The sequence below is a fragment of the Abramis brama genome, assembly GCF_963993115.1.
Source record: "Abramis brama genome assembly, chromosome: 12".
Classification (NCBI taxonomy): Eukaryota; Metazoa; Chordata; class Actinopteri; order Cypriniformes; family Leuciscidae; genus Abramis; species Abramis brama.
In genome coordinates this window covers 40,523,046-40,583,993 of record NC_139974.1, presented here as the reverse complement: position 1 = coordinate 40,583,993, position 60,948 = coordinate 40,523,046, and the positions used below count along the sequence as shown (strand labels likewise).

Below are 60,948 nucleotides of genomic sequence, written 5' to 3'. Positions count from 1 at the left end.
CTCAGAGTGCGTAATCCTTCGGATGGTGCACGCCAGAGTGTCCCTGAGGACAAATTTGATTCATTCATTTCTATAAGAGAGGAAGATTTTACTAAACTCATTAAATCATCTAAATCGATAACATGTATGTGAGACCCTATACCGACTAAACTACTGAAAGAGATGCTTCCAGAGGTCATAGATCCTCTTCTTAGGCTACGTTTACACGTGGATGGCTATTTTCATAAACGGACATTTCACCCCTCTTCGTTTTCAAAAATAACATTGTGCACACGAACCTGTGTATATGCTGTCAAGAGGATGCTAAACCTGTAGGTGGCAGTGTAACGAGAAGCTCAAAGCCCACCTAACCCCCAATTTCCACCGGCTGCGTTACGGCTGCGTTACGGCTCCGGCACGGCGGCGGAGTCAATAGGTTTCCATTAAAGTCAATGAGTGTATTTCCACTGAATGCGGTACAGCTGCGTTCCGACTCCGGCGATCCGCAGCCCTCCGGAGCAGATACGCAGAGCTTCTATTTTTGCCGGATGCCGGAGAGCTCCGCAGCACTACAGGGCAGAGTGCGCAGGACAGGAAGTCGATCAAAAAAACAGAACAAACCAAAACAAAATAAAAGATCCGGTTAATTTTCTAAATAAAATACACCGTGATCATGGCGGATCATATTTCCCTACACTACACCTTGAAAACGTCATAATATACCATTCCTCATAACGTTCTGTTTATAGAAACTATATATCGCGCGATCATACGTGAATTAGCGAGATCTCGTGGGTCCTCGTGACGTCAGCTGTCAGTCATGACCGCAGCCGTTCCGCAACAAATCCGGACCTGGTGGGTATTGACGGACGACGGAACACGGAGCTGTCACGCAGCGGAGCCGTTCCGCAGCCGTTACGCATCTGGTGGAAATTGGGGGTTAGTCAATCAGAATCCCGAAAATAGTCACATTCTGTGACGTCACTGCCTAAAACTCTGTTTTTCTCAGTTTACATGCAAACGTGCAAACGAAGATTTTCAAAATCTCCACTCTGGCCGGAGTTTTTAGAAAGAATTGGTTTCATTGGCGAATCCTCCGTTTGCGTGTAAACGAAGGGTGCAAACGAAGGGAAATGTCTCCGTTTTTCAAAATAACCATGTACGTGTAAACAGGGCCTTAATATCATTCAATCTAAACAGCTTCAAAGTTATTATATTAGCCTGCATACTAAACACTTCATTTATTGCCACACTATTTATGGTGTAGCCAATTAGATTGCAAATGTGAATTCATTAGTTTATTGTTATGGACATTTATATACAATTTGCAGTCAGATGTCTAATGTTTATTTGTTTGTTTGCTTTTATTCAGCTCTTACGGTGATTTTGGAAATGAAATCCTTTATAAACATCAGTTCCTGAGAGTAAATTGCATCTGTTCAGCCGGGAATGCTACATCAACAGTTTTTACCTTCACACTTCAGTACATCATAGCAAAGCTGGAGTTATATGTGTCTCATTTGCTTGACTGACATGCAAAAATGGCAGTTTTGCAAGCTTTGTCTCTCTTAAGCAACAGGATATATGTAAAAGATGTTGCCCTATTCCTATTCATACCTAACTGAGTTACACATCACACTTACTTCATGACTTAGGAGAAACATACTCAACAGGCGTTGTCAAACTTTAACTGAAGTGTTACACCCTCTGCCAATTTTTCCATCAAGCCATATAGGTGTAAGTGACATTCTTCTTTCAGTCAAATACAATATGAGTTATATTAGAATATGTCGTAGATGGAAGTGCATCTATCCATGATAAAAGTGCATCTATCCATGATAAAAGTGCATCTATCTAGCATACAAGTGCATCTATCCATGATAAATGTGCATCTATCCATCATAAAAGTGCATCTATCCATGACAAAAGTGCATCTATCCAACATAGATGGATAGATACAATCGAAGAATTTTCTAAACTCATTAAATCATCTAAATCAACAATATGTATGTTAGACCCTATACTGACTAAGCTGTTGAAAGAGATGCTTCCAGAGGTCATAGATCCTCTTCTCAATATATTAATTCATCTTTGTCTCTAGGATACGTACCAAAAAGTTTTAAGCTGGCTATGATTAAACCACTTGTTAAAAAAACGCAACTTGACCTACAGAATTAGTCAATTACAGGCCGATCTCGAATCTACCTTTTCTGTCAAAGATACTAGAAAAGGCAGTATCCTCACAACTGTGTTCCTTTTTAGAAAGAAATGGTATCAGCGAGGATTTCCAGTCAGGATTTAGACCGTACCATAGTACCGAGACAGCTTTCATTAGAGACACAAATGATTTGCTCTTATCATCCAATCGTGGTTTTATCTGTCTGTTAGTGTTACTCGATCTTAGTGCTGAATTTGATACTATTGACCACAACATTCTTTTAAATAGACTCAAACATTATGTTGGCATTAGTGGAATTGCACTAGCATGGTTTAAATCATACTTATCTGACCATTATCAGTTTGTAGCAGTAAATGAAGAGATGTCTTATCGATCACAAGTTCAGTATGGTGTACCACAAGGCTCAGTACTAGGACCGTTGCTGTTCACTCTGTACATGCTAAAATTAGGAGATATCAATAGGAAACATGGCATTAGTTTTGCTGACGATACTCAGCTCTATATTTCTTCACGTCCTGACGAAACTTACCAATTCACAAAATTAACGGAATGCATAGCTGATATGAAAAACTGGATGACTAGCAATTTCCTACTACTTAATTCTGAAAAAACAGAGATTCTAATTATTGGACAAAAAACTTCCTCACGTAATAACCTAGAATACTGTCTAACACTTGATGGCTGCTCTGTCTAGTCTTCGTCATCGGTTAGGAACCTGGGTGTGCCGTTTGATACCAATCTTTCATTTGAAAGTCACATGTCTAGTATCTGTAAAACCACATTTTTCCATCTTAAAAATATATCAGAATTTGACAGAAGCACAAACATTTTTCATTGAGCAGCTCAGCACCATCCATGTGAAGGTGAACATACATTTGGACACCTAAAAACCAGATGGCGTGTCCTGGCCAAAATGTGTGACATAGACCATGATTTCATGCCTACAGTATAGCTGCATGCTGCATTCTCCACAATATATGTGAAGGGGAAAAACAGCAGCTACCACCTGCAGCATTACAGGTACATCCAGCTCCTCAACAGCCTCAGCAACACACCCGGGGTGAACCTGATGCTCCGGCTCTTGAAATCAGGCAGGCTCTGGTGAATCACCTGCTCAGGCAACATTAGGTTACCCACCTGTGTAAAAACATGCTTAAAACACCTGTCTTTACATTTATTTCTGTTGTTGCAATTTGGGGAGTACAGTAAGAGATTTATGTTCTTTCAAATAACTCCTTTATTTAAAAGTTCTAGAATACAAAGTTTACGAATTGTAAGTTATTTTGAATTATAACAATAAATGGCCTTAAGTCATTTGCCACTGTGCCAAATGAAAAACAAAAAAACAGTACATATGTTACATTTCTGTATCTTACCAGAACATGGCATGGCTTTAAATTACTTGTACATTTGCCATTAAAATTAACATAAGAACAATGACCAAAATGTTTTTGTACATAGCATCTATAAACTTGTGGTTTGCTGTAAGCCTGTTTACAACACTCAGAATACAAAAACAGTAAATAAATAAATAAAAATGAATAAATAAAAATCAACCGTAACTTTCCATTAAACATAATTATAGGGAACAATGGAAAAGGAAACACATTTTTACACATTTTTTCTATTGTGTGTGTGTGTGTGTGTGTGTGTGAGAGTGAGTGATTTGAACAGAAAGGCATATTTATATATGAGTTGTGAATGTAATGGATGTATGTATTAGCCTAATGTATCATTTTATACTCAAATTTCTACCGCTTATAAATTATCTTCAGACTGAAATATGAACATGATCATCTTTGTCAGTTCCCTTCTGATTGATAGGTCTTTTTTAATATAGAAAATGAGTCATTCTTAATTTTTCTCATGTTAAAAAGGAAATGTTAAATATGAAAGAAGGTTTATTTGTCTTTCAATCAGTTGTATGGCATATATGAGCCATAAAAACCTGATGTATGAAAAATGAAACAATGAAAACATATACAATTTTTATACAAAAGATTGGATATGTGTTTTGAGTATTTTAGATACCCAGGCCGGTAACCCTTCCTTTTACAGTCCCCTAATTACTAGGTATTTACCTGGTAAATATATGGTAAGTTATAGTTGGTTATTGGTAATTACCACAGGTAACAAGTATGTAAATGCAGAGAAACTACAAACTAATTACTAAGTATTTACTGGGTAAATATATGGTAAGTTATAATTGGTTATTGGTAATTACCACAGGTAACAAGTATGTAAATGCAGAGAAACTACAAACTAATTACTAAGTATTTACCTGGTAAGCATATGGTAAATGATAGTATTTTAGTGTGTAATTACTTAAGGTGATTAGTATGCAATTACAGAGAAACTACCAGGGAAAAAAACACCACTGTTAAATATCAACTCAACAAAGTACTGTGTACTTGTTACCTGTTTAGGTTGGTAATAACTCAGATTTAATTGTGTACTTCCTCAGAATGTAGGCAGCCAATTTTTAGAAACACCTCCAGTATTACCCATCAATTCAAGTTAGGTGTGTAGTTATCCTAGGGTTATGTTGGTAACAGTCCATGTTTATTTATTACTATCTTGGAATTAAGATGGTAGTTTCCAATAAATTACTTTGTCTTACATAGTTGTTGTTCATTGCTACACCCATTTATAGAGGGTTTATCAAATAATTTACCTTACACTTACCTGGTAACTACCCCACAGGAACAGTTTTCCCTAATGGCATGGCACATCTTAAATACTGGGTATGTTCTTGCAGATGTTTTTACAATTTACTCAGTAAGTAAAGTGCAACTGTACTGTAAAATGAAGCCTTGTTTATTTCCATGGTATTACTGGAATTGTACCCTATAACCTGATCATTCCCTTTTCCATATAGTCACACTTTTTTACCTCGTATGTCCTGCAACGTTACAAAGGAAAACATGACCATTTACTCGGTAAGTAAAGTGCAACTGTACTGTAAAATGAAGCCTTGTTTATTTCCATGGAATTACTGGGATCTTACCCTATAATCTGATCATTCCCTTTTCCATAGTCACATTTTTTTTTTACCTCGTATGTCCTGCAACGTTACCAAGGAAAACATGACAATTTACTCAGTAAGTAAAGTGCAACTGTACTGTAAAATGAAGCCTTGTTTATTTCCATGCAATTACTCGGATCTTACCATATAATCTGATCATTCCCTTGAGTTCTCTCTTACGAGAGTACTCTTGTGACGGGAACCCCATGTAAAACGCTGTGCGTGCGAATGTCCAACACTAATGTCCCAAGGGCAGTGTGCCTGGGGCTCATATCAGTGGGATACACACAGAGCGACAGACGGGGAGGGACAACTCGGTGAATGTGATAGGTGCGCGCACATACACAGTCTGTGCAATACCTCAACTTTCAGTCTGTGCAGTACCTCAACAAAGTCTGTGCAGTACCTCAGCTGTGCAGTACCTCAACTTTAACTGCATAAGCCCACAGGTCGTTGCAGCATATCAACAGTCTAATCAACCGAGTTTGGGTAGACAGTGTTAATATGGTATGCTCAGACTGAGAACAGTCTGGCCTGTAAGGCAGGCACTTCTAGGTTGCCTTATAAATGTAGACAGCAAGGCCCAGCCTGCTGCCATACAAATATCATGAAGTGACACCCCACTTGTCCATGCCCTCGTGGGCATGGACCAGTGGCCATACGAGGCCATACCTCTAGTCGAGTGGGCCCTAACCCCCAAGGGGCAATCCAGGCCCTTGGTTGCAGTTTATGTGTAGACGCTTTTCTGCATCTGACCACAGGCCCATGGAAGGTCTCCCTTCGTAAAGGGCGCCCCAACCCATGTTGGAGACATCTGTCAAGATGACTTTGATTCGGGAGTCTACGCCCAAGTTTTGTTAGGTGCGCTTTCATCAACCTGGAGTCCAGATCTATCCCCAGAAAGGAAATTTCCTATTTGGGGAACAGAATGCTCTTGGTCCAGTTGACTCTGAGGCCCAGCTGATCCAGATGGGTCAACAGTAATGACTTGTGTGCCACCAGTTCCTCCTTTGTCTGGGCTAATATAAGCCAGTCATCCAGATAATTCAAGACTCTCACGCCCCATCTTCTGAGGGGCGCGAGCGCTGTGTCCATGCATTTCGCAAATGTACGAGGTGCTAAAGACAGGCTGAAGGGAAGGACGGTGTACTGATATGCCTGGCTCTCGAAGGCGAATCTCAAGAATTGCCTGTGACGGGCTGCTATTTGAATCTGAAAGTAAGCGTCTTTCAGATCCACTGATATAAACCAGTCCCCTGGTCGGATTCGAGCGAGGATTTGTCTGGTCGTGATCATTTTGAACAAGCGTATCATCAGCGCTTTGTTCAAACGTCTGAGGTCTTATATAGGGCGGAGTCCGCTGTCTTTCTTTGGAACTAAGAAATAACGGCTGTAAAACCCTGACTTGCTTTGGGCAAAAGGAACGCGTTCCACTGCCCCTTTTTTCAGCAGATTCACTATCTCTCTATCTCACATAAGTAGATGTGCTACTTCTTGATTCACTGATGTCTCGACCCGTGCTGTGAAGCGTGGTGGTCTGTGAGCGAATTGCAGCGAGTAGCCCTGTTTCACAGTCTTTAACACCCAATCTGACACTCCTGGAATCAATTCCCATGCTTTTGCGTGAATTGACAGGGGCAGAATGAAGTCTGGTTTCCGGTTGCTCACGTTCGAGGACCCGGGGATCAGACCATGACGAGACAGTTTGTTCGTCATATTCATATGGGATGGGACAGACCGTGTTATGTGTGGTGTCTCTGTAGCTAGCCCTCCGGTCGTATGAACATGGAGATGCTGCATCACAGACACAATAATATGAGCTCACGGCGCGGGACGCTGAGAGTTTTTCACAAAGTGTGTGCATCGAGAGACCGACACGTGAGCTGCACTCGAAACATGGCCAGGTCATGCTGGTATGTGTGTGCATAACGCAGGTACAGTCATTGTCATAGGCAGGAGTGGGCGCTGTATAGCGGGCACTTTCCCTATACCTAAAACATGACCGGTGTGAGCCGGTCTGAACGATATGAACCCTGTGGTGGTGTGAGACACTGCATGGTTAGTGCTTGTGTGTAGGGGTGAACACTGAGTAGTGGGCACTTTTCCTACACTTAGTGGTCGAGCGGCCTGAGCTCGCCTTATTGCATTCGACTCTGGATGAGTGTGACACATAGAGAGGGTAGTGTTTATGTGCGTGGGTGGACAATGGGCAGCGGGCACCCATGCTACATTCAAAACACCTTCAGCCTAAGCCGGAATATGACCAGACATAATGCTCTTTTTGAGATTTATGTGGGTCGCCGTAAAAACTGCGCTTGTGTTAGTACAGGCGAGCGAGTTTTGGAACCGGCTCGTTGACTGCCAAGTATACTCTTCGAGTCACCTCTGCTGAAGGAACTGCGAGAGTGGTTCGTGCTGATTTCGACGGCGGTCCGGCCACAGTGAGACTCGACCGTCGGCGCCTTCCTAGGAGAGCTAGGAAGACTTAGGAGGCTCAAAGCTGGGCGCGAGCCTGGGTCCCCGGGTAGGCGGTGGTCTGTGACGGCTCGACGAGCGAGAGCGCTGGTGTGCATCCCGGGCCTGATGTTGTTGCTGAGCGGGGGGCGGAGGCGGTGGGGGGGGGGGGCGTTCTCCTAGTGGGCGGCTGCTTCTTAGCACGGCCTGCTGCAGAACTGGAATGCCGCGGCAGAAAATTTCTCAGCCTAAGACGTTTTCTGAACCTCCGAATAATGCTCTGCAAAGCCTTTCACAGAGGGACCGAAGAGACCAGTCGGAGAAATAGGAGCGTCCAGGAAGGTAGCGCAGTCGGACTCAGACATGTCGGACAAGTTAAGCCACAAGTGATGCTCCGTGACGGTAATAGAGGCCATGGTGCGGCCAATGGCCTGGGCGGTGGCTTTAGTAGCTCAGAGAACCAAGTCCGTCGTGCTCCTTAGATCCATCACACACTCCTTAGTTGGCCCAGCCTCGTCCAGAGAGTGCAGGAGGTTGGCCTGGTGGATCTGCAGAACAGCCATGGCGTGTAGTGCAGATGAAGCTTAACCGGCGGCGAAATAAGCGCGACCGATCAAAGCTGAGGTGGTCCGGCAGGCTTTGGTGGGCAGGGTAGACTTGGCCTGCCATCCAGCCTCTTTTACTGAAAAATGCGTGTGTCGCAGCGGAAAAGGATATAGGTGCCGGATAGCGCAGCAGATACGGCGAGTGAAGGCGGCAATCCGGCCGGCGTCCTCGAACTCAAGCTCGTCCCGCTGAAGGCTTTTTCGATGGCGCGGCTTCTTTCGGAGGTCCAGCGATTTGAAGTCACTCGCTGAAGGAGATGAAATCATTGAGCAACCTGCATGGCGCATATTTATAGGCGCTTGGCCACGCCTATTTTGACGCTTCATGACGTAGCGTGGGAAGGCTTCCCATTGACGCTGGAGTCATTAAGACGCGCTGATAGGTTGCAGCAGTTGCTGCAGAGCAGCCAATAGGCACTCGAGCTGTCTCGCCTATGTCTGCCTGCTGCAGCAAATGCGTTTTACATTTTGTAAAATTAAGGATAATTTTCTGGCTTCAGTATTCTCGAGAAAAGGAGTTTTCCCGTAGCGTAAGCTAAACTTAAGCAACACGAGAGTACTCTCATAAGAGAACCATAGTATGTGATGGCTAGTGATGACCATTTCATTTGCTTATGATGTTATGTAGAGAGTGTGTGTGTGATTCATTGTTACTGTCACATGCAGAACAAAGTGTATTATTGCTTAGTTTCTCTTGATTTGCACTTCTGATAGATTGTTTACAGTAAATTACTGTCTCTGGTCATTTTATATATTTTATTTTATTCTCTCTAAACTGAAATCATCAGCTGTACCATGTTTTTGGAAATTAAATCCTTTATAAACATCAGTTCTTGAGAGTGAATTGCATCTGTTCAGCCGGGAATGCTACAGCAACAGTTTTTACCTTCACACTTCAGTACATCGTAGCAAAGCAGAAGTTATACGTGTCTCATTTGCTCAATATGCACCTTGACTGACATGCAAAAACGGCAGTTTTGCAAGCTTTACTGTATCTTGCTTAAGCAACAGGATATATGTAAAAGATGTTGCCCATCACACTTACTTCATGACTTAGCAGAAACAACAGGCGTTGTCAAACTTTAACTGAAGTGTTACACCCTCTGCCAGTTTTTCCACTTTATATTTCCAACAACTCAATATGTTTTCCCCCAATTTACTGTTTTATAAGTCTCAACAATCATTTATTCAATCACTCTTGTTGTCTAATGATTCGCATAATCTCTCTTGCTTTGGAGATGGTTGATTCCTGATGAGGACCTTCCCTTCTTCTGTCTTCTCCTTTTCTTGGCTTCTTTTTTCTTTTCTCTTCTTTGTTTTGTTTCTTTAAAATACTGTCTACAAGCATATCATCCACGTTAATCTCAAGCTTGTTTGTTACATTTGTTACAATGTTTTTGGTTGTTGCTCTTCGCCCAGGAAAATTAAAATGGAAGTACACATTAATGTGTCATCTAGTACGACATACTGTATAAAAACTGTAGAAAAAATGTAGAAACAGCCAACTCAAAAATGTAAAGGTTAAAGTGGTTTTGTACAGATTGAAAATGAATTATAGATCTACAGTATTTATGATAATAATAAGCTTCGGCTGCAGAATAATAACAAACACATTAATGCATTACATTGAATGTATATGTAGGATATGTTCATGAATTAAAGGGATAGTTTACCCAAAAATGAAAATTAGCTCATGATTTACTCAGCCTCAAATCATCCTAGGTGTATATAACATTCTTCTTTCAGACGAATATATTTAAAAAAAAAAAAAAGTTATTTTAATAGTTATATTAAAAAATATCCTGGATCTTCCGAGCTTTATAATGGTAGTGAATGGCTGTATATTTTTTGAAGTCCATCAAAGTGCATCTGTCCATCATAAAAGTGCATCTATCCATGATAAAGGTACATCTATCCATCATAAAAGTGCATATATTCATCATAAAAGTACATCTATCTATCATAAAAGTGCATCTATTCATCATAAGTGCATCTATCCATCATAAAAGTGCATCTATCCATGATAAAAGTGAATCTATCCATCACAAAAGTGCATCTATCCATGATAAAAGTGCATCTATCCATCATAAAAGTGCATCTATCCATCATTAAAGTGCATCTATCCATCATTAAAGTTCATCTATCCATCATTAAAGTGCATCTATTCATCATTAAAGTTCATCTATCCATCATAAAAGTGCATCTATCCATCATTAAAGTTCATCTATCCATCATTAAAGTGCATCTATCCATGATAAAGTTACATCTATCCATCATACAAGTGCATCTATCCATGATAAAGGTACATCTATCCATCATTAAAGTGCATCTATCCATCATTAAAGTGCATCTATCCATCATTAAAGTTCATCTATCCATCATTAAAGTGCATCTATTCATCATAAGTGCATCTATCCATCATTAAAGTGCATATATCCATCATTAAAGTTCATCTATCCATCATAAAAGTGCATCTATCCATCATTAAAGTTCATCTATCCATCATTAAAGTGCATCTATCCATCATAAATGCATCTATCCATCATAAAAGTGCATCTATCCATGAAAAGATGCATATGATTGATCCATTATGGCCTCCTAATCATCCCCATAAACTAATTTTCATCATCCCCATAAACTAAACCAATCAGAGACGACTTCCTGTTGACGAATGCACATGCGTCGCGTCTGAACGCGTTGTTGTCTTTGGAGCTCTATCGATTTGATTTATAATTCTTGATTTTCTCTTTAAACTCACTTAAAACGAACATTTTCTACTTTTCCTCACTAAGAAGCACTACTGCTCAAACCTCATAGTTACAACGCGGACTGTTGAGCAGACGCGTCTCAAGCCTTTTTGTGATCCAACGCTGGATACCTCTTATAGGTTACGTCCGTGGATCACGGCTGAACGTGTCTTCTCTACACTCATTTACAAAAAAACATTCTTTTTCGCCTATCGTGCGTTTCGCCTATCGTACGCATCTTCTCTACACTCATTTACAAACAAACATTCTTTTTCGCCTATCGTGCGTCTACTCTACACACGTGCACCACTAAAAAGACGGATTATATCCAAGACTTCAGTCATAAATTAGTATTAATATTGATAGCATCACTGGTAGCGTCGTTGCTAACCTACTGTCCATCTGTTAAAATGGCGAATATATCAGATGTTAGTAGTCTACCCTTTGGTGCAGGTGAGGACACATTTGAACTGCACGCATTACAGTCTGAGCTGGAAGCTGTTGAGAAACAGATCCACGACCTTTTAGTAAGACAGGCCGAGCTGATAGACCGGCGGTTAGCTCTTGAAACATCACGCGCCGATGCACACAAATCAGTGACTAACGTTACTAACCTGCTGACTCCGACCTCGTCTACTCCGTGCGTTTCTCAACATCGGTCCCGAGCGCCGAGGTCGCGATCAGCCATGGTCTCGTTCACTCCGGCTCCAACACGCCACCACGAAGCCTGGGTGGTTCCGCAGCGGAAGACGCGAGTCAGGCCCAGACCAAAACTCTCTCCGACCCTCCCGGTTTTCGAGCTATCCACACAGAACCGCTTCTCCCCTCTCCGCGAAACAGAACGCGATGCTTTGATCATCGGCGATTCCATCGTTCGGCACGTACATGCTACGTTAGGTAAAAGTAAGGTGCACAGTCACTGCTTTCCTGGTGCTCGTGTTTCTGAAATCGCTGCTCGCGTTCCCGAGATTCTGAACGATGACGAGCGCGTCGGAACTGTGGTCCTGCACGCGGGAGTGAACGACATCAGGCTGCGTCAGACGGAGATTCTGAAAAAAGACTTCAGGAATCTGATCGATACGGTACGCAGCACATCGGCCGAAAGAACGATTATTGTGTCCGGACCACTTCCCACGTACCGACTAGGACATGAAAAGTTTAGTAGATTGTTTGCGCTAAATGAATGGTTAATGTCATGGTGCAGTGAGCAGAAACTGCTCTTTCTAAATAATTGGAATCTGTTTTGGGAGCGTCCTAGGCTTTTCCGTGCTGATGGCTTACACCCAAACAGATTCGGAGCGGATCTTTTGTCGGATAACATCTCCAAAATGTTAAATACCTTTTGACTAGTAACCAAAAGTCCAAATCATAGTCTCTGCTGCACCAATTTAACTGATATAAATACTAGTGTAGAACATTGCATAGAAACTGTGTCTATTCCTAGTTTAGTGAGACCAATTAATAAATCTACTGCAGGATCTAGGAACAATTTAATTGTTATTAAACCAGAAAATGTTGCTATTAGTAAACAAAAACTATTTTTAAAGCTAGGTCTTCTAAACATTAGATCACTCGCACCTAAGGCAGTTATTGTAAATGAAATAGTCACAGATAATAGCTTCGATGTACTTTGCCTTACTGAAACCTGGCTTAAACCAAATGATTATTTCGGTCTAAATGAGTCTACTCCATCTGGATACTCCTATAAGCACGAGCCCCGTCTGATTGGTCGTGGCGGCGGTGTTGCAACAATCTATAGAGATATCCTCAATGTTACTCAGAAAACGGGTTATAAGTTTATTTCATTTGAAGTACTTGTACTAAATGTTACGCTCTTAGATGTTAGAAAAACATCCCTATTATCTCTAGCCTTGGCTACCGTATATAGACCGCCTGGGCCTTATGCTGATTTTCTAAAAGAGTTTGCAGATTTTCTCTCAGACCTATTAGTCAATGTCGATAAAGCATTAATTGTTGGAGATTTTAACATACATGTAGACAATCCAAATGATGCGTTAGGAGCTGCGTTTACAGATTTATTAAACTCCTTTGGGGTCAAGCAAAACGTCACCGCTAGACTAACAAATAAACAGAAGTCACCCGAACAAAATATCCCGTTTGCTAGACTAACAAATAAACAGAAGTCACCCGAACAAAATATCCCGTTGCAGTTCAGTAGTAATGATTTCATGAACTTCTTCACTGAGAAGATAGAAAGCATCAGAACCACAATTGTAAACGTTCAATCTTCAGTCGCGGCCTTATAGTACAGCCTGAATTATCACCCCTCAAGAACAATTACAGTGCTTTACAACTATAGAACAAAAAGAGTTAAATAAACTTATCACTTCATCTAAAACAACAACATGTTTATTAGATCCTATACCAACTAAATTACTGAAAGAAGTGTTACCTGTAGTGGAAGAGCCTCTCCTCAATATTATTAACTCATCTTTATCTTTAGGTCATGTTCCAAGAACATTTAAACTGGCAGTTATAAAACCTCTCATTAAGAAACCACAATTAGATCTTAATAACCTAGCAAATTATAGACCCATTTCAAATCTTCCATTTATGTCTAAAATATTAGAAAAAGTTGTGTCCGCTCAACTGGGCTCTTTCTTGCAAGAAAATGATATCTATGAAAAGTTTCAGTCTGGATTCAGCCCGCATCATAGCACTGAAACTGCGCTCGTTAAAATCACAAATGATTTACTTTTAGCTTCTGACCAAGGCTGCATCTCAATACTAGTTTTACTTGATCTAAGTGCTGCGTTCGATACTATAGATCATACAATACTCTTAGATCGACTACAAAATTATACTGGTGTTCAGGGACAAGCATTAAGCTGGTTCAAATCATACCTATCTGACCGCTACCATTTTGTCTCTTTAAATGGAGAAAAATCGATCATAACTCCAGTAAACTATGGAGTGCCACAGGGATCTGTGTTAGGCCCTCTGTTATTCTCAATATATATGCTGCCACTTGGAAATATTATAAGGAAACATGGAATTAGTTTCCATTGTTATGCTGATGACACTCAAATATATATTTCATCACGGCCGGATGAAAACGCTAAATTATCCAAATTGACAGAATGTGTTAAAGATATCAAAGATTGGATGACGCGTAATTTTCTTTTATTAAATCCAGACAAGACAGAGGTAATACTTATCGGTTCAAAAAACCGCCCACAAAATCTCTCACAATACAATTTTAACATCGTAGGATGTCCTGTTACTTTATCCTCTACAGTAAAAGACCTGGGTGTTATACTCGATTGCAACCTGTCTTTTGAAAATCATATTTCATATGTTACAAGAACAGCATTTTTCCACCTTAGAAACATTGCTAAGCTACGTAATATGCTATCAGTTTCTGACGCAGAAAAGTTAGTTCATGCATTCATGACCTCGAGACTAGATTACTGTAATGCTTTATAAGATGGTTAATAAAGCATAATAAAGAACTAACTTTATTAGTTAGTTCATGCACTCATGACCTCGCGACTAGATTACTGTAATGCTTTATTAGCTGGTTGGTTGTCCTGCATCCTCAATAAACAAGCTACAGTTAGTCCAAAATGCAGCTGCTAGAGTTCTTACTAGATCAAGAAAATATGATCATATAACACCGATTTTATCATCACTGCATTGGCTACCTATAAAGTTCCGTATTAATTATAAGGTATTGCTACTGACTTATAAAGCCCTAAACGGCTTAGCTCCAGTCTATTTAACGGATCTTCTATCACCCTATAATCCATCGCGCTCTTTAAGATCAATAAATTCGAGGCTTTTGGTCATACCTAGGATATCCAGATCCACCAAAGGAGGGAGAACATTTTCACATTTAGCTCCAAAACTCTGGAATAGCCTTCCTGATACTGTTCGTTGCTCAGACTCGCTCTCCCAGTTTAAAACTAGATTAAAGACGCATCTCTTCAGCCAGGCATTCATATAGCATTTTAAATCTTACTGTTCAAACTACAATCTGGCCTCTAGTTCATTAATGCCAGAGGAGAACTGGCCCCGACTGAGCCTGGGTTCTCCCAAGGTTTTTTTTCTCCATTGGGTCACCTGATGAAGTTTTAGGACACCATTAGGTGACTTGATGGAGTTTTTGGTTCCTTGCCACTGTTGCCTTTGGCTTGCTCAGTTGGGGATATTTTGGGGATATTTAATTTAATTTAATCAATCAATAAATTTACACTAGAAACAAACCTTCCTCTCCACCAGTAAGCTTGTGTGTGTGTGTGTGTGTGTGTGTGTGTGTGTGTGTGTGTGTGTGTGTTCTGGTGTCCAGGTGGATGCTGCACATTGGTGGTGGTTGAGGAGATTCTCTTCCATATGTGAAGCGCTTTTAATACCCAAAAAAAGGGCAATATAAATGTAACAAATTATTATTATTATTTCTTATAGTAGCTTCTGATACTTTTTACTTATACTTTTATAATGACTATTATTGATCATTAAAACTGACATTTAACAAAGAGAGACAAGATTGTGTTTTATGTGTTAATATTATATTTAGTATGTATTATATTAGAGGCAGAGTGGTCAAGACCGAACTAGTTTGGTATTGAGAAACGGACATCTGAAACATTTCGACACAGTTATGATGTAACGAAGCCTAGATTACTGAAATCATGTGACTTTGGCAGTTTTATAAACGCTCTGAACCACTGATTCAAAACCAAAGATTTGTTTGGAAGCTTCAAGAATCAGTGTTTCGAAATCACCAACTACAGGTAACAAAGGTTTTTGGCTCCATCGCATGTTTTGATCTGCGCATCTGAGACGTAGACACAGAGTAGTGAAAAGGGTCTCGTTCTGAAGCAAAAAACCTGAAGAAAGAGCTGGAGTAGCGTTTGAGGCTAGTAGTGATCAGAGCAGGAGTAGCGTTTGAGGCTAGTAGTGATCAGAGCAGGAGTGTGACGTAGGAGTCATTTCCGTCTTCGTGATTCTTTTGATAATTATGTTACTGTAATGTGTTAGATCAGTGAAATAACACAGTGATACTCTTAAGAAAGCTTTAATTTGATGTATGTCTCTTTTTGACGTGTTTGTATGATATAAATGTGAAATTTGAATATATTATTATTCGTATGATTGGTCATAATATTCCTCATATGAATAATATATTGGATAAATAATAAATATATTAATTGTTTATAAAAATATTATTAATTCCATTAATTAAGCCTATTATATAAAAATGTAGAATAGAATATCATAGTTCTAATAGAGGCTCATTGTAATGCAGTGTGACAACATGCCCCGCCTGAGCAACTGGGGTTTAAACATGACGGGTGTTTCTGCTGGGTAAATCAGCATTAATGAACTATCTCATATGGAAGCTTTTTTCTGCCACAAAATAAAACTTTTTAATAGATAATTGCGACTTTTTATCTCACAATTGCGAGATATAAAGTCAGAATTGCGTGAAAAAAAGTCAGAATTGTGTGTTATAAAGTCAGAATTGCGAGATATAAAGTCAGAATTGCATGAAAGAAAGTCGCAATTGTGTTATAAAGTCAAAATTCTGACTTTTTTTCTTGCTATTGCAACTTTATATCACACAATTCTGACTTTATAACACATAATCGCAAAATTTGACATCTTTTCTCAGAATTGTGAGATATAAACACAATTGTGAGATATAAAGTCCAATTTTAAGTGGAAAAAAGACGGACTTTTTTTTTTTTTTTTACCTCAGAATAGATTGTTTCACAATTCTGACTTTATAACACACAATTGCGACTTTATATCATGCAATTCTTACTTTATATCTCCCAATTACGTGTTATAAAGTCAGAATTGCGTGATATAAAGTCGCAATTGGAGAAAAAAAGTCTAAATTCTGACTTTATAAGATACAATTGTGACTTTATTTCTCAGAATTGCGAGATATAAAGTCAGAATTGCCTGAAATAAAGTCACAATTTTATCTTATAAAGTATGCAAACTCGCAATTGTGAGATAAAAAGTTGCAATTATCTTTTCAAATGTTTTATTCTGTGGCGGAAACAAGCTTCCATAGATCAGTGAAATAACACAGTGATACTCTTAAGAAAGCTTTAATTTGATGTATGTCTCTTTTTGACCTGTTTGTATGATATAAATGTGAAATTGAATATATTATTATTTGTATGATTGGTCATAATATTCCTCATATGAATAATATATTGGATAACTAATAAATATATTAATTGTTTATAAAAATATTAATTCCATTTATCAAGCCTATTATATAAAAATGTATTTTGTTTAAAAGCAGATCTATTGCTGAATTGTGAAGGTCTCTGTGACTGAGGTTGATACATTGATGAAATTCAGGTGAGTTGAATGTTTATGCACTTTCTATAGAGCATGATATAAATGTAATTCATAAAAGTATAGAATAGAATATCATAGTACTAATAATATTCTCATTCTCTAATAGAGGCAACTGGGGTTTAAACATGACGAGTGTTTCTGCTGTTAAATCAGCATTAAAGAACTATCTCAACTGTTAATTAACAGATATAAGATTAAAATAATATCAGATTTGTCTAATTTTAAATAAACACAAAAAACAGAGATGAAAAATTAACATAGGCTAAGTAAGAAATTTACTTTTGCAATTGCAATTTTTTCTATATATAGTGTTGATATGGCAACTAATAAATACACTAAGAGAGACCGAGTGTGTCAGATATTCTGTTCAGCTTGTCCACTGATAGGTTTGTTGCTTTATTGGCCTGATATGTGGAATATAGTAGACTTTTGCCAAAGCATTTAATTATATTTAAATACAGAATGGAATTACACCACCATAGAAAAACAAACAAACAAACAAACAGAAGAGGAACAGTTGATAATACAAAAAACAGCCGATAATATCACTTTCCTTATATTAATTATAATTAATTACAATTATTTACAATAAAGAATATGTGAAGTATTGCAAACAAATATTAGAATGGTGTGTAAGGTATAGGCTATTCATATTTTGCAGTTTGGCTGCCGTGCCATCCTCTCTGAGCATATACCATTTTATCATTACAATACCAATATATATGTTTCTTTGTTTAAATGAGGATGAGAAATTGAAAATATCCTTCATATGCTGATATGAGATGTGTTGTTATGTCTTATATCAGGATGGACACGCGTGTGGTTTTGTTTCTAACACTTTTTACTGGGATGTGTGTCGCTGGTTCCACAGGTACGTTTAGATTAATACAAGTAAAAATGCCTGGATTTGAAAATCTGTAATTATTGTGTATTATTTGTAATCAGGTTAATTTATTAAAATTATAGGATGAAAAATGGTTATTGAAAATGTGTTATTTATTTATTTATATATTTATTTATTTATAAAGACTCTATGGTATAATTGTTTTTTTGTACTTGGTAATGTGTTTATAACTGTTATTATTGTAAAGGACACACCATCTTTCTCTTGAGTGTTCTTCATTAATTTTGTTGTCAGTAACACGTATATAATATTATTACTGAATATTTGGTAAGGGATAATGTACATCATCAAGACAGTTATCGCAAAATAACCCATGGCTACTAGCCACAAATAAATGATTTTGGACACAAAATATTGATTTCAGTTAAAATATTATATTAGCTCACTTGTAAAAAATGCAAATCTTCTTTGATGAAAAAATATTCCTATCAAGGCAAACATTTAAGGGATAATGTACAGTCATTTACACAATTTTTACACTTATTTGTCTCAAAAGTATTTATTGAGTCCACATGTCATGCAAACAAAAAACTCTGCTTCTAACCACTCAACTTTAAGATGCTGTTAGCGAATGTTTATTGGAAACATGGTTTCAGAAAACACCGACCATTAGGCTACGGTGTAAAAAGCAATCATTCGGCAACAAGACGAACACTACTGTACTCTTAATACTAAAAATACTTCAATGCAATCTGAATATTTCAATACAATTAATAAATATAACAGAGACTCAACTGACACCAGTTGTGTTTGTGTGAAACGAGAGAGAGCGGGTCCACAGTGTGATAAAAGAAATATTAAAGAGAGGCCGGCTCCAGAAACCCGGATGAGATGTGTGTTATCCAGCGTTACTGTTGATGACTAGCCTGGCAAGCCAGACCTACATCAAGATGTTAGGTCTGGAAACTCACCATAGTCACGGCTCAATCCGAGGGGTGGGATAAACGGCTGTCTTTCAAATTCCCTCTGCACGCAATAGGACAGCGCTTCAACCAACCAGAGCGTTTTCCCAACAGCGGAGCATAGTTGATAGATTGAACTTTTGCCATATCTGGCCGGCAAAACGACGAACACATCTTCCTTTTTTTAAGAATGACTTAAGTGCCATTCTTTGCTCTTTTCTCAAAGAAAAACTTAACTCCAAGTCCTCCAGAGTCGCGGCCAAAGCCGATTCGAAAGACCGTTCTCCATCAGCAGCTCTTCTTTGTTTTCAAGTGGCAGCCAGGTAACCGTCGCAACTCTGTCATCATATGTTAAGCCCGCCCCCGCCTACTCTATACACGACGTGATTGGCCTGACCCAATTTAGGTTTTTGCAGCTAGAAGGTTTATTGAGAGTTGCTAGACCCCCCTGGCTGCGAAATACATTTTGCTGCCGCTAGGGTGCGTCTAGATTTCTAGGCTAGTTGATGACGTCATTATCTGGGAATATCAGACCTGGGAATGTGGCGACTGACCAATCAGATTCAAGTATTCCAGAGAGCCGTGTAATAATCATTTGGATTACATAGTTTAGCATTATCTTGCCCATTTTATTGGGAAAAACACATTAAAGTAAAAAAAGAAAAGTAATTTATTATTTTATGTTAAACAGGGAATCTTGCTCTTCGAGCCACAGCTGTCCAGTCCTCCACAAACATTTACGCAAATGCAAACGTAGGAGCTCAAAATGCTGTCGATGGCAACAGGGATTCAAGTTACAATGTGGGGAAATGCACTTCTACTACTGCGGACAGAGACCCCTGGTGGAGAGTTGACCTGGGGAAAGTCTACAAGGTAACCAGGGTTATCATCACTGGTAGTGTAGAATATCCAGCGTATATAAATGGAGCTCAGATCCGTATCGGCAACAGCCTGGAAAATAATGGCAACAATAATGAGCTGTAAGTATTATCTCTATCTTAATACCCTTAGACATTTACTCAATTAAATAAAATTACTTAGAAAAATTAATTTTAATATGAAAACTTGCCTTTGACAGAAGTATATTTAATATGCTTCTTGCCGTTTTGATTCGCCCCTCTCTATTTCTCTGTGTCTTCACAGGGCTGCCAATGTTGGGTCCATCCCAGCTGGAAAAACAACAACGTTTGAGTTTAAGCCTATTAATGGACGATATGTGAATATTTTATTACCCAGTGACAGTACCTATCTCATTCTGTGTGAAGTCGAGGTGTTTGCAGGTAAGAGACAGTGAGAGAAGACTCTGTGATATAATTTGTTTATGTTCTTATTAATGTGTGTATAACTGTTATTATTTTATTAACAGAAAAGTACACATCAACATACACTTGTGTTCCAAGTAAGTGTTCTTCATTACTTTGAATGTTGTCAGTAACAAATAATATAATATAATATTGCTACTTAATATATTCTTACATATAATATTCTTACTGAAAATGTGATAACCAATAAGGGATAATGTGAATCAACACAGTTGTTATTGCAAAGTAAACCCTGAAAGGCTGATCAGGACCCCGTCTTATTAAATTGCTACTAACCACAAATCATATTTTTTGGACACAAAGGATTTGAAAAAGAGTTGAAATATTATATTAGCTTGCTTGTAATAAACGTAAAGCTTCTGTGAAGAAAGAATATCCCTAGCAAGACAAACGAACAAGTTCAAACAAGACAAATATTTAAGGGATAATGTACAGTCATGTACAACAAATTAATAATTACATGAACATATTGATTTGAGATTAAACTGTTTTAAATTATTGGCCGTTTATTATCTTAGAATCCATTATGGTGTACAAAAACAATCATTCAGGCAATAAGACGAACACTACTGTTGTAAAGCTCCAATCACCGGCCCAAAGAGTAGACGGTGTCCAGTGTCTTGGTTCGAAGGGAATTCAGCGTGTATGACGTTTTCGGTCGCTTCTGGAAAAATCACTTTAATTTATTAAACAGTTGATTTCCAATTTTAATTCTGACTCCATGAATAATTTAATCTGACTCCAAATTTTAAGTGAATCTTTGTTTATTCAAATTTTCTATCTTAACAGCTGATCCGCAGATTAGTTGTGATTTAATTTAGACCAAGAATTATTCTGGACATCTCATACTTTCAAATATTCGCTCATTACGGACCTAGTGTCACTTTGAGACGTCACGTCGCGACTGCGCACTCACAATCACAAACTGGCCAGTCCTGAAATAGTCAGAGGGTGCAGTACAAATATTTTACCCTATGCGGTCGCTTTTCACTACAGACCCATAGGTGTAATTTATATAATATTTGCAGCATACAACATGCTAAGTCAGGGAATAGTCAGGAATCAGAAGGTCTTCCTAAGATGAGCCCCATGGTCCATTCAAAGTGCCTCCAGTTTGATCTATTCTGGACAAAGTTTGCGGAAACACTAGACTACACATTAATCCACTGGAAATAATGATTTCAGAAGAATGCAGAATAAATCAAAGTTAACATTTATTTTTGCCAGGCAGAATTAAACATCCAATAAAAAGAATTAAAAAGAATACATAATACACAACTGATCAGCATATAATAGAGACAACATTCAAATTGCAATATCAAAAATAGTTTCAAAGAGTCAGCATACCTGGCAATAGAGACACACAGCAACAGTGTGGGAAGTTCTGGTTACAGATGCTTCCTTGACTGGTTTGCTAATTCCCTTTAAATACCCAAGTGGAACAAAAGAACAATAAACATCTAGCACCCAAATATTTATTCAGCTTTTGCTGGACCCTTTCTCGTGCCCAAGTGGTCACGCCTGAGTTTGGGGGATAAACACAAATGGTTATCTGTTATCTTTCTTGGGGCATCTTCCCACATCAGAAGAACAGACATTGTTTTCTTTGTTCTGACTGTTCTGCTGCTGCGGGAATGAAACTTCTTTACCATTCGCACCAGAAGTATTTATTTTGACCTCTCATAAAACAACTGGAGACAGTAGGTGTGTGTGTGTTTTGCATGACTGAATAATACCTGGGGGGAAGAAGACAGTGTGAGGAGTCAGGATCCCAGCATGGGGAGAAGAGACGAGATTGGAGAAGTTGTGTTGTGCTCTGTCCCATAGATCCCTTCTTCAGATTAGGGAGTTTTATTGTTTTATTGCAGGTTAGGGTTCTTGAATTCAGTCTTAGCAAAAGTCCATCCTTACACTGTACTCTTAATAATATTATACTTCAATACAATCTTAGGCCCCATTTACACGATGGAAAAACGCAGATATTTCCCTGCGTTTTGGCCTGTCATTTACACGAAAACGCCGTTTTTATCCCAGAAAACGATTATTTCTAAAAACTCCGGCCAAAGTGGAGATTTCTGAAAACGCCGGTTATGTGTTGCCGTGTCAACTGGGAGAAACGGAGTTTTAGGTTCTCAAACGTCACATTATGCGCCAGAAAATGCTTACGTCATGTGAGCACCCTATGTTTAGAGTTTGTTTGGCTACTGTTTGATCATGGATGCTGTTAAGGTGGTACTCGTTTTTACTTTTGTGCAAACGCTTTTGGCCTGTTTGCTTTTGCTTCACTGTCTGTCCACGCGAACGAACCTCGCGCCATGTCTGTTGATTTGAAAGGAACAAGAAGTCGCTCGTGCTATTCGTTGTTGTCGATTTTGAGGATTCTGATTGGCTTGCATGGCTTTATCCTTCTCTCTACACTGCCGCCCATTGTATTTATGCGGGTTGATGTAAACAACAACTTTTTTTGAAAACGATGTTGTGTGCACGATGTTATTTTTGAAAACGGAGGGGGAGAAATATTCGTTTCTCTAAATACCTGGCTATGTGTAAATGTGGCCTTAATATTTGAACACAATCAATAACTATAACAGAGACTCAACTGGCACCAGTTGTGTTTGAGTGAAACGAGAGAGAGCGGGTCCACAGTGTGATACAGAATGTCACGACTGACCAATCAGATTCAAGTATTCCAGAGAGCCGTGTAATAATCATTTGGATTACATATTTTAGAATTATTTTGCCCATTATATTGGTGAAACTAGTGAAAACAAGAAAAGTTATTGTTTATTATTTTATGTTATACAGGGAATCTTGCTCTTGGAGCCACAGCTGACCAGTCTTCCACATACGATCAAGAAGAAGCTCAAAGAGCAATCGATGGCAACAGGAATTCAATTCTGAGTGTTGGGTCATGCACTCACACTTATGCGGACTGGGACCCCTGGTGGAGAGTTGACTTGGGGGAAGAATACGAGGTAACCAGGGTTAGCATCACTAATCGTGGAGATTGTTGTCCAGAGAGGATAAATGAAGCTCAGATCCGTATCGGCAACAGCCTGGAAAATTATGGCAACAATAATGAGCTGTAAGTATTATCTCTCTCTTAATACCCTTAGACATTTACTAAATTAAATAACATTACTTTGAAAAAATAATTTTAATATAAAATATTTAATATTATAACAATATTTAATATGCTTCATGCAGTTTTGATTCACCTCTCTCTATTTCTCTGTGTGTCTTCACAGGGCTGCGACTGTTGAGTCCATGTCACTTGGAGAGACAAAAATATTTCAGTTTAAGCCTATTAAAGGGCGATATGTCAACATTTTTATATCTGGGCGCCATGAATATCTCACACTGTGTGAGGTTGAGGTGTTTGCAGGTGAGCAATACATGGAGAGAGAGATGGTGTGTAGACATTTGTACTATATGTTCTATATGTGTATTTTGCCTTAATAATGGTTTTCTGATTTCATTGCCAGATTAAGAGGAATGAGAGGATGTTACGCCGCAGTCCACTGATCCTACAAGCAAAATACCAAACTACTGTTTTCTGAGCAATACTAATATTGCACTTTTTTTCATTGCTTTCATTTTACCTATATGCACCTTTTATCCTTAAGATAAATGATAAGTTTCAGTGCACATTCAGTAAAGGTTTGAAATGGTTATAAACACACCTGATTCTTAACCCCAGTTTGATCCAGGGTTTGTGTATTTACCCATCTTTCCTTATAGTGTGCTTATGTTTGGCAGAATCGTTCAGTTTATGATACAAGCGTAAAAATTGGCATGAGCAGTCTCCATGTGTCACTTGACAAGAAAATTGTCAGAGCCACTTGAAATTTCAAGATGGCGGCCATTTTTCAAAATGGCCGACACCTTAGTGGAGCAGTTAAGTGATATAGTGGTTTATTTGGTGATACAAGCATGACAATTGGCATGAGCAGTCTCTGTGGGTCACTTGACAATAAGCCACCTACAGCTACTTGAAATTTCAAGATGGCGGCCCTTTTTCAAGATGGCCACCACCTTAGTGGAAAAATTAGGCTTAAGAAATCATTTAGTTGGTGATACAAGCATGAAAATTGCCATGAGCCTAATTGCTCCACTAAGGTGGTGGCCATCTTGAAAAATGACCGCCATCTTGAAATTTCAAGTAGCTGTGGGTGGCTTATTGTCTAGTGACCATCAGAGACTGCTCATGCCAATTTTCATGCTTGTATCACCAAATAAACCACTATATCACTTAACTGCTCCACTAAGGTGTCGGCCATCTTGAAAAATGAAAAATCTTGAAATTTCAAGTGGCTCGGACAATGTTCTTGTCAATTGACCCATGGAGACTGCTCATGCCAATTTCCACACTTGTATCATAAACTGAACGATTATATCACTTAGCTGCCTCACTATTATCTCTCTGCTTTCTACATCAATAAATTACTACAGCATTGCATGTTGTATTGTATGTTTCTGGATAAAAAGAGGCTTATTTGGATATTTACAATGAGGAGGAGGTATAGTGTTGCATAGCTACCCATCTAGTGTTGAGGAGCTGATAACAAAGTAAAGAATTACATTTTACAAAAAAGAGAAAGAAAAAGAAAACCATGGAAAGAACGAGGATTTCCAACCTTCTGTCCAATAATCAACAACACAACCACCAATTCAGCCAATATTAACTTTCAACTTTCTGTTATAAAGAGTAAAAAAAGGCACAAAAGCAACAATAACCAAACCAGAAATATCAATATAAAAAAGAATAATAATGAAAATAGGGGCAATAGCTTCAGGCCAAAATAACAAACAATACAAAAAACTAGCCCATAAATCTCTCTAAATTACCTGGAGAAAGATAATCCAGAATAATAATTTACATAACTCTTCCCTCTCCCTGTTTAACCATAAACTGGAGAAAATCAGGATTACAAAAAAAATGTCCCAGTATGGGCATGGAGACCAATATCTGGCACCATTTAACTATGAATTTCTTAGAAAATAAAACAGACTAATAAATAAATGCAGATAAAGGTTTTTAGTGGACATCAGCAAACACAATATAAATATTGCTTTTGCTTATTTTATATAAATTTAGATACAACGTTTTATAAACACAGAGCTACATCGAAACAATGGCATGAAGCAATTAATAACTACTTATGAAGCATTGTGTGTTTTGAGACAAACTAATAAAATAACAACAAAGACAACATATAAATAAATAAATAATTTCAAGTAGGGCTAGCAGCAATATAATATAAAACAGCTGAGGTAAACACTCCGAAAAAAAGTCAAATGAAACCACATTCATTTTTTATCGTCTTCATTTTTGATGACTTCAGCACTTTTTTTCTGCTAGTTATACAAACCTGACTGGGACTTTGAGTGCGTAATCCTTCGAGCGGTGCGTGCCGGTATACGGTCATGAGATGTACAGTACCGGCGAGAGGACAGCAGCTTTTGTCCTATACCCGCAACATTTTTCAGGAACCACATGCCAGTGCATTGACATCCCTACAGTGCACTCACTGTCTTGTTAAAGAACATTTTGATTAGGTAGTTCTCCTGTCTGGCCTCCTTCTGCATGACATTACTGGTACCTAGATTTTTCCTCTGGATAATAGTCAGATGTTTGAAAAGATTATTGCACTGATTAATACAGTAAGTTCTTGTGGTTTTCATTGGGCATATAAATGTATGTACTATAATGATTCATAAGAATAGGGGCTCTACAGGTGAGTTCCCCGCCTGGCGAACCCTGGATGGAGTTCCTCCAAGCATCCTTCGGGAGTTAGACGCGATGGGAGCATCTGACGCTAGTCCTAGTACTCGTGTGCCCAGTCGGTGAGCCCCTGTATGGGCTATATGACCCATAAGCTGTGATTCCCTATTGGCCTATCCTCTATCCAGTGGGCCAACCTCTGCCTCTGCTATCCTCCAAAACAGAGAAAGAGCTGCTCAGAGCTTAGGGTCCACGTAAATACGCACGAAAAGCACACATCTACGCATGGTCTTGGTCTGCCTCACTTCACCGTTGCAAAGATCATTAGTTAGTAACTTATTTCGCTTACACGTCACTGTTCTAACAGAAAACCCTTAACGCACTCCGGCTGTTCATTCACACTTCAGTGTTTAGTGCTCGAGAACGCAAACCTTGAAATAGATTCCAAGGTGCAAACTTGAAAAATTACTGTATAATAGAGAACCTTCAGCATATTCATGTGAATGGAATTATTTGACAATGTTTTGTCTGTACAGAGGTAAAGGGATGGAGGCCTTCACAGGGGAGAGTGTGTGTGTGTGTGTGTGTGTGTCCAGCCGCAAGTCCTTCATCAGATCTGGACTGTGTGTGTGTGTGTGTGTGTGAGTGTGTCCAGGCGCAGGTCCTTCATCAGATCTGGAGTGTATGTGAGTGTGTGTGTGTGTGTGTGTGTGAGTCCAAGCGCAGGTCCTTCATCAGATCTGGAGTGTGTGTGAGTGTGTGTGTGTGTGTGTGTGTCCAAGCGCAGGTCCTTCATCAGATCTGGAGTGTGTGTGAGTGTGTGAGTGTGTGTGTGTGTGTGTGAGTGTGTCCAGGCGCAGGTCCTTCATCAGATCTGGAGTGTGTGTGTGTGTGTGTGTGTGTGTGTGAGTGTGTCCAGGCGCAGGTCCTTCATCAGATCTGGAGTGTGTGTGTGTGTGTGTCCAGGCGCAGGTCCTTCATCAGATCTGGAGTGTGTGTGTGTGTGAGTGTGTGTGTGTGTGAGTGTGTCCAGGCGCAGGTCCTTCATCAGATCTGGAGTGTGTGTGTGAGTGTGTGTGTGAGTGTATCCAGGCGCAGGTCCTTCATCAGATCTGGAGTGTGTGTGTGAGTGTATCCAGGCGCAGGTCCTTCATCAGATCTGGAGTGTGTGTGTGAGTGTGTGTGTGAGTGTGTCCAGGCGCAGGTCCAACCTTCTGTCCCAGAATCAACAACACAACCACCAAGTCATCCAATATTAGCTTCTAATTTTCTGTTATAAAGAGTAAAAAAGGCACAATCAACTAGAATGCATTTCCAGAGGAACTGTGAAGTGTGCTTGCTCGGGTGCGGTTCACTAACGTTAGTGGATAAGGGTGCGTTGAAGTTTGCTTGATCTGAGAATTTCAACAATAGCACTTTTTTCAAGATTGTGCAAAAAGGTGAAAAGTTATGTGCATTAATAGACATGTCTGCAATGTAGACTATCTGTCCCCACTGAAAACTGGTGGATTATATTATTGACCGCTGCAGAACTCTGGTCAGGGAGTCGGAGTCATCAGATAGAGTTTAGTCGTTTATTGCACAAGAGTGACCATAAGTGTACTTGAGGTAGTTTCTGAAATAAATAATATAACAGAAATACATATTCAGTCTAAAATTATTCAACAACTTAAGAGATTGCAAACTCAAATATAAACATCTCTGTAAAGTGCACTGATACATGAAATAAATCGAAAAATATATATTGGTATGAGTCTGTAATCCAAACTGCGTAATAAATTGACAAAACACCAAAATGTGGATTATAGAAATTGGACTGTCTCATTAATACAGGCAGTAATAAATGACAACCAGTAAAAGATATTATCCACGGAGAAATTCACTTCAAGGTAATAACTAGTAAACATGAACAATACGAGCCGCGATAATCCGCTCGTTAAACAGGATCAAATTACACTAAGAAAGATCGCTAAACATCAACTACAGCACAAACATGGTCTAACTTAGCGCAGTTGGGATACAGTATGACAATCTGTTATTAACAATATACATAGAAAGAGCACTTTGTCATAAACTTTCTCTTGCACAAACACTGCACATGAATGTGTGCACGCGATATGATCGCTCAACTGGAGTAGCTTAGTGAATAGCCAATTACGCTGAGTCCGTATGTGCTGAGAACGCTACGTTACTTGCTTACAACGCAACTTAAAATATCACACATGCAACCAACTTAATATTTAAAGGGACAGAATTCACAACACTATCTCAAATTAAGGTCTACTGTAATTAGCGATGCTTTGATTGCTGCTGTCAAGATGGTTGTCATCACCTACACAGAAACACTGATTTTTATAGCCTACCGTCAGTCCACATATTGTAATTAAATGAAAAACGCTATCAGTTGCACTATTAGCTTACTCTAGCGATACAATCGCAACAACATGGATAACGCTGTTTGGCCTTGCCTAACTTTATATGACACATGCGCCATATGCTAGAGTTACACATCCCGCCGCCATTTCAGGGCTTGAATTTCGGTGCGGGAATGAGGATTGCGCATAATTTAAACCATTCCCGCAAGGTTAGCTTTTATAGTGCGAGAAATTCCCGCACACATATATTCGCTTCATCTCAGAATAAATGATTAAAAAATAAATTCACAGATGCGAGAAAAAAGATGTCAAACTGTCTTTTATTTTCTAATTTAATTCCTCAATCAGCGCTGGACCGGCATTTTCTGTCTCCGCTGAGCCCCGGCCGTAGACTGATCAATCATATGTTTCACGCTGTCAATGCAGTGGCCTGCGTTGCGCTGATCTTATTCACACTATCGAGTGTAGGTGCAGCATTCTAACATTGAGTCATAATGAGCTGTTTGTGAAGAAATTATCCGCTTCCAAATTATGTCAATTGAAACATTAAACAATTTGCTCTTTATGGTGTGCGAGTGATAGAGCAACGAACCAACTGATCAGCTTGCAGCGTAACAACATTGAATGCTCGGCCGAACAGCTGATCATAGCTGTACAGGGCGCCTTATTATTTTTCATCTCCATAAATATATCTAGTAGTAAAGCTAATGCAAGGGCTAGAAATCAATTAATCTTTTGCTGATACTTCCTTGTCATCATGGAGAGCGCAGTTCATGGTTGCATAGCAACGACAGACGCCACGGGAGAGCAAGCGCTTGTGGAAAGGAGACAGCGGCGCGCCCGCGCTTTCCACTTGTTTTAAACATCTAGAGCGACGTTGTTGATTGTTTGAGCATGTTACTGCGCGTTTCTCCTTGTTTTCTATTGTTATGCGCAGAATATTTCCCGCGCGCACAAACACAGCCACAGACAATGAATTGTTCGGTTAGCGAAGAAGAGCATGATGTATTTTGTATAAAGTTTTTTTTTTTGTTTGTTATTAACTGTTTTGAGAACTGGAAATGCACAATTCATGCATACAAATCTATAGATATTAATAAATGAAGATAATTAAATGAGACCGATGCATCAAAAGTTATTCCCCCCCCCCATAATATTTAGATCCCCCCCCATGTGACCCGTGTAAGCGGGGAATTCCCTCCCAGTTTAAAAAACTAAATTCAGGCCCTGCATTTATTAAGACAAACCTAGTAAAAACGAATGCAGTCTATTCACTGACTTGGCAGCTCTGTGAAATGTAATACAACAGTGCCACCTACTGTCTAAATGCATTAACATTAAAAGTGTGAGGTGAAACTCTTTTGCATAGACATAGGTAAATGGGTTTGTCAATTAGCCTGAAATTAAAAAAATAAAAATAAAAAATCAGATCTTGTGCATCCTCACATTGGAGTCCCGAGTTCATGTACAAAGTTTGGTTTTGATACGTGACAGAGTTCCTGAGATATGGACGACTTCCTGTTTGGCGACCACGCCGCAGATTTCGTTTGGCTGTGACGGGCAAACGCTTCCGAAAATCAAAAATCCTTCTAGTAACTTTTGTGAGGCTTAGTCCAAGGATCATGTACGTCCAGTTTCGTGAAGTTCGGACCAAATTTGTGACCTGTGAAAATTTAGTTTTGCTTTCTGTTCAATCCAATATGGCGGACGAACGACATGGACTTGTGATGTCATCTTCGCGAGCAACTTACACCGGTACTGACCGGACGTTTTAAAGTTGGAACGGTGTCTCTGTCTCAAAGGGCCTAGGCGCAGGAGCTGGCAAAAATTTCTCTCCCGGGAATAATAAGAATAAGAACTAGAAAAATGCATTTCCGGGGGAACTGCGAAGTGTGCTTGCTCGGGTGCGGTTCACTAACGTTAGCAGGTAGTAGATAAGGGTGCGTTGAAGTTTGCTTGATCTGAGAATTTCAACAATAGTACTTTTTTCAAGATTGTGCAAAAAGGTGAAAATTCATGTGCATTAAGAGACATGTCTACAATGTAGACTAGTGCCAATGGCATTGTTTATGTGGCTTGGTTGTTGGTTTTGAAATAATTGGTTATGAATATACAGCAGAGAGTGGGAGTGTTTTGGGTGATGAAATAGTATTGAAAAGAAGTTGACAGTCTTAATTTACTGTATCCAATATTTTTCATCTCCATAAATATATGTAGTAGTAAAGCTAATGCAAGGGCTAGAAATCAATTAATCTTTTGCTGATACTTCCTTGTCATCATGGAGAGTGCAGTTCATGGTTGCATAGCAACGACAGACGCCACGGGACAGCAAGTGCTTGTGGAAAGGAGAGAGCGGCGCGCTCGCGCTTTCCACATGTTTTTACACATCTAAGGTGCATTCCATTCGACAGATCCATACGCAGTGTTCACTGCTCCCCTACTCCCTGAGCACGGTATATCAGTTGAAGTGGACTTCACTGACAATAACCGTTCATTTGAAACGCCCTGCAAACGTCATTAAAAGAAAGTCAACGACGGGGTCGCACAGATTATGATATAACATAAATATATATAGGACTACATTCATATTTAAATTTTTATTATTATATTATATATTTACAATTATATTGCACTATTTTCAACTACCTAAAATAAAATCACTTTACTTCACAAACTAGCTAAGCTGGCTGCATTCACTGAGATAAATTATAATCATCAAAAGTAGTATATGTAATATTCACAACAATAACCGTTAAAATACTGTCATTTGTATAACAATGGCGAAATGTATGAATACTTACACACATACGTAAACTCTTCCATCGTTAGTTATGACCGTTCTGACTGGTGATGACGTGGTGCGCGAAATGACAGTTGGGTGATCATCGCTCTCCACTTCCTGTGAAGTGATGTATCGATGTTCCCTTATTCCCTATGCCGTGCGCAGTGCCCTTCGAACTGAACATGTTCGCTCCCTTCGGATTGGAATCTCACTTAAGATGGCAGAATACCCTGTGAAGTCCACTTCGCAGTCCACAACGCACCTCTAGAGCGACGTTGTTGATTGTTTGAGCATGTGACTGCGCATTTCTCCTTGTTTTCTACTGTTATGCGCAGCATATTGTATAAATTTTATTTTTTTTTTTTTTTTTTTTTTTTTACTGTTTTGAGAACTGGAAATGCACAATTCATGCATACAAATCTGTATATATTAATAAATTAAAACGAAATTCAGGCCTTGCATTTATTAAGACAAACCTAGTAAAAACGAATGCAGTCTATACACTGACTTGGCAGCTCTGTGAAATGTAATACAACAGTGCCACCTACTGTCTAAATGCAGTAACATTAAAAGTGTGAGGTGAAACTCTTTTGCATAGACATAGGTAAATGGGTTTGTCAATTAGCCTGAAATAAAAAATTTTAAAAAAAAAATCAGATCTTGTGCACCCTCACATTGGAGTCTCGAGTTAATGTACAAAGTTTGGTTTCGATACGTGACAGAGTTCCTGAGATATGGACGACTTCCTGTTTTGGCGACTACGCCGCCAATTTCGTTTGACTGTGACGGGCAAACGCTTCCGAAAATCAAAAATCTTTCTAGTAACTTTTGTGAGGCTTAAAGTTGGAACGGTGTCTCTGTCTCAAAGGGCCTAGGCGCAGGAGCTGGCCAAAATTTCTCTCCCGGGAATAAGAAGAATAAGAATAAGAAAACTTAAGAACAATAAGTGTGAGTGTGTGTACATTTCTGAGCAGAATATTATTCAACTAGATCTTCTTCAGACTGCTGGTTCGTATCAATATTCATATCTATGTTTAATAGCACATTTTTGGTTTGAAATGTTTTGACAGGGAATGATATTTCTCATATGAATAATATATTGGATAACAAATAAATATAGCAATAGTTTATAAACAATTGCTATTTGTTGTTTATATAAAAACGTAATTATCACTTGTCAGCGTTTGTTTGGACTTTCAGTTTGAGTTTTGATTGGTTCCTGTTTGCCTTCGTTCTTTTCCCGCCACTCCTTTGTTTCTATGGTTACCGTCATTATCAGTTCAGTTGTATTACCTGTTTAGTCATTATTGTCATCTGTCTCACCTGTGTTCTGTTAATCAGTGTAATCTGTGTTTGTATTTAAGTTCTGTCTGTTCTGTCAGTCCTGCTCTGATCTCTGTTATATTTAAGGTATGTGTACCTTCTGCCGTATATTGCTAGTAGTGATGGGAAGTTTGATCATTTTACTGACTCTCTTGTTTGATCTTGTTCGGTAAAGTTAGTTAATCTCTGAATTAGTTTGTTCATTTAAGGGGCTTTAAATGTTGTACTTTTAACAGGCAAATTCCCCGAACACATCCACCTGTGCAATCTTGATCATATTCTGAATTAAGAAATTCATTATAATGCAGTAAAAAATAATTTACAGGGACCATAATTACTTTACCTTCCTAGTCTTTAGTTCATTTGTCACATGACAGACTCAATGAACAAGATTCTCATCACTAATTGTTAGTAAAAGTTTGTATTGGAAATTTTGACTCTTCCACTTCTTCTGCACCACTCTGTGACAGTAATATTTTGTTTAAAAGTAGATAACTGCTGAATTGTGAAGGTCTTCTGTGAGGTTGATACATTGATGAATTCCAGGTGAGTTGAATGTTTCTACACTCTAACATTATAATTCAAATCCATTCGTTTTCTTATTATTTTCCCTAATGGGAGTCAATGGCAGCCATATGAACCGTAAGTAGGAAAATTATGAAACTTGGCAAACTTGTAGTGATGGTAAAGCAAAGTAATTTGACAAACTTTGGTGTGTCCAGGACAAACTCTATAGCGCCACCACCAGGTCAAAAATGTTGTATTGAAATGGTTTGAAATTTTGAACCATTTGATCTAGAAAAATAAAACACAGAACACCTGATTCCTCTAATGATCCTGATCACATTAACCATCTTATTTCAAGAGCCACCAATTACAGTAGCTGCAATTTTGAAAAGTACAGGATTAAGTTTTTTGGCTACTCCTTAAAATTGTCCAATTTTGTCCAAATCGTTTATCTGTATTGCGCTTTTCACGATACACATTTCAAAGCAGCTTTACAGAGTGCATGAGTCCATAATACAACTTGATCTGTTATCAGGGGTAACTGTCTAAGTTATGCATTTCAGAAATGTAAATGTACTAAGTCACAGTTAGCCATTAATTTAAACAATGTAGTAATTTAATGCAGATACGAGCTCATTGAAGTAATTGAAGTAAAACAAGTAACTTGTTTGTTAAATTATGACATTTAGAAAATATAGCATTGGTGCTATTTTGATCCTAGCAAGATAAAATAAAATAAAAATAATGCAAAGCAAACTCTGCAGAGGCATTTAAAAACCAAAGAACGGAGGCAGGTTAGTCACATTACTCACTTTAAGTCATGAGGTTCTTCTATACCATTTTATCATTACATTAGCAATTTATGTTTCTTTGTTTAAATGAGGTGAGATTGTAAATGCTTCTTTCATATGCTGATATGAGATGTTATGTCTTATATCAGGATGGACATGCGTGTGGTTGTATTTCTAATACTTTACTGGGCCGTGCGTCACTGATTCCAAAGGTAGGTTTGGAAACTCTATGATAGAATTTATGTACTTATTAATGTGTGTATAACCGTTATTATTTTATTAACAGAATTGGACAAATCGTACATTTGTGGCCCAAGTGAGTGCTCTTCCTTACTTTCAATGTTGTCGATAGCACATATAATATTCTTACTGAACACTTGGTTACCAATAAGGGATAATGTACATCAAGACGGATGTTATCGCATAATGAACCCAACAGGGTAATCAAGACCCCGGCTTACTACATGGCTACTAGCCACAAAATAAATCATTTGACACAAAATATTGATTTGAGTTGAAATATTTTACATGCTCGCTTGTAATAAATGCAAAGCTTCCGAGAAAAAAAAATTCCTTGCAAGACAAATATTTAAGGGATATTGTACAGTCACGTAAAACAAATAAATAGTTATATGGACATTGATTTGCGATAAAACGAGTAAAAATAGTATTACATAGCTTAGCATTATTTTGCCCGTTTTATTGGGATTTAACTTTTTTTTTTTTTTTTTTTTTTTTTTTTTTTTACTTTAATACTAAAGTACAAGTACCAAAAAAAAAAAAGTTAGTTTATTTTGTTATACAGGGAATCTTGCTCTTGGAGCCAAAGCTGTCCAGTCTTCCATATACGGTCAAGCAGGAGCTCAAAATGCTGTCGATGGCAACAGGAATTCAATTTTTGGTGGTGGGTCATGCAGTCATACTAATGGGGACAAAGACCCCTGGTGGAGAGTTGACTTGGGGGAAGTCTACAAGGTAACCAGGGTTAGCATCACTAATCGTGGAGATGCTGTTCCAGAGAGGATAAATGGAGCTCAGGGGCCTCATTTATAAAACTTTGCGTAGGATTTGCGTCAGAAGTGGCGTACGGATGAAACACAGGACGTGCGTACGCACAGAAATATTCGGATTTATAAAACCGTGCGCACGCACATCCTACGCAGTTTTCCCTTAATAAATCACAATCAATTCTAAATGTAGCGCAGCTTTTGCGGCTTCATGTCACGCCCATAGTTGCCCATAAATAGACCGTGAAACGCCCACAAGTTAATATTCATCGATTGCGAAATCATGGCAAACACAGAGGAAAACCAAGAAACGTAACTTCACTCACGCGCAAGCGTGAAGCGCATGATCAGCCATTGTGCGTCATTACGCATTGTGATGGCATCATGGCATTTTATTACCATCCATTTGATTGCATCTGACAAGCTACAGATGTGTTATGAGGATGAATTGCATAACATGCTAATATTATTGCAGAACATATTTATATCTTTTTGCAAATATGTGTTAAATTGCATTTCTGTTGTAATCTTCGTTTGATTTTGTTTGTTTTACACTGCAGATCGATCAAACGGGTGTTTGTGTAGGCTGTTAATTGTAAGACTTGCTTTGTGAAGTCTTCATGTTATTTATGAGAGGCAGTATTGCCATTTCTTTTACACAACGATCTACAGTTTCACACACTTTCACGTGTTTCTTCCATCTGCCGACGGTGTCGCCATTTCTCATTTCACCCGTTTTTGTGCGTACGCCTGGGTCAGAGCTTGCGTGAAGGACCGCACATTTTCCCGTCAAGTTTGCTTTTTATTAATACCAATTATTGCGTAGAGAGCGGCGTACGCCGCCTTTTGTGCGTACGCAACGTTTATAAATGAGGCCCCTGATCCGTATCGGCAACAGCCTGGAAAATAATGGCAACAATAATAAGCTGTAAGTATTGTCTCTTAATTACACAAGTGGTTAGAGTGAGTAAATAACATTACTTTTAACAAATCCTTTTAATACAAACTTGCCTTTGACAGAATATTAATTTGCTGCTTCCCGTTTTGATGCGCATCTCTCTTTCTGTTACTCTGTGTCTTCACAGGGCTGCAACTGTTGTGTCCATCCCACCTGGAGACACAAAAACATTTGAGTTTAAGCCTATTAAGGGGCGATATGTCAACATTTTTATACCTGGGCGCAATGAATATCTCACTCTGTGTGAGGTTGAGGTGTTTGCAGGTGAGCAATAAAAGGAGACGGATGATGTGTAGACATTTGTACTATTTATAGTGTATGTTGCCTTAATGGTTTTCTGATTTCATTGCCAGATAAAGTGAAATGAGAGGATGTTACGCCATTGTCCACTGATCCTACAAGCAAAATACCAAACTTCTGTTTTCTGAGCAATTCTAATCTTGCACTTTCATTGTTTACATCTTACCTATGAACCTTTTATCCTTAAGATAAATAAGTTTCAGTGTGTAACTGGTCTCTTGTCCTCTCTGCATTGTTTCAATAAAACGCTTGCTTCAAGAAAGTTTCTCCCATCAATTTTATTCCCTGAGAAAACATTGTGTAACAGTGTTGAAATAATTCAGCATACGTTGCTCCTGCTGGCATGCTGGCCTTACACACATGAACTGATAGTTGCAACACAGTTGAACAAATTAAAACATATAAACCATGGTTTAAAATAATGCATTCTCACATCATAACATGTACCTGAGAAAACATTGTGTAACAGTTGAAATATTTCAGCATACGACAATCTTCATGCTGGTGCTATAATAAAACACATTTTTCACACTCCAATTTATAATGCTTTTCTTGGTCTCGAATAAATATGCTGTTGCTCATGATATATCACACATTTCATTTACGGATCATTACAGACAGAATTACAGAGCTCTCAATAACACGACTTACCACTGGCCTTACACGCATGAACTGATAGTTGTGACACAGCATGCACAGAGAACCAGCCAGCCAATAGGAAACCCCTGTTAACCCTTATTCTATCCAGTGTGAATATTTAACAGATCATTATTAGTAAGTGGAGACACACTATATATATATAACTCGTATATGTTACAAGTGCATGTTCAGTAAAGGTTTGTAATGGTTTTTAATGCACCTGATTCTTAACCTTTTTGATCCAGGGGGTTGTGTATTTACTTATCTTTGTTTTTCTCTCCATTTTCTACATCGATTTTTTTCAGGAAACACAGGACGAGATGTAATACATCCTTTAAGTGCAAGCGCGTATCAGGAGAATGTGCTTGACCTTGGCAGTGTAGTTGTCACAGTGGAGTTTTCAGGTGGGCGTCCTCCCTTGATGGGTGGTCCCAGGTCTCCAAGCAGTCTGGTGGTAGACACTGCCACAAACCCCCTGCACCCCACCTCCACTGGACGGACTTCAGTTTTCCATCCGCGATCTTGTGCTTTAGCAGCTAGCTCAGCATAGCGTAGTTGTTTTCGCTCGTATGCCTCGTCCACTGAGTCCTCCCAGGGTACAGTGAGTTTGATGATGAAGACCTTCTTCAGAGAGGGGGACCAGATAACTATGTCAGGCCTAAGTGTGTTGATTGCAATCTCTGGAGGAAAAACGAGCCGCCGCCCAACATCCACTAGCATCTACCAGTCACAGGCCCCTCGAAGCTGACCATGCTCCAGAGAAGTGGGCCTGCACCTGGCTGCCTTTGCCCCAATGCGGACAAAGTTGATCTGCAGTGAATTGGGTGCTGATGGTGGTGGTAGGGAGTTGGAGGCAGTCCGTTTGTTTTCCAGGGTGGCTGCGAGGATCTTAAGGACTTGGTTATGACGCCACGTATAACGTCCCTGGGTGAGGCTGACTCCACACCCGGTCAGTATGTGCTTGAGAGAACCTGGCTGGAGCAGAGGGCACATCCTGGATCTTCTCCCAACCACTGATGGAGATTGCTAGGTGTTGGAAGAACATCATATGTAGCCCTGATGATGAAGCTGATTCGCTTTGCTTCCATGCTCCACAACTCCTTCCAGCTGATCCTCCTTCTCTCCACACTCTCCCAGCATGTCCACTGTCCCTGTTTACCAAGGGAAACTGCCTTGGCCCACCTTGCTGCTTCTTCATGCCCCAGTGTATTTCCTCCACCACCAAATTCCTCCGTTCGTGTGCCGTGGCTGTATTCCAGGCTGGTAGCCTAGTTGTTAGGCCTCCCCTTCCCTGCTGGACATGCCCCACTATGTCCGCAAGTCTGAGAGCAGCTGCTGCCTCCTCCACAGCACTGGCTGGTCTCCATTTGCGGCCTGCCACCAAGGTTGGTGTGTTGTTACTCACCATTGCATCACGAGATTCAATCAGTGTCATCTGGAGTCTTACTTTAGCACACTTGAATTCCTCTGTGAGACTGGTGAGGGGCACTTTGAGGGCGCAATCTCCGTAGAGGCCTATGGTGGTAAGGCATCGAGGCACTCCAAGCCATTTCTTGATGTAGCCTGTGATTCCTCTTTCCAACTTCTCCACTGTTGAGATTGGGACCTCAAGAATGGTAAGGGGCCACAGCACTTGGGGAAGAAGGCCAAACTGAAAGCACCAGGCTTTCAATCTTCCAGGGAGCCGAGTGTGGTTAATGGCCTGGAGCCCACTTCTGATTTCTTTCCGCAGCTGCTGTACCTGATCCTTATCCTTCAGGCTGGCATCATACCACCTTCCAAGGCTCTTAATAGGCTGGTCAGACACTGTTGGGTATGGCGATGAAGTACGAAGTGGACGGAAGTTGCCGGCAGACGCAATTGACCTGTCGGTAAGCCCCTCCCCTCGAACGCAGATCAGCCAATGGCAGTCGAGTCTCAGTTGCACAGGAACTCGGACATCTTTAGGTTTCAGTGCCATAGAGAAACATTGGAAGATCTGAAGCTCTCGTCGGTTTGATGATGTTTATGCTACAAAAATGGTAAAACGATGTGCGTTGGGTTCTTGTAACACTGATTCCAGGATCCTGAGAGGGTATTCACGTATTGAATCACCGTACTGTGTGCGCGTTCACCAGCGCGTTTCAAATTATCTGTGCATTACGACTGAAGCTCGGTTTATTTATAATATCACTGAGCGCAGTAACCTGGTTCCCTAAGGATTCAACCCCAATCCCAATGAAGACGAAAACGTTCATGCTAACGTACAAACCTAAATAGCTAACTGTTCTCACGTCATGTACAATGTAGGGCAAAAACACATTAACGAAGGTCTACATGTCAGTGTCTATTCAAATAAACTGGTTAAATGTAAATTAATTTAATCTAACCCTGCGGTACATGAACAGTGTTGATCCTGGATGTTGTTCATCTGAGATCGTGACGAGTGTAACATGAGCTTCTCCCACTTGATCTGTAAACCCTCACTTCCAAATGAATCTTGTTACCCACCATATTTATTTAAAAATCTTTTATATGTCCCTCCATGGCATATTTATGTCCCACTTGATGCTCCTCGACGAGAGGTGATCCTTCTTTGTCCAAAAAAAAAAAAAAAAAAAAGCACACATCTACGCATGGTCTTGGTCTGCCTCACTTCACCGTTGCAAAGATCATTAGTTATTAACTTAGGGGCCGCTTACACGTCACCGTTCTAACAGAAAACCCTTAACGCCCTCCGGCCGCTCATTCGCACGTCAACAGTGTTTAGTGCTCGAGAACACAAACCTTGAAATAGATTCCAAGTTGCAAGCCTTGAATAATGTTGGAAAAAAAAGTTATCTCTGCGCAAACTTCAAAAACGCGAACCTGTGAGAACACTACACCGCACATGTGTATTACGTGTTTAGTCTATCGGTATGCACGTTTGAATATATATGTGCGCAGGCGTGTAGTCTTTCTTTACAAAATGACCTCAACAAATTACTTAAACTTAAAAATGTATAATATCATTTTTTATCACTTCCGCGTATCCATGTGAATGGAATTATTTGACGATGTTTTGTCTGTACAGAGGTAAAGGGAAGGAGGCCTTCACAGGGGAGAGACTAGTTGACACTTCAGGACTGTGTTGTCGTCGTGTCCAGGCGCAGGTCCTTCATCAGATCTGGAGTGTGTGTGTGTGTGTGTGTGTGTGAGTGTGAGAGTGTGTCCAGGCGCAGGTCCTTCATCAGATCTGGAGTGTGTGTGTGTGTGTGTGTGTGAGAGTGTGTCCAGGCACAGGTCCTTCATCAGATCTGGAGTGTGTGTGTGTGAGTGTGTCCAGGCGCAGGTCCTTCATCAGATCTGGAGTGTGTGTGTGTGAGTGTGTCCAGGCGCAGGTCCTTCATCAGATCTGGAGTGTGTGTGTGTGTGTGTGTGTGTGTGTGAGTGTGTACAGGCACAGGTCCTTCATCAGATCTGGATATGGCCTGGATCCAGAGGACTGCGGTAAACCTCGGGATAAACAGAGAGACTAATATTAGTGTAGACGAGTACATCAGGATTTATGGAAAGTGTTCCGCTTTAGTATCTTAAACGGAAGCTTGTGAAAGACCTGATTCAAGACATGCAGATCCAAGAACAGTCGTAACCCACTGCCTTTGAGTACGATGAAGTGAGGGCTGTAAAACATACACGTGGAGGAGCCGTAAAGGGGGACATTGAAGTGAAGAGAGAGAGATGCCCTAATGGCCATTTCTATAACATCTGCCAATAGCGAGCCTACGTGTGACGTACAACACAGAAGCGCTGCGCTGTTACACTACATGAAAAAACTCGAGGCACAGAGAGAAGGAAATTAATAGTGGAATAAAGTTCTTTTTTTTTTTCTTTTTTTCGCACAAAAAGTATTCTCGTCGCTTTATAAACTTAAGATGTCTTTAATGCATTTTCTGGGCCAGCAAGTTATAATGCCTTAGAAGCCTATGGAGGACTGATCCAGCTCTCAGGTTTAATAAAAAATATCTTAATTTGTGTTCCGAAGATGAACGAAGGACTTACGGGGTTGGAACAACATGAGGGTGAGTAATTACTGACAGAATTTTCATTTTTGTCACGGTTCATAAATCCTATGCCTCTTTCTTGTCTCGTGTTTCTGTTGTTGTGTGTGTGTGTGTGTGCTGATTGTGTGGGCGTGCCGGCTGATAAACGTTCATCAGCGATCAAGCTCATCACTCCCGTCACCAGCTGCAGCTCATCTCATCACCTATATATACTCACTCATTTCTCATCTCCTTTGTCAGATCGTTGTTTGTGAGTTCCGGTTGTGTTGATCTCGTCTACGTTCCAGTCTTGTGCCTTCTTCGTTTCCTGTTCGTGTTCCCGTGGATGTTCACTCTGGATTCATCACGTCACATCATCACTTCTCATCACGGCACTCATCTGACCATCGAAGTCCCTGCGCCACTAACCTGTTTCTCTCTGGACTGTGTCTATCATCATTTCTGTTACTCAATAAAGAGAGAGAGTTTTACTTGCAAACTGCTTCCGTGTTTCCATCATGACAATTTTTGGGTGAACTAACCCTTTAAAGGCAAACCGAAGAAACAGTCTGTGTTGAGGTACAATCGAGACGTGAAAGTACACGTCCTTCAGTTCTATTGGTGCCAACCAATCTTGGGGACGAACTCAAGTGAGGATGCGTTTATGCTTTAGTATCTTAAACGGAAGCTTGTGAAAGGCCTGATTTAAGACATGCAGATCCAAGAAAAGGTCGTAACCCACTGCCTTACTTCGGTATGATGAAGTGAGGGCTGTAAAACGTACATGTGGAGGAGCAGCGAAGGGGGACATTGAAGTGAAGAGAGAGAGAGAGAGAGCACTAATGGCCATTTCTATAACACCAAAAAGGGGGAGACTTTGCATGATATAGTGAAGTCTGGCAAAAAAAAAGAAGAAAAATAATCCCAAACCTATAAGCAGTGAATGAAACTTTTCCAGAACCAATACACTTAAAGGCAGTAATAATAATAATAATAATAATAATAATAATAATAATAAAAAAACAATGGTAGAAAAAATTACAATGCTTAAAACAGCCCTTTCAAAATCAATTATATCTTCCGTTACTGACGATCTTTTTTGAAGGAGGATTGAATTGCATGTCCAAAGTCTTGAAAGGCTTACATTGTGCTGATGTTGTGTTTACTGAGCGCTACATTTCTTCATTATTGAATGAGAAAGCAGACACAACCAGAACTGCACAAATAAAACTGTTTACATTGAGCACACATCCTTTTCTTACCAACATGACAAAACTACACAATATTTGAATAATTTGTGAAAGTGTTGTGATATAAGAACATAAATAATGATATTATTGTTTTAAAACTGAAATGTTAGCATAACAATTATTACATTGATCAGTAAATGGTACTGAACTGTACCTGCATTTAACTCAAATCATGTTAACATGTACATGTTGAAAGAACTTCACACTAACAAAGTGTTTTGTAAGTTAATTTGCATTGTAAGATCATAATATACTGACAAACCTGAATGTAATGGAGGATGTTTTGAGTTTAGCTTCCCAAGTTTAGCATCTCAATCCCATGCGGAGCATGCTGGGAAATTGACTGTATGTTTCAGCTGTCAACAAAATGATTCATTTTATTCCAACTCAAAAGCATGATTCATTAACAATTTTAAGTAAATTGAGTGTAATAAAATCAAATGTTGCAACTCATTTCAAATAAGTAAACTGAACTTGCAGCAAAAGTATTTGCAGTGTTTTAAATGTCTTGTTCTGACAAATATTTTATAAAATTGAACTTGCCTACAAGATTGTCTCTGTAGCATTTTCAGTCCTAGACTATTTCACTAAAAAGACAGAAAGTGACAAAAAAAGGCAGGCCAATGTTATTTATTTTAATATAAATAAAACTGGTGATTATGACTTAAAATCATTATTTTATTGAAAAAAGTTATCTAGACAGTTTGCCAAAAATTCTGAGACCAAAGCGTCCGTGCTATTCCTGCAAAACACGTGGCGTAATGCAAACAAAGCTAAAATTACACAGATCACATCCTGATCACAAGATCACACATTAAGTATCTGATTACATGATGAGAAGTTCCTGCATAAGCAAATTCTGTACACAAGAAAGAAGGAATGAATAATCGGAGGTCATCATCAGGCTTCACTCTCACCAAAGGGCTCCTCTCCTTTCTGATGTGGCAATGTTGTGTAATATGGCACATGCAACAATAATGTCACAGGCCTTGTCAGGTGCAACCCCTCAGGCTTTTCAGACACTGAAATCTTCCCTTTAGTTGCCCAAAGGTCATTTCAGTGCGTGCCCTTGTCCTGGCTAGAGCTGCATTGTAACAGGTTTGTGGTCCGGGGTTTGGGTCAGGGAATACATCATAAAATACTGCTTGCAGGCATAGCCACTATCTCCAAACAGGATCCCATCATAATTTCCTGTATAATGGAAAAATGTAGTTCTGTTAGGATCAGCAAGTGTATGTAATACAGTGAGCTTGATATTTATATTTTTCCTTACCACATTCAAATAATGTGCATAAATATGACTTTTCTTGAGTCATGGACAGATCCTTTTGCTTCCACATTTGTGATATGGAACATATAGTTACACACCATCTAAGAGAATTTAGTCAGTCCACTGCATACTTTTTTGATTCTATTCCTTTAAAAAAATGTTTTGTATAATATTACTAATCTGGAATATTAAGAATTGTAATAGTAAATTGTCTGCACATTTACATTGTGAACCCCCTTTCGGTTCACAAAATCCCCTTCATTGAGGACTTGATGGGAACGTGTGTGCAGAATCACATTAGTGAAGCCTGAGGGACACATACTGTAAGTCATACTGGCATTGTCATGATTGCATGATCTTCATAAAAATGATAATCTGCTTTACACCCTTGGGTTTTAAGTGGCTTGGAAATACCCCTAAAAACAGCTTGAGCACCAGGTAAACTCTGCGAATGGCACGACAGACAGCACTTTTCACCAAGTTTCACCAATGCACAGTTTGTGCCGTTCCGACGAGTCGAACATGTTCCAACAAATTAATTATGTAAATGAGACCCTCACGAGTCACAAGAAAAACAATATCTATCAAAAAGTACTATCGCGCTGCGCTAAAGGACTTCCCGCATCAGCTCCGCTTATAAAGCCACAGTCTAATCTTGTTGACATGAAATGAGCTGCTCGCGAGAAGGTTTAAGAAGGTTTCATGTTGCTATGACAGCAAGTCCAGGATGAGTCGAAGAACCAGACAAACGAAGATCATGCCATATCGTCAACAATCAAATCCAGCTAACTGAGCTAGCGACGTACGAAAACGCACCCCAGAACAGGGAAACAGATCAAAAACAAACATAACCCTGACAGTAATGGTCCAGTTGATGTTTATTTTACAGATATCAGATCAGACTTATTTGGTTGGGAGGGCCTTAATTCAACAATAAATAGAGCATCATTTCTGAGCACAATTTTATTCAACTAGACCATCTTCAGACTGCTGGTTCGTATTAATATTTATATCTATGTTTAATAGGACATTTTTGGTTTGAAATGTTTTGATAGGGCATAATATTATATGCTCATATGAATAATATATTGGATAAAAAAAAAGTATAGCAATTGTTTATAAACATGTATTAATATTGCTATTTGTTGTTTATATAAAAATGTATTATTTTGTTTAACTCTGGGGTCCTTCGTGTAACAGTCACACTTGGGACCTTCGGGTCCAAATGGACCCGAAGGGCGGGATTAATATATAGAAAAAAAAATCATAATATTTTTTTTTTTACTTGTTTTTTATAATATTTTTTCTTTTCTTTTTTGGTGTTTTGAGATAATTTTATGATTTATAATTAATATTTATGCAATAATTATGACCCATTTTTTCCCATTGAATATAATAGAATTTTTTTATATATATATAATTTTTATTTTATTTTTATTAAAGCTGTATTTCATTTTAGAGTCAAGCCTAGGCCTCATGAAAGCAATTTTTGAAATGAGATGGGCGCCACCTGGTGGACACACTGAGCATTTTTATCACGCAATAGCACATTTTTACCACTAGTGGATATACAGCTCTCTGTAGAAAGGCTTGCGAATTCTAGTGATTTTTGCCTGAACAGATTTAGTCTGTTTTGCACTCTTGATGTTTAAGAGATTCACCCCTTCACTGTTGAGTCCTTTTTTCTTCATCCTGGCTGATTTGTAGATTGTATGCACCAAAAAACTCTGTGTTTTCATATTTTTGGCAATTTCCCATTCATTTCCTATGGGGGTCATTTTTGACCAAAGAGCAGAAGTTTGATGACCACTTAGTATGCTTGGATCATGACCTAAATATTTTTTGTGCGTTCACATACCTAATACCATAAAAGTCACCTAGTTTCGTAACATTCCGATGAAGCTGTGATTTTTAAAAATTCAAAACAGATTTTTGTAATCTGAATTTATTAGTGTGTATGTGTATAAAAGTGTGTTTGTGTGTGTGTGTCTGTGTGTGGATGTGTCTGTTTTGCACTCTTGATGTTTTAGAGATTCACCCCTTCACTGTTGAGTCCTTTTTTTTTGCATCCTGGCTGATTTGTAGATTGTATGCACAAAAAAACCTCTGTGTTTTCATATTTTTGACAATTTCCCATTCATTTTCTATGGGGGTCATTTTTGACCAAAGAGCAGAAGTGTGACGACCACTTAGCATGCTTGGATCATGACCTCAATATTTTTTGTGTGTTCACATACCTAATACCATAAAAGTCACCTAGTTTCATAGCATTCCGATGAAGCTGTGATTTTTAAAAATTCAAAACAGATTTTTGTAATCTGAATTTATTAGTGTGTATGTGTATAAAAGTGTGTTTGTGTGTGTGTGTGTGTGTGTGGATGTGTCTGTTTTGCACTCTTGATGTTTTATAGATTCACCCCTTCACTGTTGTGTGCTTTTTTTCTGGATCGTGGCTGATTTGTAGATTGTACGCAAAAAAAAACTCTGTATTGTCACATTTTTGCCAATTTCCCATTCATTTCCTATGGCGGGTCCATTTGGACCCGAAGGTCCTGAGTGTGACTATTTTTTTTACAACCGCTTAGACTATTCAAATCCTGTCCCCAATTTTTTTGGGTGTTCATATACCAAGTACCAACAAAGTCACCAAATTTCGGACCATTCCGATGAAGCTATGATTTTTTACATTTTTTTATTTAAACGCTTCGGGACCATTTGGACCCGAAGGACCCCAGAGGGTTAAAAGCAGATAACTGCTGAATTGCGAAGGTCTTCTGTGAGGTTGATACATTGACGAAATCCAGGTGAGTTGAAGGTTTATGCACTCTCTACACCGGGATAACATTATAATTGGAATCCATTAGTTTTCTTATTATTATTTTTCCCTAATGGGAGTCAATGGCAGCCATATGAACCGTAAGTAGGAAAATTATAAAATATGGCACACTTGTAGTGATGGTAAAGAAAAGTAAAAAAAATGTTACCATTTTTACATTCAAATGGTTATAATTTTTGAACCATTTGATCTAGAAAAATAAAACGTAATACATCTGACGCTGATCACATTAAACATCTTACATCAAGACTCTTTTCAAGAATTTTGAAAAGTACAGTATTCTGTTTTTTCACCACATATAAAATGATAAAATGACATTTGGACCGAGCCGCAAAGAAATGACTGAACAGTTTTTTTTACATTTTTAATTACACTTCAAAAGTGTAAAATCCAAAGAACGAGGCAGGTTAGTCACATTATACTGACTTTAAGACATAGAGCCCTATCTTGAACCAGCGCAATTGACTTTGTACATCGACGCATGTATCATTCCTATTTTGCACCCGACACACAGCAAACTTTTCCCTTTTGCAGACGTACGTCGGTAAATGAGGGAATGAACTTGCGCTCCGGGGACGGTTCAGCAAAAAGAGGAGGCGTGTTCCGGCGCAAACGTTCCCTGGTGCTATTTTGCAGGTTTCAGAAAACAATTCCGCCACAAACCAGGAAAAACCCAGTCTAAAGTCAGTGGCGCGTTTTCAGTGGCGCGTTCAGATGCTATTTTAAGGGCGCATGCTTGGCCATAATGTAGCGTTTGCACAACGCGCATACACTTTGCTTATCTCATCTACACACAGACGCAGCAGTTCACATTTCTGCAAACCATGCATAATTACAAGGAAAAATATTCCACACGAGGGAAATCATTGTGGTGTCCATGATGATGTGAAAAAATAGGCATAAATCTAGCTTACACATTTACCCAAATTATTATACGCCCGTTTAACCGAAGCTAATCTGGGTGTGTTTCTCCATCCCCAATGTCACTTCTCTGTCTTTTATGGCCCTGACGAGAACGTCGGTCTCCTCGGTTGTGAACCGCTCCTGGCGTGCGTCTGGCAAATCCGCCGTTATAATAGCAATCCGCCATGGAACAAGCGCGCCTGCTCTTAAAGATTTTAAAATCTCTAACCATTGTGTATTACATTTTGATCAGATTGATTTATTAAAATTATACCCTGAAATATGGTAATTAAAAATGTGTTTTATTTATTTATATTTATTTGTAATGCTTTGAACCTCTCTTATCCTTTTTTTTGTCAATTTCCTATCATCTTGAACAGGGAATCTTGCTCTTAATGGCATGGCTGTGCAGTCCTCCTTAGGCCACCCACAGGGAGATGCTCAACATGCAGTCGATGGAAACAGAGACTCAGATTACAAGAAGGACTCATGCACTTTCACTAAAACTGAGTTTAATCCATGGTGGAGAGTTGACCTGGGAAATGTCTACAGTGTAAGCAACGTTACCATCACTAATCGTGGAGACTGTTGCAAAGAGCGGCTTAGAGGAAGAAAAATATTCCTTGCAAGAAAAAACATTTAAGACATAATGTACAGTCATGTACACCTAATAAATTATTACATGGACATATTGATTTGTGAGGAAACCTTTTTCAATTCTTGCCTGTTTATTGGCTTAGAATCCATTACACTGTACAAGAACACTACAGTACTCTTAATACTAAAAATACTTCAATGCGATCTTGGTATTTGAATACAATCAATATCTTTAACTATATGAACTATATGAAACGAGAGAGAGCGGGTTCACCGTATTGATACAAGAAACCTAAAAGAAAGGCCGGCTCCAGAAACCCGGATGAGTGTGTGTTATCCAGCGTTTCTGTTGATGACGTCATTATCTGGAGATATCAGACCTCAGAATGTCGCGACTGAACAATCAGAATAAACTATTCCAGTGAGCCGTGTAATAATAATTTGGATTACATAGTTTAGCATAATTTTGCCCAGTATATTGAGAATATATTAAGTAAAAAGAAAAAAGTTATTGATTAATATTTTATGTTAAACAGGGAATCTTGCTCTTGGAGCCACAGCTGTCCAGTCTTCCATATACGGTTGGATCAGGAGCTCAAAATGCTGTCGATGGCAACAGCAATTCACTGTACAGTCATGGGTCATGCAGTCATACTAATGCGGACAGGGACCCCTGGTGGAGAGTTGACTTAGGGGAAAACTACAAGGTAACCAGGGTTAGCATCACTAATCTTGCAGATTGTTGTGCAGAGAGGATAAATGGAGCTCAGATCCGTATCGGCAACAGCCTGGAAAATAATGGCAACAATAATGAGCTGTAAGTATTGTCTCTCTCTTAATACTTTCACAAATGGTTTGAAAATTAGTAAATAAGATAACATTACTTTGAATAAATCCTTTTAATACAAACTTGTCTTTGACTGAAGTATATTTAATATGCTTCATGCCGTTTTGATTCGCCTCTCTCTATTTCTCTGTGTCTTCACAGGGCTGCAACTGTTGAGTCCATCCCACTTGGAGAGACAAAAACATTTGAGTTTAAGCCTATTAAGGGGCGATATGTCAACATTATTATACCTGGGCGCAATGAATATCTCCTTCTGTGTGAGGTTGAGGTGTTTTCAGGTGAGCAATAAAAGTAGAGAGACATGATGTGTAGACATTTGTACTATTGCTATTATGTGTATGTTGCCTTAATAATGGTTTTCTGATTTCATTGCCAGATTAAGTGGAATGAGAGGATGTTACGCCACAGTCCACTGATCCTACAAGCAAAATACCAAACTACGTTTTTTATGAGCAATACTAATATTGCATTTTTTTCATTGTTTTCATTTTACCTATCCTTAAGATAAAAGATAAGTTTCAGTGCACATTAAAGTTTGAAATGGTTTTTAAAATGCACCTGATTCTTAACCCCAGTTTGATCCAAAAAAATCTTTGTTTATCTCTCTGCTTTCTACATTAATAAATTACTACAGCATTGCATGTTGTATTGTATGTTTCTGGATCAAAAAAGAGAGGCTTATTTGGATATTTACAATGAGGAGGAGGTATAGTGTTACATAGCTACCCATCTAGGGCTGAGGAGCTGATAACAAAGTAAATAAGAATGACATTTTACAAAAAAGAGAAAGAAAAAGAAAACCATGGAGAGTATGAGGATTTCCAACCTTCTGTCCCAGAATCAACAACACAACCACCAATTCCACCAATATTAACTTTTAATTTTTTGTTATAATAGGTAAAAAAGGCACAAAGGCAACAATAACCAAACTAGAAATATAAAAATAATAATAATGAAAATAGCAACAATAGCTTTAGGGGAGAGCATGGCCAAAATAAACAAAACAAAAAACGAACTAACCCAGAAATCTCTCTAAATTTAAGACCGGGTCTCTCAAGACGGCACTCCTGACTGCGCTCACATGTACCAAGAGGGTGTGGGTCCTGTAGTCATTTTCAGTCAGCGAAACATGCCTGGAATTTGGACCGGCTGACTCTCACAAAATCCTGAGACCCTGACCCGGATATGTGCCCAAAGTTCTCACAACCCCCTTCCTAGACCAGGTGGTGAACTTGCAAGCGCCACCCATGGAGGAGGCAGACCCAGAGACCCAGACCTTGCGTTGCTGTGTCCTGTTCATGCACTGCCTATTTATGTGGACCGCACACAGAGCTTCAGAAGTTCTGAACAGCTCTTCGTTTGCTTTGTAGTGTTTTTGTAGTGTTTTGCTTTGTGCGTCAAGCGGGTGAAGCATTGCGCTTGGGAGTGCATGCCGCCTTAGTTCTGGTTCTAAGACGGTTAGTCTGGTTCGAGACTATCGGTATTGAGGTACATAAATACAATAAAAGAAATTAAAGACCTAATGCAAAGTGCTGATAATGCTGAAAAAATATGGTCATGTCTTGAAAATATATCGAGCTTGTTTAAAGAAGCAAGTCATCCTCATGGTGTTGTGGTTCCTATGCTCCCACCTGAAGAACAAGAAAAACAAAATGCTTGGTTTAACAGTGTTGAAGAACATAAAACTGCCTTTGTGGAGGAGAATAATAAATGGCTGCTGGAGGCGCCAGATAAACCAGCAGAGGGCGTTGTTGCCCCATGTTTAGGATCTACTGTTTCCAATGATGAGGTAAGTGTATTTAAAATGATGGAAAATGCAGTAGAAGATGACATTAGTCCAAGTGATAGTGTTTCTAATGTGTGAGTAAATCTATGTCCACTACATCATCAGCCAGATTAAGAGCTGAGGCTGAGACAGCTGCTCTTATGGCTCGTCAAAGGCTGCTGAGTCAGAAGCATGCCCTGGAGGAACAGCAGGAACTGTTGAGGAGAAAGTAGGAGGAGCTGGACCTGGACATGAAGCTGGCAGCATCTATGGCTAAAGTGAGTGTGTTCAAGGCTTTAGAAGGATCTCGTGTGTCTCACGTTTCTGTGAAATCAGATGGGATGAACTCTTATTTGAAAAGAGGGAAAAGAACACAGTTAAGCCATGACGCTGCAACATTTGTGCCTGAGTTCAACACTGCAGAGGCTGGAGGTGAGGCTTTGCTTTCAGGTTATGCTGCTGTGAGGCCCAAGACACACAACAAAATTGAGCTGCCTGCTGCTGTGACCCGGGCCGGTCTGTCCACTTTGCTTACTCTGCCCGCTGCTGTGACTGGGGTTGGTATGCCCACTCTGCCAGAAGGTGCCTTTCATCCACCAGTAACTCACCTTCAGTATGAAGCTACACCTGTAACAGTGAATAATCCTGATCAGCGTTTTCTAACAGTTTTGGAAAGGCAAAATCAAATTACATCTTTATTGGTTGGACAACAGTCACTTTTTCTCTTACCTAAGCGAAACCTACAAGTTTTTGACGGAGATCCACTGCAGTATCAAACCTTCATAAGAGGATTTGAACACAACATTGAAGGGAGAAAACAAAGTCAGAAGGACTGTTTGTATTACCTCGAACAGTATACGAGAGGTCAGCCCAGGGATTTGATCCGAAGCTGTCAACATCTGCCTCCGTCCCATGGATACTCTAAGGCAAAGTCACTACTTCAGGAGCATTTTGGCGATCCATTCAAAGTAGACTCTGCCTACATGGATAAGGTGCTTTTATGGCCGATGGTTAAAGCTGAAGATATCAAGGCTTTAAGGGCCTACAGTCTATTGTTGCAGGAATGTTGCAACTCTATGGGAGCCGCCGTAAGTGACCTGAACGTGCCTACAAATATGCAAACAGGACACAGAGAGTAAAGGTGAATGGAGCTCTGTCTGGTCAGCTTTGCTCTTCTACAGGTTCACCACAGGGGTGTGTACTTTCACCCCTTCTGTTCATTCTATATACAAACATGTGTCAGAGCAAATATGTAAATAGGACCATTATTAAATATGCGGACGACTCCGTTATAGTGAGTCTGCTCCATAAAAATGATAGAGGCCACGGTCCAATAATTGAAGACTTTGTCCAATGGTGTGAGGAGTCGCACCTTCAATTAAACATATCCAAATTGTACCATTTCAGTATAGACAAGACTATGATGACATTATTCTATCATGCTTTTATTGAAACCATCATATCTTTCTCCCTAGTGGCATGGTTTGGTTGTGTCTCAGTCAAGCACAAGAATCGCCTAAACCAAATTGTAAAATGGTCAAGTAAGCTGACTGGGGAGCCCCAGCTGCACCCCACATCCCTGTATGCTAAACAACTACAGCGGCTAGCTATGGCTATCAAAAAAGATAGACTACATCCTCTGAATAGGGAATTCCAGAGAGTATCTCTCCTCTGGACGGAGGCTAAAAGTTCCTGGTTACAGAACCACAAGATTTAAAAACAGTTTTGTACCAGCGGCAATCACTCTGTTAAACAAATGGTAAAATTATTTGCACAAAACGCACAAGCACTCATGTACTGTTCTCTGTTCCTCCATTTTTCTTTTACTACTTGTTTTTATGTTTTAATGTTTTGTGTGTTGCATGTTATGTTGTGGTCAACAAAGTTGTAAGGATGTCCTGCCTCTTAGGAAACAGAAAGGAGGAAAAATGAGTGCTTGCCTGGGAGATTTTCTCACACTGCATCCGCTGTGAGACCAAATGCTCGCTGGATGAAAGAGAAAACGTAAGTGCTCTACCGGGAAAGTTCTCACTCCGTCCACTGGGAGACCAATGCTCGCTGGATAGAAAGAGGAAACTGAAAGAGGAAAAATGAGTGCTTGCCCAGGAGATTTTCTCACACTGCATCCGCTGTGAGACCAAATGCTCGCTGGATTAAAGAGAAAACGTAAGTGCTCTACTGGGAAAGTTCTCACTCCGTCCGCTGTGAGACCAATACTCGCTGGACAGAAAGAGGAAACAGGAAAATGAGTGCTTGCCCAGAAGATTTTCTCACACTGCATCCGCTGTGAGACCAAATGCTCGCTGGATGAAAGAGAAAACGTAAGTGCTCTACTGGGAAAGTTCTCACTCTGTCCGCTGTGAGACCAATGCTCGCTGGACAGAAAGAGGAGACAGGAAAGAGGAGATTGAGGGTTTTTTTTTTTTTTTTTACCCGATGAGGGTTTGGTGAGCTTTTTTAATGTGGAACCGGTTGGTCCTGATATAGCTTTGGAAAGCATCGGAGGACCATCTCCCAAGGGCTTGAATCTGCTGTTGGGAGAGGCCTTTTTGGGCTGCTGAAGTTGCTGCCCCGATGCGGAATGAGTGACTTGAAAAATTCTTTGCTGGAATGCCTGACTGTTGGAGAACAGATTTGAGGTGTTTCTGGAACCAAAAACGTGTCACAGGTTTTTTGAATTTGTCTAAAAACAGGGGTTCCAGAGGAGATTTAGCCTGGGAACTTCTCCATTGCAGATATGCCAGAATTGACTGGTATGGTTGGATTTGCGAAGCGAGGTTAAAAATGTAGATGAAATGACCTTTTTTGGTTTGGTCAGTTTGAAATGAAATGGTTTCGCCGTCTAGTACTGATAAGTCTGAGATGGTGGGGTGGATTTTTGGGTCAAATTTAGAAGTGATGGCGAGTTCCGAGCATCTAAGAAAACCAAAAAAGGCTAGGATAAACATGGCATCGAGTGTGCGAGCAGAACCGAGGGGCTGGTAGCCTGTGCGCAGGGCCTGAATACATTTGGTGAGAATGTCTAGCGTTATGGGTTGTCTAGCGTCGGGGCGGGTGGGCTGGGATCTTTGAATCCCTTTAATCAGGAGGGAGGTTTGTGAATTGTTTATCTCCGTGGAAGGAGCGCCGTACATCAATTTATGGAAAAACTGGATGCCGCTCAAATAACCTTTAATGGACCCGACTTGTAGACCCTTAATGATGTTAAGGTAGGAGATAAAAGAGGTGATTGAAAGAAGAGAAAAATCAGGGAAAGGCAAGTTATAAGAGACATGGAATGTTTTAAAACATCTCCAAGCAGTAACGTAGGATTGAAGGGTCCTGGGAGATACTGCTTGGAGGATAGTGTCGAGTGATGCGCCAAGCAGGGGTTTTAACGGGTGGGTTACGGGAATATTAGTTCTGAATAGCGAGGAACTGGAGTTGGGAATTGATCCGCCTCTGGAGCCAGCATCCTGAATTTCTGAGAGGATCTGAGCGCGGATGGATTGGGAAACTGGTGGGGGTTCCATAGCAACTGCATTGGACGGCACGGGCATCGGAGTGGCTGTGAAGAGAGAATATGGTGATTTAGTTTGTATGATAGAGCTGGGAAGGGTATAATCCAGGGCTGCGAATGTCAGCGGTGCCCTTGCAATTGGATGACCTGCTGAAGATTGAAAAGGAAAGTTAGTTGGAGGATGAGAGGATGATAGAAAGCACTGTGAGCTTGAGCTGCAAGCGGAGGCGGGCCCGCGCTCGTTTGAGTTACTGGAGCTGCAGGCCACTGGAAATGGGCGGGGTTGTAACCTGTTGGGTAGAACTGTTGACATTGTTGGGTCTGTGATGCTAGCGGCGATAGCTTCGCGCTAGTGTCTGCCACTGGAGCTGGAGGCCACTGAAAAGGAAAAGGGTTATGAACAGCGGGAGAATAAAACTGAGCGGCTGTGGGGAGGCCGCTGGGCCCGGCTGCATGCGGCGCTGCGGCAGCGGAAGCAGAGGTGGAGGGCTGTGCCTCATCGAAAGGTGGTAGTGGACCTGCCATGGCGAAATCTGGAGCTTGGCCCAGGCTCGCTGAGGGCCTGTTGCTGCGGCGACTCGATGGCCGAAGCGAGCCGCGTCCTGTGCGGGAAGACGACGGTGGTGACTGGGCAGGCGAATTTTGAGCCCTGAGGGCTTTGCTCTGCCTGTGGGTCGTCTCGGGAGTTGACTGAAGGGAGACATACAGAGCATACAGCTCCGCTTTACTCATTTTCCTCGAAGCTTGTAAGTCTGAGTTACCCAGCGCTTGCCTCAGTCCAGCTATGGTCCATTTCCCGATGGGTGGGATCGTCGGGACGGCCGAGCGGTAGGAGGAAGCTGGGGAAGAAGATGGGAGTCTTGCCGGGGGCGGCGAAGACTGGTCTCGGCATCTTGTTGAGCGCCGGGCTGTTCGGGCCGATGTGCGGCCGCGAGGAGAAGCCGGGAGGCTCAAGTGCGACGACCGGCGTAGGAGGGATGACCGAGGGATCGGCGGAGTGCGAAGGTGCATCCCTGGTGATGTTTACGTCTGCGTCGGAAGAGGAGCTTGTTTGAGACATAGCTGCTAGTATGCTGCAAAACTGTCAATGGAATGAGGTGAGACTGCTGAGTATATATGCACCTCTTACCATTGATTGCTGAGTGCTCTCCACTTGTGTTAATTATCTGAACGTGCTCCTCCCGAACCTTGTTAATAAAACATCATTTAATGTTGTGAATCTTTCAAAATCTTGATTTATGACTAAATTAGCAGGTTCACTCCAGAGTTCTACTGGCGGTGCGAATGGACCGAGGAAAACGTTCCTAAGGGAACCATTAGTTCTCGGGGAACCATCCTGATGGCCAGTTCCTATATCTGAGTTCCTAGAACTACCCTGTGCGAAAGCCCCTATTCATTACCATCTCTGAACACACTAGTGCACTGCAATACATCACACTTTTCCTTTGTTTTGGTTTTAAACGCGCATATAACCATGGGTGAACCAGCTGTGGATTAAATCCATGAGCTCCAGGAATTATACTTCTGTAACCAGATGAGGAACCTCCTGTGGGACGTCAATGCCATGCTCACCATGAGGAAATGACCACGCTTCCTATTAAACACCTCACCATCTTCAGCCCAGACTGTGTTTCGTTCACGGCTCATTCATCTGGACAGAGGAGATCAGACTCAGCAGCTCCTGCCTCATTTACGGGGTTAAATCCCAATGCTCTGATTAATAACAACTTTAACAAAGCACTGAATTAGCATCAGTTTTGAGTAAGTAATGTCAAAACCATGATGATGATGTTTGCACGAGGTAAATAATAGTGCTTATACTATGGTGAGCTCTGCATTACACTCCTGATATCTGCCTTCTGGGTGAAGAAGCATAATTTTTTTTGTAATTTTTTTATACAAAAATAAAAAATAAAAACAACTTTTGTCTCTTGTTTTTTTTAAGGGAATACAGAACAGAAATCACGTATCCGGATTTCTTACCAATTGCATAATTATTGTATTAGTATTAGTTGACACAACATGGAACATTTGCAATACTATTTGGGTGTCTATAGTCTGGGTGGTTTATATTGATATTTAAATCTTTTTAATGATTTAAACGATAATAACACTGTTCACCAGTTGCAGAATGACTGCTAAAGTCACAGTACTGGGCCTTTACCAGCAGATGGAGTCATTGTGATGTTGTTTCTCAAACTGCTCCACATTTTTTTCTTTGTTTGACTGGGACAAATACCTGGCAACCCATCAGTGCAGCTCCTCTTTTAGCAGAATTGAGTGAGAAGTGAGAACACGTGGATACCAGCTCTTCAAATGCTAACTATTAATTTAAAAAAGACTCCCTGCTCTATCCCTTAATAATGCTGTGAGTATGAAGAGGAGCTTGATCATCAATGCATCGACGAGAGTGTATGACGGTGTGTGTGTGTGAGCAGGTAATCAGAAGTGTGTGTGATCTTGTGTTGCGTTCCTGTAGCACGCAGAACTTAAAGAGCATCTCTAATGAGCATAACAGCAGCACACACTCATTATCAAGGTATATAAGTTACAACAATGAGTGGATGTTTCATGATGCCGGTCTAATACAGAATGAGATGGCTCACAGAAAACAGCACATTTAAATGAATTCTTGTGGATACCGGGTTTAATAACCAACTAAAAATGTCTTGGTTACATTGGGAGTGGTGGGAACTTTGGGCATATATTCAGGAGGCCAGATTCTCAGGATCACATGTGATGAAGCTGGCCCGAATTCAAGGCATGAATCGTTGACCGAAAATGCAAGTGGAAGTGAACGCAGTCAGGAGCCACTTCTGTCTTAACAGACAGGATTTTAAGCTCAACTGTTCAGAGAGATCCCAGGCATGGCCTAGGAGGATTTAACCCCCTCTCAAGAACCTGATGGTGCTTTCACACTTAAAGGCAATAATAATGACAAAAAACTGAAACAATGGTAGAAAAAAATTACAATGCTTAAAACACTGTGTCACCGGCCCATTCCCATTGCATATTTAAAACAGTAATATCCTATACTAAACCTGAACTAATCTTGACAAAACAATCTCAAAGCTTGAAAGCTTACAATCTCAATCTCTTGGGTGACTGATTTCCTAAATAAATTACAGAGGAGGCATAATTTATCAATTTGCAACAAGAATATGTTCATGGTGACCTTTATTTTGAAATATGAACATGAAAAATCATGAAAGATTGGTAGAAACCTCAGTTTGTTTTCATGCCAAGAGTTCAAAAGATAGCATCCATTCAATGTTTTTTTATTTTATTTTTTATTTGTATTTATTTAAAAGGTCTAAAAATGTTTTAATATAAAGAAAAAAAAAAAAATAGATTCACTATTTGTGATGTGTCAGCGAGCTATAACACACATATCTGTTTCTGAGGTTGAATTCATATAAAACTGCCAATACTACTTCTGAATAGGATGTCTACTTCATAAATTGTATAAAAATTGTGGAAATAGTGGTTCAGATCACTCAATCCACATATGGAAATGGAGGCGCCCTTATATGCCCTATAAAACAATTCTGTTGCTTAGTAAATATCACAGTAATATTTAACTTTATTAACTTAATAAAATCTCTGAATATCATTTACTTGATTGTTTGAGTTAAACATACCAAAATAGTTGACTAAAAATCCAACAGTTAACTTTATCTAAAATGTACAGTTCCCTTTCGAGAGGTCTCGTATTGCGTGAGGAGCTTACACTATGGAAAAACTCCTTTTCTCGAGATTATTGTAGCCAGTTTGTTTTTAAGCGCAGTGCAGCTGCACAGCAGACGTCTAGCGCGGTCACTGGCTGCGGCAACTGCACGAACCCATGGCTTGAACCTGAACCTTATACCTATTTAAGGCGAGACACTACAGGTGAATAGGGTAACATTTTTAACTAGCAGATATCACCATGAAACTTTCCCAGTTGATTACCTTCATTAAGATGAGAAAAAAATTATTACAAGTTTTCTGTAATTTAATGTTTAAATATGCAAATTAGGGAATATCTAATTAAATATGCACAAATTTGCATATATTTTAAAAGGGAAATCAGTAGGGGTGTGACGAGATCTCGTGTTACGAGATCTCGCGAGATTAAAACGCGACGAGATTTCTCGTCGAGGTGAAACAATAGGCTTGTTTGAGATGAGCAAAATCTGCGCAGAATCGATCACCGGTGATCAGCACGAGATGCATGCCGGTTAGAAATGTGTCCGAGTGCGGTCCGCCTGGCTCTGATGTCATGCTGACGTATGTCAAAAATCTCTCGCGAGCGCAAGGCACACCTGTCGGATTCTGCAGTCGCGCGCAGTTGCTCTCCACCGACTGCGCTGATCAAAAGCATGATGGGAAACGACTTACTGACGACACAGCTTAATGCTCATTGGCAGCGAATGTCAGCTGATATTTTTTTTTCCTTAATTCCAAGAATTATAGCATAATACTATAAAAAAGAATTCTATAGTGCTTTATATACCCTTTTATTTTCTTGGTTTAAAGTTCTGTTTGTTGTAATTTTCTCTTTATTGTATTGCATGCTTGTGTTAATTTTGTACATTGACATTTTTGAACAACAGTAATCCATTAAATAAATTTGTCAATCAAACATGCATATCTAATGTGACGGTTTTATATAAGGCCTCATGTTTGTGTTTTTATCTGAGATCTTTATCTTTTATTGGTCATTAAACATGAAATCCAAACTTACATTAAGGTGACACACAATTGTGTAATATATTTATATGGAATATTTTTCATGTAAAAAAGGGATAGTTCACCCAAAGAACTATTTTTTTCTTTGGGTAAACTATCCCTTAAGTAGGATAGACATCAAGTTAATCAGCTGTGTCATATCCCACTCTTAAATGTTTAACCCATAATTAGGGATAACAATGTAAATTTAATGCAGCATCTGTTTGCTCATCATTTCTCATTATGGCTTTGATTATAAAAGGCATCCACAAAGTTTACAATTGTAGCAAGATGGAGAATGTGTTGCTAACACTATCGGACTCCCAGGGAGCAATCACATTAACAGTAAGCAAAGAAATTGCTGAGAGAATAAAGAATGGTAAGTAAAAAAAATAAAATAATTGGTTGCTTGATGATGTAAAAATAATGAATTTTATTTTTATTGATTGAAATTCGTTTTTATAGACAAAAAATATGCAGCATATATAATGCAACAAGTGAGATCTGCAGCACAGAAACAAGGTAAGGCATTTTTCTTTTAACCATAATAACATTATAACATTTAAAATGATCATGGGGATTTTTTATTATTGTGTTCTCTTTAGCAGATACCCACTGTCCAGCATCTCTTTCTCAGTGTCCCCCTCCACATCCAGCATCTCTTTCTCAGTGTCCCCCTCCACGTCCAGCATCTCTTTCTCAGTGTCCCCCTCCACGTCCAGCATCTCTTTCTCAGTGTCCCCCTCCACGTCCAGCATCTCTTTCTCAGTGTCCCCCTCCACGTCCAGCATCTCTTTCTCAGTGTCCCCCTCCAGTGATTGATTATCCAGTATCCCTTGTCGAGTGCCCTGTTGAAACAAGGAAAATAAATCTCACACAAACACACAATCTTCAATCCCCTTCCATGCAGTCAGAATGTCAAGAAACCCAACAAGGTATGCACTGTTTCTAATATGTATAAAGTTAACTAATATCCAATATGTATAAAGTTTATCTTTCACAATTTTAAAAGGCTGTTTTCATAGAATTCACACACAGGACCACGCTGCTGCTGCTTGACCTCACACAAATGTATCTGCATTTGTACTACAGAAATAAAATAGCATTTTACAAAAAGCTGGAGCAAGCCTTCAAAGAAAAAGGTTATAACATCAGCAATGAAAAATTGCGCAAAAAACTTGGCAACATGATCACTACTTACAAAAGGGCTAAAGACCGGTGTCGGTCAACAGGAGAGGGAAAAGTTACATGGGAGTATTACAAGGTTGGTGTGCTTTTTGTATTGAAATTACTGCAAATCACTGGGTTTACATAAAAAAAATAATTTCTAAAGCATCTCTATTTACATTGTTTTACATGTTTTCTCAAAGGAAATGGAAGACTTATTTGGGAAATCTGGAGTTGGGAGTGCACCATCAGGCACAATCTGCTCGACTCCTCTGTTCAACACTACCTCATCCCAGACCAAGTCCTCAATTGCACAGGCCACAGGCTCCCAAGAACAGCCTCTCCCAGAAGAAGAACAACCAGGTCCCTCCACTGCTATGCCCTCCAAAGAAATGCACAGAAGGAGACAAACAGCATCCACATTCTGTGAAGTTTATGAAGCGCATTCAGAGAGGAGAACAGCTGCTCTAGAGTCACTAGTGCGGCCTGACTTGGAGCGCCGAAGAAGGCTTAAAGAGAGGCGGAGAAGGATGTTTGGAAAAAAATCTCTTACCTGCCTTGGAGTAATCATTGAACAACTAAAAAAAATCAGTAAATCCCAGGAAATGATAATTGATCTATTAAAAAATAAAGTTTAACTATATAATCCATTCCCATGTGTATCATCATTTTATTGCTTATCACATCATCATTATAGAGAACACAAAACATTCCTCCCTAGACAGGGGACAGTGGTTGACTAGCAGAATATATGTCAATCATTTGTTAGTAAGTGCTTAAAATAATCCTGTACAATCCCATCCACCACCTCACAAAACTATCAAATCAAATATTTTATAAGTTTAATGGAGGGAACTGTTGAAGGTAGAACAAGTAAATGTGATGTTCACAGGCGGCCACAGATTGCATCTCTATAATGTGATGCATCATTGTGAATGTGGGCTTCTGGTGGGTATGGCTCATCCTCCATAACATCTGCCTGCTGATCCTCGTCAATTTGGTCATTGGATTTCAGGCAGATGTTATGAAGAATGCAACAGGCTGTGACTGCAGAAGAAATGTTCTTTACTTTTTTCATGTGAAGACATCTGAGTCTCCTGAATTTTGATTTTAAAATTCCAAATGCATGCTCAATAACTACACGAGCAGAATTCAGTTTCCTATTGAAGCATCTCTGCCTGACAGTCAAGTGGCCATTGTCTCTGTATGGCTTCATAAGCTGAAGCGAGAGAGGGTA

General features: G+C 39.6%; 3 protein-coding genes across 3 annotated transcripts in view; 2 read left to right on the top strand and 1 right to left on the bottom strand.

The window, feature by feature from the left end:
* The first annotated feature begins 15,646 nt into the window (after positions 1-15,646).
* Positions 15,647-24,918, top strand: LOC311093312 (uncharacterized protein). Its single transcript, XM_084130623.1, has 9 exons — positions 15,647-15,743; positions 17,270-17,331; positions 18,138-18,202; positions 19,829-20,117; positions 20,281-20,417; positions 20,504-20,536; positions 23,265-23,544; positions 23,708-23,844; positions 23,945-24,918. Exons 2-9 carry the CDS (start codon positions 17,321-17,323, stop codon positions 23,947-23,949), a joined length of 957 nt encoding a protein of 318 aa, XP_083986749.1. The 5' UTR covers positions 15,647-15,743; positions 17,270-17,320; the 3' UTR covers positions 23,950-24,918.
* A 21,253-nt stretch (positions 24,919-46,171) lies between these two features.
* Positions 46,172-49,210, top strand: LOC311093645 (fucolectin-like). The gene is made up of 4 exons (XM_084131173.1): positions 46,172-47,679; positions 48,260-48,540; positions 48,712-48,848; positions 48,947-49,210. The coding sequence occupies exons 1-4, from the start codon at positions 47,527-47,529 to the stop codon at positions 48,949-48,951; spliced, it is 576 nt and encodes a 191-aa protein (XP_083987299.1). The 5' UTR covers positions 46,172-47,526; the 3' UTR covers positions 48,952-49,210.
* Positions 49,211-60,597: 11,387 nt separating this feature from the next.
* The window catches only part of LOC311093796 (uncharacterized protein), a gene marked incomplete at both ends in the record, with an annotated part of 864 nt that continues 513 nt past the window's right edge, over positions 60,598-60,948 (bottom strand). The window contains one exon of the mRNA XM_084131389.1: positions 60,598-60,948. This exon is cut by the window's right edge and continues 513 nt beyond it. Coding sequence (XP_083987515.1) covers positions 60,598-60,948 — 351 coding nt within the window.

What these genes read in the sequence shown, in the direction of transcription:
- LOC311093312 (XM_084130623.1), top strand. An exon ending in GTGTGTCGCTGGTTCCACAG is followed by an intron (nt 18,203 to 19,828) that starts GTACGTTTAGAT and finishes TATGTTAAACAG; the next exon opens with GGAATCTTGCTCTTCGAGCC. An exon ending in TGAAGTCGAGGTGTTTGCAG is followed by an intron (nt 20,418 to 20,503) that starts GTAAGAGACAGT and finishes TTTTATTAACAG; the next exon opens with AAAAGTACACATCAACATAC.
- LOC311093645 (XM_084131173.1), top strand. Translation starts at nt 47,527, where the DNA reads ATGGCTGTGCAGTCCTCCTTAGGCCACCCACAGGGAGATGCTCAACAT. An exon ending in ACCTGGGAAATGTCTACAGT is followed by an intron (nt 47,680 to 48,259) that starts GTAAGCAACGTT and finishes TATGTTAAACAG; the next exon opens with GGAATCTTGCTCTTGGAGCC. An exon ending in AATGGCAACAATAATGAGCT is followed by an intron (nt 48,541 to 48,711) that starts GTAAGTATTGTC and finishes GTGTCTTCACAG; the next exon opens with GGCTGCAACTGTTGAGTCCA.